At 42.0% G+C, this 68,705-nt stretch overlaps 5 protein-coding genes and 1 long non-coding RNA gene across 8 annotated transcripts; 4 read left to right on the top strand and 2 right to left on the bottom strand.

Moving 5' to 3' along the window:
* The first annotated feature begins 7,280 nt into the window (after positions 1-7,280).
* LOC117267598 (Krueppel-like factor 11) lies at positions 7,281-11,057 on the top strand. The gene is made up of 4 exons (XM_033643598.2): positions 7,281-7,512; positions 8,357-8,611; positions 9,070-10,048; positions 10,279-11,057. The coding sequence occupies exons 1-4, from the start codon at positions 7,474-7,476 to the stop codon at positions 10,578-10,580; spliced, it is 1,575 nt and encodes a 524-aa protein (XP_033499489.2). The 5' UTR covers positions 7,281-7,473; the 3' UTR covers positions 10,581-11,057.
* Positions 11,058-19,304: 8,247 nt separating this feature from the next.
* Positions 19,305-24,524, top strand: dnaaf2 (dynein axonemal assembly factor 2). Its single transcript, XM_033643373.2, has 2 exons — positions 19,305-21,286; positions 23,449-24,524. Exons 1-2 carry the CDS (start codon positions 19,493-19,495, stop codon positions 23,827-23,829), a joined length of 2,175 nt encoding a protein of 724 aa, XP_033499264.2. The 5' UTR covers positions 19,305-19,492; the 3' UTR covers positions 23,830-24,524.
* An 813-nt stretch (positions 24,525-25,337) lies between these two features.
* lrr1 (leucine rich repeat protein 1) lies at positions 25,338-32,596 on the bottom strand. Its single transcript, XM_033642141.2, has 5 exons — positions 32,031-32,596; positions 29,087-29,185; positions 28,062-28,314; positions 26,304-26,778; positions 25,338-26,210 (listed from the first exon to the last, which is right to left on the bottom strand). The coding sequence occupies exons 1-5, from the start codon at positions 32,211-32,213 to the stop codon at positions 25,955-25,957; spliced, it is 1,266 nt and encodes a 421-aa protein (XP_033498032.1). The 5' UTR covers positions 32,214-32,596; the 3' UTR covers positions 25,338-25,954.
* Positions 32,348-37,464, top strand: LOC117266793 (uncharacterized). The gene is made up of 2 exons (XR_004502520.2): positions 32,348-32,486; positions 36,147-37,464. It is a non-coding gene; the product is annotated as an uncharacterized LOC117266793 (long non-coding RNA).
* Positions 37,465-37,898: 434 nt separating this feature from the next.
* Positions 37,899-44,906, bottom strand: LOC117266791 (transmembrane protein 151B). Its single transcript, XM_033642139.2, has 2 exons — positions 44,691-44,906; positions 37,899-41,304 (listed from the first exon to the last, which is right to left on the bottom strand). The coding sequence occupies exons 1-2, from the start codon at positions 44,826-44,828 to the stop codon at positions 39,673-39,675; spliced, it is 1,770 nt and encodes a 589-aa protein (XP_033498030.1). The 5' UTR covers positions 44,829-44,906; the 3' UTR covers positions 37,899-39,672.
* An 82-nt stretch (positions 44,907-44,988) lies between these two features.
* Positions 44,989-67,913, top strand: rpap1 (RNA polymerase II associated protein 1). 3 transcript variants are annotated; one of them, XM_033642138.2, is made up of 27 exons: positions 44,989-45,114; positions 47,058-47,257; positions 47,406-47,554; positions 47,728-47,820; positions 49,511-49,679; positions 49,814-49,978; positions 50,143-50,388; positions 54,525-54,640; positions 54,783-54,881; positions 55,460-55,561; positions 55,702-55,869; positions 56,074-56,253; positions 56,364-56,498; positions 56,616-56,786; positions 57,106-57,263; positions 57,455-57,625; positions 57,721-57,916; positions 59,103-59,212; positions 59,420-59,615; positions 60,617-60,763; positions 60,948-61,090; positions 62,000-62,432; positions 62,523-62,641; positions 62,732-62,963; positions 63,427-63,603; positions 64,251-64,307; positions 67,226-67,913. In XM_033642138.2, exons 2-27 carry the CDS (start codon positions 47,062-47,064, stop codon positions 67,373-67,375), a joined length of 4,278 nt encoding a protein of 1,425 aa, XP_033498029.2. In that variant the 5' UTR covers positions 44,989-45,114; positions 47,058-47,061; the 3' UTR covers positions 67,376-67,913. The 3 variants fall into 3 exon arrangements, with proteins under 3 accessions (XP_033498029.2, XP_033498027.2, XP_033498028.2); XM_033642136.2 differs by lacking the exon at positions 44,989-45,114 and adding an exon at positions 45,422-45,506; XM_033642137.2 differs by lacking the exon at positions 44,989-45,114 and adding an exon at positions 45,694-45,872.
* The last annotated feature ends 792 nt before the right edge of the window (positions 67,914-68,705 follow it).

Raw genomic sequence — 68,705 nt, 5'->3', positions numbered from 1 at the left:
GTTTTGTTTTGTTTTTCTTGTGTGTCGCATTCAATGTCTCAGTCAGGCCGGAAAACAGGTTAGTAAACAGTTAGTCTAAGTGGGCGGAAGTTCTCCTGCATAGATCAGCCTCTCATTGGGCGGAACGAGTCACCCGCTGAAGTCCCGCCCTACCACCTCCGGTTGTGTAGCAGTTTTCAATACGTCCTTTACTAACTTTTGCAGTGTTTGATCTTGCGGGGATGTAGCCATTTTTCTGCCATAGTTTGCATCCTGTAGGCGATATTTTTGTGGGCGTGTTACACCAAAACCTGTTTCCCCCCGGCAATATTTTTGCAAGTGCACCGTTGCTGTGGCACCGTCCAGAACGATTGTGATTGGTTGAAAGGAATAAAAGCAGCCGCAGCGTTTTTTTCTCAAATCTTAAAGTGAGGGTCGGCCTAGCCAGACCTTTCTTTTCTTGAGAAAGGTCTGGTGAGCGAGACTAGTAAACAGTAAAAAGCAGCATGGAGGCCAGTGACACTGTTATGGTGGTGACCTCTTTTTTTATATCCCTTACTCATTCAATTTCCAACTCATGCTTGGACGGAGATGGATTGTGTTGCATCTTGCCAGCAAAGAAGCTAAAATTGGCATCTCCATGTGGGTGTCATATTTCCATCACTGCCATTCGGAGCAGCCGATAAATACCTGTGACTATACTACAGTCATTTGTCCTGGGAGTGAATGTTGATTGTGACCTTTCCCATTAAATACAAACGCGAGATGTTAGTGAGTGGGGGTTTTTCTCCAGTGAGAAAAGGTATTAAAGGTCAAAGTACACATCAAATACATTTTTAATATAATATAATACATTTTTAAAGATGTAATTTGTCATTTTAGGTAGATCTTATCACAGTGATGCGTTCAAGTGTTTGTTTTTCTGATAATTTTGGTTTTAATTAGTTATTTGATGCTATAAAAAAGAAAGTTTTAAATCATGATTGATGGCTATGTGTGCCAATTGGTGTGCTTGTGATCTATAGCGCCGCTCACAATTGGTGGGACGGCTGTATGTGCTAATATTGTTACTGTGTAGACTTTGGCTCCACGTAATGTCACCAGCGAAAGATGGTAGCACCCGTATCTGGGTTATTTTGGCTTGGGGATGTGTCATTCATCTTTGTGTTTGGTTGCTATGTCATTGAATTGGGGGTTGTTGTGGGTCTAAAAGTCCAATATTTACCTTTTTATCTCTAATATTTTTATATTAGTGCTAGTTTTTCATGCACACATGGAGACGAATGCAGTAAATATGGATTTCTGATTCATTTGGTGGCCATTTTGCATCCTTTTAGGCCATCTTAAAATTAATACACTGACATTTATGAGCTGAAGTAAAGGCTGAAATGGGTTTAAACCATCGAAGGGAGTCATTAAAGATGGAATTTCCATGCCGCAGTTTTCCTTTAAAACCCTCTACCATCATACACTGTGTCCATCACAAACAGAATACACACAGCTGTGACTCTTTGATTCCATTTTCGCCCATGTGTAAATAATACATTGAATGCCAAAATAACTTTGTGACGTAAAGAAATCTGGAAAGAACACGCCATTTCATCTTTTCAGGAAGAGCTCTACATATTTATTGTGTATTGTGGTCTGCCTGACCATCAGATGTCTGCAATAGAAAGGCAGTGTCTTTTTTGATGTATGCACAGAGAGAGAGAGAGAGAGAGTTTTTCTCTTCTTTTTTCATCTGTGTCCAGTATTTGCATTGATCTGAGATTAAAAAGCGATCAGAGCAGGCGACAAAAAGGGGCATAAGAAGTCTATGTCAGGGGTCGGCAACCTTTACTATTAAAAGAGGCATCATTGGCCCAAAAACAGAGAAAAAAATCTGACTGCAGCCACAAAACATATTTGAATAAGGGTAACAGCATATTAAGTCTAAATTAGTCCATCAACATTACAAATAGGTCTAAATGAGCATTCATAAATGTGATCTTCTACAAGGTGGCTACTCTGCAGTGGGCTATTTATAATTATTCAGTACTTTAACTTTGCAGTGTTGGTGGTGAAAGCAAATGAATCTGTCCACACACTATTAAATCCTCTGTTTTCCTCCAAGACTTTTCCTTTTTTGGATTTGGAAGCCATAGATATCCATACTAGAGAGACTTCAGGCCTCCACTACTGAAGTTCAGCAAAATCTAAGTTGTAGATGTATGATGCATGTTTTAGTTGATGAAACACTGAAACATGTTTTAATTCGATGTATAGGCTGCACATTTTTACAGTTGGAGAATGCAAAAATCACTTTAGGCCTACAACAATGACAAATGAAAATCTGATTATTCATTTCCATATTTTATCTCAATGCCACAGAGAGCCACTGGAGAGGGTCTAAGGAGCCACAGGTTGCCCACCCCTGCTCTATGGGTCTTCCAAATTCTCTTTGCTTGCTGTGTCCTTTCACCCAGATGCCAGTTTGTAGTGATGATGTGGAGGAGCATTTAACTGACAAGTGTTTTCCATGAGTTCAACTGAGCTCACAGAGCATTCTGGACACATGTATAACACTGGCATCAGTGTCTGTAATTAAACATTATCACCAAAGCTTGTAAAGTTAAAATAAAAAACGTAAGTCAGAGGCATAAGAGTCAAGTGCAACAGCATCTTCAACAGTAATCTGCACAATCCATTTTGGCTTTGCATAAAATGAAATGAAATGAAATGAAATGAAATGAAATGAAATGAAATTTAATTTAATTAAAATAAATAAATAAAATAAAATAAGATAAAATAAAAATTAAGTTAAATTAAATTTAATTAAATTAAATCAAAAATGAAAAATGTAAGCCTTTTGAAGCTCTCAGTGAAATTATGTATTTTAGTGAGGATATGTTTTTCCAGCTTTACACTTTAAATGTTAGTAATATCCAATCTTTATTCCACCCCATCAGCTCTCTTAAAACATTTATTTAAAACCTTTCCAAGCATGCATTTGCTTCCTCAGTGGGAGCTTAGATTGTGAATAATAAACTGTGTACTGTGACATGAAACCATTTAAAACAATGTAAATTCATGAACTCAAGACCTCATGTTACCCCTCTCAGCAATCTGCTATTTTCAAATTATATCAATGCATAACAACATTATAATAAATTGTGTTGATAATGGTGGCAGTCTCCCTAATATGGCAGCATTTTACATTTAGAGTAGAAATACTTCACATGGAAATAACCCTCTTTTCTAGATGACACAGCCCATGGGTGCCTGTCAGAGCTCAGGGCCTGTTAGTGAAATATAGCCTTGGGGTGATATATTTAACCCTGCTGGGGCAACTCCCCCCTTTCTGAGTCCGCTCTTAGATTCCTGAATTGGGGGAGTTGGCCGAACAGGGGAGGTGTGCATGCAGAGGCCCAGATAGGGCCAGCATAACCTTTCCTCCAGATTCCCTCACTAAGTTGAAACGGCCTGCCCCACTTATATCACAAACTGGCTGCTGTGCTAAAGCCCGGGCTGCCAGTCATGCCGGCGTGCTAACTGGTTTTCCTCGTAACTCCTCCCTCTTCCTCTCACTTCTCACTAACTGCTGGCACTGCACTGCTCCAGCTCCAAGCCCTCATTGCTCCCTGAGGTCATGCTTATGTGAGTCATACCAAGGCATGGCCTTCCTTAGCAGCTAGGTGCTGCCAGGGTCCGCGCCAACACACCTGCTCCACTCCCATCTGCTGCAGGCAAGCCACCAAACAAACAGCGGTTGACTGATCTCATGCAAGGTGTGAAGGTGTCATCATAAAAGTTTTGTTTTTATGTAAACAGGAAGGAGCAGGGACAGAATATGAAATGCAAGATGCTCATGAAAATGCCACTGGGCCTGCTATTGTTTGCACTAAACACATCTTGGTTATATTGGATTGTCAGTATCTCCGAAATTCAATTGGACCCTTTGTCATATCGTGCTTCCAGAAGTTTACCGGGACTTATCTTTTCTTTCCTTCTTTGTCCAAGTGCAGTTGGTGATATAACAGCATATGTGGGTCAAGATCGATTTGAGTTCCCTGACATGCACAGCACTTGTGGGAATGATCTCATAGCAATGGTCACACAATAGGCCACAGGAAGAAACAGCCCAACATAGGTTCAGGTTTATATAAAGTTTAAGCAATATATTTAGTATCAGGAGAACAAAGCACAATGTCCTTTTCTCTGCACCCAGGACAAAAGATTACCAGTGCATGCAACTGCAGACTTAAATGCTTATGTAAAATCATTTGTCTGCAAATGTAATACAGAATAATACACAAATCAAAAACCGTATATAGTCCATGTGTATATAAATGGGGAAGTACGGGTGGCTCCACCCCAGACAAAACAAGTGAGATGACCAAAAGTGGGGTGCATTAGTCAGGCTGCATGTTGCCCAATGTGTTGTCATTTATAGAGTTTAATTTGCAGCCCTCTCATGGGTGAGCAAACAATTTGAAGGGATTATAATAAATTGTTGCACTCTTAAGGGCTGAAACAAAGCATTTTACTCACCTTGTAACTGAGTGACAATGTGTTTGTGCTATGGAATATTAAAGTAATGGCAGTAAATCATTTGCTTATCAGCTTTTTCTGTGAGAAAACTGCACAAATATTTACAAAAAAACAAGCCAGAAACCCGCGCTTCATCTGGTGGTAGTGTTGCATTTAAGTGTTATGGGAAAGGTGGTACAAAATAGTTTTGTCCAGACCCCCTTGCCTTGTAGTTGACACTAGAGCTTGCAAAACCAAGGTTACTCTGGATGGACTTTTTACATTAGCTAGTTAAATGCAATCAAATACAGGTGAATATGACAGATTCTAATAGCCTAAAACATGATCAAGTGTTTATAACCTTTATTAATAGCCTACTTAATCCTTCCTCCTGACATGTTTTTCAAAGTGTAAACTACAAACTCAACTCACTTCTGCAAAAGCTGGTTAAAATTATCTAAAGTACTCAAAGTCAAACCCTAAAATGTTGACTTTAGCTAGATATGTACCTTTGGCCATAAATATTATTCATTTTATTAAAAAATATAATAAAAGAATGCAGTGCAACATCAGTGATTGACAAATGGACCACGTAAAATTAAACTATTTTTAATGCAATCCTTGTTTGTTTGTTTTTTAAACATTCTTTCCAACAATAAAGAAAATAAATAAATGAATAAGTAAATATTTTTCTCAATAAGAGAGGCAACACAATATTCTGTAATCCACACTTAAGACGCCACACAGTAACAATGAAACAAACAGACATACTCTTGGTTCAATATATTATACTGTCTCAATTTTCCACTGGGAAGCAGTCAGAGATGTCTTTATGCCATGCTCCCAAGCCAGCTGGACAGAAAAATATGCATTAGGGGCAGCTATAGACATTAGGTTACAGAAAGAAAGAGCAATCAAATTCTGCAAACACAGAAAAACAAGTGACCCCAACTCCTACTATTACAACTCCTACTATTACTACTCTCATTGCCAAGAGGAGAACACAGGGAGGCCTCTCAGCCAGCTGGTCCTGAGGCTCACCTCCTCTAACAGCACAAGGCCTCAGGACAACCCTCACACAATCCAGCCCAACCAAAGTATCGCCAACGAAAAAGAAAACTACATCAGCTATTGGATATCTACCACAAAAACCCAAAACAGACTTCAATGGTATCTGGCTCTAAACAGGAAGTAGACAATGTCACATTTTCTGAGCACTGTGACAGATCAAAAAACTGAGAAAGATACAAACTATGCACAGACTCAGTGATCACAGCCTGGACATAGAGACAGACAGACACCTGCACACCTGGCTGTGTCAGCTCTGTCCTCAGAGACACGTGGAGACAGAGCAACATGTCCTGCTATAATGTAGCACATATGAAGGCATCGGAACAAAATTTCTTATAAAAATTAGATGTAAACTCCAAGATTTTGATCCACTCTCTGACCAGACTAACATGCAACATATGCTTGGAGAAAATACTTTCAGAGCCATAGGTGCAGCAAGATATGCCAGTGAATGTCACAGCCAACAACATAGAGTTCATCACCTCACAGCTCACACCCTGCCTTTTTATTCATTTATTCAGTGAATGGGTTTTTTGTCTTTAAAGTTTATGTCTATAATTTTAATTAATGCATAATGCATTGTTGTTAATTGTTTCTAAATTTGGCAATCAAAAAGTGAAATTTAGATATTTATTTCATGTAATTGTGGTTTTTAAAAATCTTAAAGTGTCTTTTAGCAGAGAAATGATTCTCTGTGTCCTGCCCAGGGACTACAGATGGAAATTAGCTGTGCACTGTCCCTCTTAAATAATAACAATGATAAGTTTGTACTTCCTCCCACTCATTTTAGGACATGTAGTAACTTGTTTTTTTTTTTGTTTTGTTTTTTTAAAAAGTTGTCTGTCTACTACTCTGCACACCTCACTTTTCACTGTGTTGTGTATATAATTTATCTCTTTTTTTTTTACTCCTGCAATTTTATACATTTTTTGTTTTATACCTGTTTATATTTTTCTTGTATATTTCAAATTTTACTACTACTTATTTTTGATATAAATTTTACTTTTCCATATTCTCATTTATTTTTATTTTGATCTGTTTTTGTCTTCTCGCATTTACATACTGACACATACTGTTTGATTACTTGCTGCTGTAACACAAGAATCTCCTAGTTTGGGATCAATAAAGTACTATCTATCTATCTATTAACTAACTAAATAATTGTGTTTTGGCAACACAAAATGAAATGAAATGTCATGCCAGTAAAGCTTATTAAATTGAATTGATATTTGAGACCTTTAACAACACAACTGAATACTCCACCAGTTGAATTCTCTTAACAGTGTGTTGGTTTATGCATACATGTCAAAACATATGTAAATGTCTTTTTAATTTTACAGTTTATCGACTTTGTTCTTACGGGAACCATCTTCCCCCATCTTACCCTTTGTTAGTATAATAATTTCCTTTTTTGGATGACTTACAAGCTAGCTGCTGCCTGGAGCCGTTACCTCGTTTTCTCCAGGTCTCTCCCACATTCCGTGAACGCCTCATAGACTGGATCGACCTTTCGCCTAGTTTAGCGGCTGGCAGTTCATCGGGTTTACCCTGACACTGCTGACTCTCACGGCCACGCCCACCAACGGCCACGCACCCTATTTCCTCCAACCGTCCGGCGAGCACGCACTGTTCACGCGCTCTCTGCTCTCCGATTGGCCGGCGCTCCGCACACACTCAATTGTGATTGGCCGAGTGTTGCCACCCGCCAGTGCGTGTTGTGAGTTTTGTTTTTCTTTTTTTTTTCTCCTCCGCCCCATGTTTTACACACACAGCTGAGAGAAGAGGCAGCCAGTCAGAGGAAAAAAACGACCTCAACCCTACCCCAGCTCGGGCAGCAGCACTGGCAGCCGCCGTCTCTTTGTTCTGCTCTGCCTTTGACAACACTAAAGTGAAATTTAGACATTTATTTCACCAATGCCATCGCGAAAATTCACAGAAATGGACTCAAACGGGGTAAGACATTTTTTAACAAACTGTAAACGTCACTTCATCTGTGGCGACGGTTATTTATCTGTCCTGTAACGTTCACTTGTTTACTGAGGGATTTGATATTTCAGTTAAGATAAATCATTACCTAAATCATCTAAACAAATTTATTAATATTATTTTATGTCACTTTAACGTCCCGGTGTTGCCAAATTTAAAATTTAAATGTTTAAACTTGATTTCATGTGACACTTTTATTCAGAAATTTTGTTTGTTAATCCGTTTTTAAAAATTAATAACCTTCATATTAATGATAATGTAAAATTTAATGTGAATAAATGCTGTCAGTGTTGACAAAATGTTAAGTGCAGGTGAGTTTTCGTGGAGGATTAATGATATGCTTTGTTACAGTAAAAAGGTATTATAAAGTTATAACGTAATAAATGCACTTCCTGATCCAAACCCACAAATGGGGATTTCACATGGCTCATCTCGGCAGCACGTCACTGTTTGGTCTATATTTGGCAATGGGAGGTGTTCTGGCTCGGAGCCAAAGGCAGTGCATGCTGGGCTGGGGTGTAGTCACCAACACCCCCTCTCCCTTATTGGCAGCACCGGTGCAGTTTGTCTGGGAACTTTGAGGGAACTGTAACAGAGCAGATGAAAACTGGAAATAGATTGTTTTTTAAAAATCCAAAATAGATTAGAAAGCTTCCCTTGTTTGCATTTATGCCCTGATCAGATGTGAGTCAAAAGTTGAATCAACACCGAGTCACGCAGTTGAGAATAACCGTGATGTCCCAGTGATGTGGCAGCACTGACTGATGTACAACATTTTCTTTGTCTAACATTTATTTATTGTTCCTTTCAGACTGAATGTGTGGATCGTTATGTAAAGAGGAGGAGGCATGACAGCGAGCAGTCCTGTGCCCTGGAGTACACGGACCTGGAGGCAGCTGAAGCGCTGGTGTGCATGAGCTCCTGGGGCCAGGGTCACTTCCTTGGTAGCAGCAAGCCAAACTCCTGCAAGCCCAGACCTCTCACCCCGGCTTCAGACTCCTGTGACTCCCTCATGCCGCCAGAGCTTCCAGAGCCGCCAAAAGACTTTGTGTCCCTCTCCTCTCTGGTAAGGATCACATCACGTTCTGCCCCCTCTTAATAAAATCAGGCTTTAAAATCACACAGAGCTGTTAAACCATTTAGATTACAGATGTTTGATAGGTAAACATTCCTGAGAATCCAGGTTTGCATCAAACCCTATGCCCTTTCGATGTGCATGTGTAAAGATAATGGGAGGACAATGGTCAATGACATCACACTGGGACAGGTGGAAGGTGCTGCGAGTAAAGCTTTGATACTGTAGGTTGTTTGACCTTCAGATAGAGTTCCTCCTCTCAGAGGCAGGGTCATAAAAATCACAGTTTATAGCTTTTTATAGCTCAAGAGTGATAATTATTGTTACATGTAGCTGCTTGCCACCTGTGATACTCATCCCCGCACACACACTCCCCCTGTACAACGCCATATGACAATGGTGTTGGAGTTCACTGGTTAATTCTTCTGATGTTCTCCCCTTCTTTCCAGTGTATGACTCCCCCTCACAGCCCCAGCTTTGTGGAGACATCCACTACTGCGCTCCAGTCCAGCTCTGGCATGGCTGTGTCCTCACAACACTGTGCATCTGGGCTCCATCAACCTGCCCTGGCACCCATTGCCGAGAAGCCCCCCTCCCTCCTACCTCTCCCACAGCCCTGCAGAGCCATGGCGACCAGCGTCATCCGCCACACTGCAGACAGCACCCTCTGCCAACACCGCATTCCAGTGGCCCCCAATCCAAAGAAAATTAGAGATGCAGTAACGTCTGTGACAACCTGCCAGCAGCAGCGGCAGCAGCAGCAGCAATGCATTACAAAGACTGAGCAGATAACGACACCTCCATCTCCTCCTGCTCCTCTCACACCCACATCATCCGCCTCAAGAACACAGCAGCACGCCAGTCCTTCAAAACCCTGTTTGAACAGTGTCTCCACCCCCACTCCTGTCAATATGCAACTGCATAACAGCCCAGTCACTCCCTCTGCTCCCGCAACCCTGTCCCCGCCCTCAGTCCCCAGCCCTCAAATCATCTGCCAGATGTTCCCCGTCAGCAGCCAATCGGGCATAATCTCAGCCTTCATCCCTGGTGCGGTTCAGACAGCCAATACTGGGATTCGGACCACCACCACACCCATCCTCCCCCAGCCTGTCCCAGCTAACGCTGCCCCCGTCCAGCAGTCCCTCATCATGGGCTCAGCGGTGCCGCAGGGCACGGTCATGCTGGTTCTCCCTCAGTCCTCAGTCTCCCAGGCCCCTCACTGCCCTCAGACTGTCATGACCCTGGGCAACACCAAGCTGCTACCTCTGGCCCCGGCCCCTGTGTACGTGCCGGCAGGGCCCAGCAGCGGCACGACAGCCACAAAGATGGACTTTTCCCGCAGGAGAAACTACGTCTGCAACTTCCCGGGCTGCAGGAAGACATATTTTAAGAGCTCACACCTCAAGGCTCACCTCAGAACACACACAGGTGAGGGATCACTACACACACAAGTGTTTGCTTGATACTGGTGTGGATGTGGAATAAATTGGGATCACACATGAGTGCTGCATCCTGTTTGTAAAACATTCCAGTCTTGTAATCCTTGATGGGAAGAGAGTGAGCTCATTGTTAAATCTCAGACACGACAGGGTGATGTGTGAAGTTTTCATGACTGCAATGTGACTCACTTGCTGACTCCTTACTCTCCCTCTTCTTAGGTGAGAAGCCTTTCAGCTGCAGCTGGGACGGCTGCGACAAGAGGTTCGCCCGCTCCGATGAGCTCTCCCGCCACCGGCGAACACACACCGGCGAGAAAAAGTTTGTGTGCCCCGTGTGCGACCGGCGGTTCATGCGCAGCGATCACCTCACCAAACACGCCCGCCGCCACATGACCACAAAGAAAATTCCCTCCTGGCAGGCTGATGTTCGGAGCCTGAACAAAATGGCCGCTAGCAAAACACCTCCCTCAAAACCCGGCCTTGCCACGCTGAGCATGCTGGTACCTGCTGGCTCCAAGTAGACAATGAACACTGCCATCCTACCCACTCCCAAGATACCACAGGGACGCAGAGAGCAGCCGCGCACACGAGGCTGCTGCTATTTTACTAACGGGAATGATGACAACACATGCACTGGACTCTTTGTTTCCTCTCTACTGCTCATTTGTACATTTTCTTTAAAGGATTCTTTTGTTTACTTTGATATAACTGATAATATTAATGCACTCTTGCCAAAGCCTTTTTATGAAGTTTGTACATTTTACCTTCTCTGCCCCTCCTGCAACACTTCCTCATTGTGTTGATACTGATATATATATGTGAATGTATTGTTTGTCATATTATGAAAAGCATTTATTTGTCACATTTGGGGAAGCACGAGAAATGATGTAAATATGAATATTAATCATCAGTACTATGATTATACCTTGATTATATCTCCCTGTCTAACTTTTCATATTATTTAATACATATTTGTAATAAAAGAAAAGATCAAATGAGTCATTCTTCGTGAGTGTTCTGATGTCTAATCTGGGAAAAACACAAGTGTGGGATCGCGGGATAGTCAGCAATCTTTCCCGGTTGTCTCATGCAGAAATGCAGTGAGTGGTGCCTGCCCACATCCTGCGTGCGTCACACTGTGACTCCCCCCCTCCACCACCCTTCACCACCACCCTCTTTTAGTCTACGAGCTGAATGAATTTTTGGTGTTATAAAAGCTCTTCTGGTGATACCATCTGGGGACATTGTGTGCTGTTCATTAGCTCAGCTGGAGTGCTGATGAGTCAGCAGACAAGACAGACGGAGAGTTGTTTGCCCTGTTTTGGAGTTTATTAACTGATCATTTGAGTCCATTCAGCGCTGTCATGTGGGGAGAAGGAGGCGGTGGGGCTGTGGGACTCTTTCATAATACATCGGTCTTATTCATTCAAAAATATGCTGTCATTTAAGGAACACCTCCTGCTCTTATAGGCTCTTAGTGTGGTCATATGCACAACAATCACAGTGAAGCAGACATTTCAATCAATCCTCCTACATATATGTATAAAAATGAAAATCCTGTAACTGTAATCTAACAGAAAGACACAAAATGGTGCAACAGTTGGAATATAAGCATATAATATAGGATAAAATACAGTACTGTTATTTAAGGTAAGGTAAGGTTATGCAGTGTAAGTAAGGGACAAATGAAAGGAGACATAGCTATGTAAATTAACAAAGTGTTTGAATAAAAGACATTCAGATTAGGAGGATGCAAGTGGACATTTTATAAAGTATTGTTAAGATGCTGCTGCCTCCATCCTCCATCCTCCTCTGCCTCTCCCTCTCCTACACAATTCATAAGCAGTGGTCCCATACCCAGTAACAGCACACCTCTTCCAATCAGACAGGCAGAAATATGAACTGTTGGGGGGTGCGACCAATCACTCGTCTACCCTGCACACCCGCCCCTTTGCCTTACTGACCGACATACTCACTGGCTGTGCGCCACCCGAGCGCTGATCTACAGCGACACCCAGTGGCGGATTCATGTCACTACACCGTTGACACTACAGCTGAGGAACATCCTAGTTTGTCATTTTTAGACAGGTATAACTGTATAATGAATGAATGAATGACTATATTTCGAACTAGAATATAAAAAACATACAGAAATAAAAAACAAACAAGAAAAAGATGGAAGTAAAACGTATATGTCTCTACCCCTTTCTTAACATTTCTACCTTTACCTCTCAAGGCAATTGAATCGAACGCAACTGGACTTAGTTTTGCCTTAGAAGACGTTTCACCTCTTATCCAAGAGGCTTCATCACTTCATGCTTGTCTGACTATGTTTTTTCCCAAACCATCTCTCAACAGAGGAGGATCTTTCCCACGCCTATAATGCTGTCCTTTCATCCTTGCCCAGGAGATTTAACAGCTTAACCTCTAAAAAACAATGGTCGTTCACAAATGGCCTCCTGTGACTCCATCGACCACCGCTGACACACCTTGGAGCACTAACGAACCAATGACATCATTGGCCTTGTGATGACCTCCTCAGAGGTGAAATACCTGGGTTTCCACACAGACTAGTTCCAGCCTAGTCAGACAAGCATGAACTGATGAAGCCTCTTGGATAAGAGGTGAAACATCTTCTAAGACAAAACTAAGTCCAGTTGTGTTAGATTCAATTGCCTTGAGATAACTATGACCTGGATGAATGAGAATATCCACAGGCATGTTCCTTTAACTCATATATTATTCCAACAAATGTATTTACAACTAATATACAACCGCCGCCAGTCTATTTACCACCCAGTTGAATAAATAAGTAATAAACCCAGTTTATTTACAGTCCAAATACCACCAAGTGTTCCATCCATTTTCATCCGCTTATCCGGGGCCATGTTGCGGGGGCAGTAGGCCAAGCAAAGCACCCCAGACGTCCCTCTCCCCAGCAACATTTTCCAGCTCCTCCTGCTGGACCCCAAGGTGTTCCCAGGCCAGATGAGATATGTCATCTCTGCAGTGTGCTCTGGGTCTACCAGTGGGACGTACCTGAAACACCTCCAGCACCAGGTGCCCAGGAGGCATCCAGATCAGATGCGCGAACCACCTCAACTGACCCCTCTCAAGCAGCGGCTCTACTCCGAGCTCCCTCCAGATGTCCGAGCTCCTCACCCTATCTCTAAGGCTGAGCCCAGCTCTCTTGTTGAAGGATGTATAATGGTTGTAAGTTGCGTCTCTGAGTGTTGCCCCACACAGTAATTCAAATATGGTCGTTTAAGTGATGAATGCAGAACGTGCTGTGATTTATGGTCCAGCATGTGTTTTGTTTTCCCCAGAAGTGCAATGCTTGGCCAGCTTTGTTCTTACATAGTTGATCTGAGCTTTCCAGTAGATTGAGTCATCTAAAATCACACCCAGAGATGTAGTTTTGTAGACTCTTTCCACATTAATTGTCAGGCCCTCTACCTCTGCCAAGCTGGCAGCCTCTCTCCCCCTCCCTTTCCCCCTCTCTCCCTCTCTCTCTCTCTCTCTCTCTCTCTCTCTCTCTGTTTGATTGCAGGAGTGGAGTCAGGTGTGTCGAGTCAGGTCACCAGCTGCCAGTCATCATCATCATCATCCTGCTCAGCTTCAAATACCCGGTCCCAATTCACTCCACATTCTGCCAGATCGTAGACAAAGTTACTTTGTCAGTCAGGGTCCAGCTCCTTGAAAATCTTTACCTGTCGAAGCCTTTAGTTAACCCTTGTTTCTGTTTGCCTGCAGCAATTCCTGGCCTGACTCCTGCCTCTGACTCCCTCCTGATTTACCCAGAACCTGCTCTGGATCTCCTCCATTCCCTCCAGCCCTGTGGACTCTCCTGCCCTGCTTCATCCTGCCCATTCCCCTGCTCTGCATGTTTTTTTTGTTGTTGTACATATTTATAATGTCTGTGGTGTAACCACTGTACTGTCATGTGTGACAGTGTATTGCTTCAAGATGTTTACAGCTGGATGAAGCAACATTGCCCAAGCAAACTCTTCTCTTCTCTTCTCATTACATGTTATTATGGAGCTCAAAGTAGAAGAAAATTCAAGGGGAAAAAGTTTGCTGTACTAAATATACTTTTAACAGAAGACGAGGGGAAAAAATAGGGAGTGCTGTGCTGGGTTAAGGCACTATGAAGTTAGTTATACAAAGTCAGGTGCTGTTTGAGGATGGGGCAGATAGTCACAAAGATAAAACAACGACTGGCCAGCTCATCTCGTGTTTTTCATCTTTATGTATCATTAAACAGAATTTAGGATTCCTTTTGTAATAATAGCAAGTAAATTTAAAGTAAATTTTCTGATGAGTTACTGATGTCAAAAGGCCACTATTTCATCCATGACCTCAGACAGTTTATCTTAAATTGATGTCAAGCTGACAATCTGGGTTAATGGTTTTCACATGCAGATAGATTTAAAGGCCGCTCCTCTGTTCCTGTAATAATACAATAGGCAGGTTGTGAGTCAGTGTGCCCTGGGGCATAGACATGCAAAGGCTCCAACACCTCTCCTACACAGAAGCAAGACACACAGACATTGTGGTGGTTTTATCTTTTGGCTTCTTTTTGTACTCATAATGTGTCTCCTTATGTATGTGATGGTTGTTTTGTGTCTCTTTATGGCCACTTAGTCTCTTTGTAGTTATGTTGTAGGTCTTCATGAATGTTTTGCCCCCTTTTGTAGTTGGTTTATGTCTCCTTATAGTCTCTTTGCAATTCATTGTGCTCTTGTGGTCATTTTAATTTGTCTAACATTTTGCATGTGAGGGCCTGGGGGCAACACAGATTTATTAGGGACTGATTGATAGATTAGGGACTATTGGGGACTGTCTTTTGGTCTCAAAAAATAGTGTGCAATTTTGTATTATTCTTCATTACAGTTTTTCTCAATTGCTAAAACACTAAACCCTATTGTCTGAACCAAATGTTCAGTTGCCTGAACCCACTGATTGAATCAGTCACTCTTTTGGCAAAACCATAAGCACTTTTCACCTGTTTAGACACAACTTGCCAACACATTTTCATTGTGATGCACCTGTGTTGCATAATGGTGGGCACAGGTGGCAAAAGTCAAACACAATTAAAGCACAGGTGTCACCGGTTGAACACAACAACTCAAAATTGATCACACTTGTGGCTAATGATGCGAGGGAACATATATAAGCCAGTTCAGAGAGCACTGGTTAGGAGCATCCCATCTATGTTGTTGTTTGGGATAATGTGAGTTTTCACAGAGCCCTCCAGGTTAGAGAGTGGTTCAGTATGAACCAAGATTTTATCAATCTTTGCCTTCCACCGTACTCCCCTTTCCTGAACCCCATTGAAGAATTCTTCTCCTCATGGCGGTGGAAGGTATATGAACGCCAACCTTACACCAGGGTAAATCTCCTGCAAGCCATGAAACTAGCCTGTGGCGACATAGGTGTGGAGGCTTGCCAAGCCTGGATACTGCATGCCAGGGGTTTTTTCCCCCGTTGCCTGGCCAGACAAAATGTGGCCTGTGATGTGGATGAAGTCCTGTGGCCTGAACCAGTACGGAGAAATGATGCTGTGGCTGAGTAATGCACTTCTCATTTGTATATTTTTGTACTTTATTTTTACGTAGGCTTACTGTATACAAGTGCTAAATGCACAAGATTTCTGTTTGTTTTTGTACTGTACAAGTGCTACGTGTAAATGCACAGGATTTCTGTTTTTTGTACTTTTTTTTTTTTTTTACTATGTACAAGTGCTAAATGCACAGGTTTTTTGTTTTGCAACATGCATTTAGCCTACAGTCAACAATAAACATTTATTTCTACAGCTTCATGTCCTGAGCATTGTGTTTTCTATTTTTCTATGTAGTGTTTAGTGACTGCTCAGTAGTGTTTTTAATTTTGATTGACTCGGGGCACGATTTGACAACATAGTTCAGTTGTGAGCACAGATTGAACTGTTTTGAGGTGAAAGTTTGGTTTTGCAAGAAGAGTCTGAGGTTTTGTGAATGTAGCTTGAAAATTGGGTTTTGTGTTCACAGTTTAGGGAAAAGGAGAGCAGCTTTCCAGAAATGTGTCTTAGCAATTGAGAAAAACTGTAATAACTCATTACACTAATGTCAGCAGGGGTTGCCATTTATCATGGAGATAATCACATAAATTTAAGGATATTTAAAGCAATATGTGTTGACAAATCAACACATATTTAAAGCAATATGTGTTGATTTGTCACAAAGTCAGATGTGAAATTTATCTTTTTAGAAACACACAAACCAGTCTATATATAAGTCTATATAATCTACACTAATAAACAAGCAACTAAAAATGAGATTAGGAGCTATAAAGGGCAGTCTCCAATAAAAACAAAAAAAGGGGTGGTGCAAAAAAGGGGAGGGACTTCAAATCATTTCTAAGCACTGGGGAGGGAGTTATGTATTTTAATCTGGCCTAGGGGAGGGACATTTAACTTTAAATGGTCCTATTTTGTATTTAATTTAATCACTTTCAGAAGGCATGTTTCTCATGTTTCTCAACCATCAGAGGCTAAGTTTTTAAAATCTAATAACAGCCACGGTGCCATGTTACTGCTATTTTTGACACTGCTTCCACTGTTGTGTATGCTACGGTTTTATTTGGGGAAACGATCATTATATGCACATGTTGCTGTCAGCAACATAATCGTTTCCAAATAAAGTAGCTGTTTGTTTTGGTGACAGCTCCCTCCATGCTACGTGCTTGCTGCATTTGCCCCAGACCTACATTTAGCGTCTATATATGGTTAAGTCACTCTTAAAATTTGTGAGGCCTATGTGGGTAGTACATGGGCTGAAAAAATGGGACCTATATGGGATTGTCCATGGGTTCCATGATGGCTACATGCCCACATGGGTCGGTTTACCTGTGGGCCCAATATACAACCCCTGGCAAAAAATATGGAATCACCAGTCTTGGAGGATGTTCATTCAGTTGTTTAATTTTTTAGAAAAAAAGCAGATCACAGACATGACACAAAACTAAAGTCATTTCAAATGGCAACTTTCTGGCTTTAAGAAACACTAAAAGAAATCAAGAAAAAAAAATTGTGGTAGTCAGTAACAGTTACTTTTTTAGACCAAGCAGAGGGAAAAAATTCACTCACTCAATTCCGAGGAAAAAATGATGGAATCATGAAAAACAAACAAACAAACAAAAGAACACTTCAACACACCACTAGTACTTTGTTGCACCACCTCTGGCTTTTATAACAGCTTGCAGTCTCTGAGGCATGGACTTAATGAGTGACAAACAGTACTCTTCATCAATCTGGCTCCAACTTTCTCTGATTGCTGTTGCCAGATCAGCTTTGCAGGTTGGAGCCTTGTCATGGACCATTTTCTTCAACTTCCACCACAGATTTTCAATTGGATTGACTATTTGCAGGCCATGACATTGACCTTATGTGTCTTTCTTCAAGGAATGTTTTCACAGTTTTTGCTCTATGGCAAGATGCATTATCATCTTGAAAAATGATTTCATCATCCCCAAACATCCTTTCAATTGATGGGATAAGAAAAGTGTCCAAAATGTCAATGTAAACTTGTGCATTTATTGAAGATGTAATGACAGCCATCTCCCCAGTGCCTTTACCTGACATGCAGCCCCATATCATCAATGACTGTGGAAATTTGCATGTTTTCTTCAGGCAGTCATCTTCATAAATCTCATTGGAACGGCACCAAACAAAAGTTCCAGCATCATCACCTTGCCCAATGCAGATTCGCGATTCATCACTGAATATGACTTTCATCCATTCATCCGCAGTCCACGATTGCTTTTCCTCAGCCCATTGTAACCTTGTTTTTTTCTGTTTAGGTGTTAATGATGGCTTTTGTTTAGCTTTTCTGTATGTAAATCCCATTTCCTTTAGGCGATTTCTTACAGTTCGGTCACAGACGTTGACTCCAGTTTCCTCCTATTTGTTCCTCATTTGTTTTGCTGTGCATTTTCTGTTTTCAAGACATATTGCTTTAAGTTTTCTGTCTTGACGCTTTGATGTCTTCCTTGGTCTACCAGTATGCTTGCCTTTAACAACCTTCCCGTGTTGTTTGTACTTGGTCCAGATTTTAGACACAGCTGACTGTGAACAACCAACATCTTTTGCAACATTGCGTGATGATTTACACTCTTTAAGGAGTTTGATAATCCTCTCCTTTGTTTCAATTGACATCTCTCGTGTTGGAGCCATGATTCATGTCAATCCACTTGGTGCAACAGCTCTCCAAGGTGTGATCACTCCTTTTTAACTGCAGACTAACGAGCAGATCTAATCTGATGCAGGTGTTAGTTTTGGGAAAGAAAATTTACAGGGTGATTCCATAATTTTTTCCTCAGAATTGAGTGATTCCATAATTTTTTCCCTCTGCTTGGTCTAAGAAAGTAACTGTTACTGACTACCACAATTTTTTTTCTTGATTTCTTTTAGTGTTTCTTAAAGCCAGAAAGTTGCCATTTGAAATGACTTTAGTTTTGTGTCATGTCTGTGATCTGCTTTTTTTCTACAAAATTAAACAACTGAATGAACATCCTCCAAGACTGGTGATTCCATATTTTTTGCCAGGGGTCGTAGGTTATGCTACAGCTACCTGGGTACCAAGTAGGTATGAGCCCAAAATGTGCATCTAATCTGGGGCCTCCGGGTAAACCCACCCATGCGAGGCATTATGGTATGCGGCCCCATACCAGGGCCCAATTTTCAGTCCATTTACTACCCACATGGGCCCCACATACAAACAGTGGCTGGGTTGGTGGGTAGAGGGTCATGCATTTTCTCCCAGTCACTCAGGGAGGCTCAAAGGAAAAAAATATAGCTCCGGGGAATGGTTAAGGAAAAAGTCAAAAGTCAAGTACAGTCCCTAATCTCGGGGGATATCAATTTAAATTTAAGGATATTTAAAGCAATATGTTTTGACATGTCAAAATGTCTCTTGTCTGTGAAAATAATTCACAGTGCCAAAAAGTAAGCTAATCAATCAAAACACAATTAAACCATGGCAGGTGTTTTCTTTTTTACCCTCAACGATATAACTGTAGCTATGTTTGTTTAACCAATCTCAATTATATTAATTTATTCTTACTGTTATATAGGCTATTAAAGTAGTTTCATAAATGAATTAACATCTGACGGACGAAGGGCGAGAAGATTGTTTCCCGGGGGAAGCGTTTCCTTGTTGCACCCTGGTGTTGCTATGGTTACATCAACACAACTAACGGTAGGACGAGCTGTAACACATGGAAATGGACATTAAACGACACCAAATTCTGTTTTTTTTCAGACGAGGACAGCCTGTAACACTTTTTATAATTAAGATAACTTCGCTTCTGTCATATTTTTTTGTTTTTGTTTAGCTTATAAAAGTTGTGTTAAGTTCATTAAGATAAGTTATTATTTCTGTTGGTCATCAGAACAATGGCGGCTGGAGATAAGATGAAAGAACTAAACATGTCAGCGGATGAAATGGACAGACTGAAAAAAGCTTTCAAAGACGAGAAATTCAGGGACATGCTGCAGGATTACGCACAAGAGCTGTCAGACCCTGAGAATAAGAGAAGATATGAAGAGGAGATCAAACTTTTGGAGCAGGAGAGAGGAAACACTATTGAATTCATCCACCCGGAACCATTCAAGGCTCTCAGGACGAGTGTTAACGGCAAGCAGAAGTGTTTCATCAATATCTGCTCCAGTGAAAAGGTTGGGAAGCCTGAGTGTAAATGGGGGGAGTCTGAGGAAGGCCGCAGGGGACAGTGCTGGTCCCTGCCTCACAGTCTGCACCCAGGGAGACAGGACACAGATCCAAAGGGGAACAAGATCACCATCTATGACGTCATTTTCCACCCTGACACTCTCCACATTGCAGGCAAAAACAAGAGATTCATGGACATGGTGGACAGCACTGCCACTCAGGGAATCCAGGATGCTTTTAAAGTGACTCTGGATAAAAACAACATGAGGCAGATGCGTACAAAATACAAAGGCAACCCACAGCCTTGTGTCATCCGAAAACCAATACCTGGATATAAAGCCAGGGAGCCCTCAGAGGAGTTGGACCCTCTTGCATTCCCATACCCAGATGAAAAAAGACCTCCCATGTCCCTGCAAACCAAGCCCACAGAGTCACCTGCAACTAAAAACAGCAGTGATACACCTACACCTAAAAGCTCCAGCATCCAGCCCCACACAGCCAAAGAACCTACCAAGCCAAACTACACGGTGAAGTATCGATCATTTGTGGATCTACAAGACTTCAGGTGTTCTAGAGACTCTGCCCAAAGCCCCAGGCCCAAGGAGATAGTGGTTACCATCGACCTGCCACTTCTGAAGGCGGCCACAGACGCCAGCCTGGAGGTGAAAGAGAAATGGCTGCTGCTGGAGTCCAAGAAACCGGCCTACAGACTGGAGCTGCCCTTAGCCTACCCTGTGGATGAAGATAAAGGAGAGGCTAAGTTCAACAAGCAGAGAGGACAGCTCACAGTCACGCTGCCTGTTCTTCCTTCTAATGACGCTTTTGATTTTGCTGTAGGGCCTGCTCGGGCTGGTGTTAGGGATGATGGGATACAGGAGGAGAAGAGTGAGGAGGAGGAGGAGGAGCAAAGAGACGTTGAGGTGGATTTGAGGCAGCAGACAGAGGTAGAGGAAAGTGAAGAAGAGGGCGCAAGTGGTCAGGAGAAAGGAGAGGAGAAGATGGGGGAAGGCGTAGCAGAGGAAGAGCGAGTCGGTGAGAATGAAACATGGATTAAGCAGAAGAGGGAAGGAGAAAACAATGAAGACGATAAAAGCGGTGTGGAGGAGGAGGAGGAGGAGGAGGAGGAGGAGGAAACGTGGAAGAAGCAGAAAACAAAAGGCCAGGAGGGTGTGGAGGAGGACAGTGAAGTGGAGGTGGAGAAACTGAAAGAACAGGAGCAGGACAATGAAAAAGAAGATGGAAATTGTAACCTGCAGAAAAGGCAGCAACATTCAACATTCAAGGATTCTGGCGTAAAAAGTTTAAACTGTGATACTAATGATATTCCTGCTGAAGAAGATGATGATAGCAGGCTTGTGTCTTCACCTGAAACAGAGAGACAGCCTGTTGTAATCACAGCTGAACATTCAAGCTTAGGAATTGAGGGAGACTCTTGGTTGGAGTCAGCACCCAAAATGAAGAGTGCAGACGTCAAAAAGGAGCATGAGAAGACAAGAGAGAGTGCACATGGAAAGGAGAAGGTGAGATAGATCCACAAATCCTAACAATCATGTTGAGGAGAAGGTAAAAGTGTGTGGCTGCAAATTACTTTTCCATTTATCTGAGTTTGCCTAAGCACAGATCTGTAGAAGATCCTTAAAATACTGGTCAAACACTTGGGTGTAAAAGTGAGTTTTTCTGGTCATGCTATATCTAGCCCTCAGTCACATGGACTTATGTTTTTTTCCTATATATTCCATGACATCTTAGGAAAAAACAGCAATCCAGTGTTCCCAAAGACTAAATATGGTAAGATAAGACTAGAATTACTGCCTTGCGGTTGTATGCCTCTGCAAACCAGTCAAGTTGCAGTCTGTCCAGACCTACAGTCTATGGTCCAGACTCATTTGTAGCCATGAGAGTAGGCTGTGCTTCAAATATGGATGCTGCTGCAAAGGAGCTATATATTCTAAAACAGCGGTTCCCAACTGGGTCCACATTTCTCTTTAGTCATCAGTTCAAGGTCTACACAGTTCAGTATATTCAGTGTCATAGTTGTGTTCAGCCATGTATTAAAGCTAGTTTGCTGTCTCTGTTAAGTAGCTGTCCATTAGTCACTCACTCTACAGCAGGAAACAGCACTTCAAAGTAAAAGCCCTGTGCTGGAAATTCACTGTACTTCAAAATAAAGTGTGTTTTTTACAAACTTGACACGTTCGTGAGTCACTTGCGGTCCATTCAGAGTGGATTTGTAACCCACTGGAATGGATGCTTCACACACATCTACCCCCGATCTATACCAGGGGTGTCAAACATACAACCAGGGGGCCAGAGCCAGCCCACCAAAGGGTCCAATCCGGCCCACTTGATGACTTAGCACACCTAATATTGATGCTCATGTGATGGCTAAAAGGTTTCAGGAGCAGTTTAAACAGTGAGCAGATACTTCATGTAAAATGCTGCCTCAGAGGCTTTTCCTCCCTGACCACAATACAGCTGTCTGAAATAGCAATGACTACTTACTGTGGTCATATTTAAAGACACTAAAAATTGTGCAACATATTGTCAATCAGCAGCTTCAGCACAAAAGAATCTATAGAACCCTGCTGCTGAGGCACTGACAGGGGATGACTTCAAATGCTTCCTCAACGGCTTCACTTCAGTGGAAAATTATAAACAAAATGCAGATGTAATGACAATGCGTAGTCGACTGACTGAATGTGGAAAAACTGAGACATACAGTTTGCATGTCATTTTTCTGAGAATATCGCAGGCTGTTCATCATTTGTTTTGTAAGTGGATGACCGTTTTCGGAATGTACGTCTTTACACTACAAAAAAGAAAAAAATATGAAGGGGTTGGTATTCATAGGTTATTATGCAGTGGTTTTACTGGTCCGGCCAACATGTGGCCCCCGAACTAAAATGAGTTTGACACCCCTGATCTATACAATCAACACAGTTTCAAGGTGGACACCCAAGATTAGTGTCACCAACTCAGTGTCCGACCAATTGTCTCCACTTCTGTTCCTGAGTTATGATGTTCAGTAACGGCTAGCAAACATAATGTCAAAGTGAAGTTGACCTTTGACCTTTTGGATATAAAATGTCATCACTTCATTATTTTATCCTATTAGACAGTTGTGTGAAATTTTGTCTTGAGCATCATCATTTCTTGAGTTATGCCAACATGTTTTGTGAGGCCACAGTGACCTTTGACCACTAAAATCTATTCAGTTCATCGTTGAGTCCATGTGGATGTTTGCACCAAAGTTGAAGAAATTCCCTCCACGCATTCTTGAGATATCGTGTTCAGAATCTGATGGACAACCCAAAAATGTAGTACTGGCCATCTCTGTTTCCAGCATGGAGCCATAAAAATGGCCTCAAACCAGAAACTACTGGGAAGTATTTGGTATCCATGAACTCATAACAAGTTGAATATCAAAGATATGCACACGTACGCTGTGTAAAAGAATATTTTGCATGGAAAACGTTTATTGAACAAAGTAGTAGCATTTTTCCTAATTTTTGAGTATTGATAAAAGTGTAATTATTCATGTGATCTAAAGATTAGTTGCCCCAAGTTTGCCTGTATCAGATTTTTAAGACTCTGGACTAATCAGAACAAATTTGGTATTTTTCCTTATCATACTAAATAAAGCCTTTGGACTCAAATGGCTGCTTATATTTTTGTGTTCTAGGTAGAAACAGGTGCTGCATTTCTACAACACATATCCAGTGAGGAATCCCAAACTTCCGTAGCAGCCGACACTCACAGCCAGCACATTAAGGACTGCTGCGTTCCCCAGGAGTCCAGCAAGATGCCTGCACCAGTTGTAGATAACAAGTCAAGCAGCTCTGAGGAGCTCGCCATGGTCTCAGTGAAGCCGGAGGAGAGGGAGGACGTCGATGAAGACGACCTGCCGATGGAGCAAATCTTCCACACTACAGAGCACGACAACAAGCCGCCTCTTGTGCTGTTGAGGGAAGTAGATAAAGATGGAAACGTACAGATCATCAGTGATCACTCCACCTCAGCTGGGTTCACCTTCCAAAACTGCCTGATGTATGAGCTGGACTGAGGATGGTGTGCTAGGAGTCAGATGAGGCTGTGAAGAGGTTTTTATGTCTTAGAGCAGATTTGAATGCAGCTTATATCAGTACGTGTAGTTAATCTGCAGTGTGTCCAGCAATATTAAACCTGACCTTTCTCTTCAGTCACTCAAGTGCTGTACTTCAGTACAATGACATACGTGTACTTCACTAGACTATTTCCATTTTATGATACTTTATACTCCACTGCATTTCAGAGGGAAATGTCGTACTCTTTACACTACTACATTTGACACTTGTGGTTATGTTTTACATAAAAACATGATATGGTTATATGATGTAATGCGGTACTATTCTACCCTGTGGTACAATCCATCTAAAAATGGCTCCACATTGATGAGCTAACAACAATGTTGCAATGTTCTTACATGAATTTGTTCATGATGAAAGCAGCATAATGTAATATTCTGTGACATAACACTTTAAAAGGAGCCGTTCTTCATAATGAATACTTTTACTTTTGATAATTTAAGTACACATTGCTGATTATACTTGTGTACTTTGACTTAACCTTTTGAAACCTGGACCCTATTTTCCAATGTTTTTATGTTGAAGTGACTAATGGAGAAATACGTTCTTGAAATTGGTCCAGTTTTGAGAGAGAGCGCTGCAGCTGCAGGTCATTGTACAGTCAATTTATGTCCATTAAAGTGCTTGTTTGTCGCCACTGACAGGCTCAGATTAATATTATAAGTTACTGACAGTGTTAAAGAAAGGAATCTACAGAGTAATCAAAGGTTTGTCTTAACCTTTAACTTGATCAGGTCTGTTTTTGTCTCACTCTGAGAGGTCTAGCTTTGAAATTTCAGACTTTTCCACTTTGTAGAAATCGGCTAAATATTCAGCCATGACACTGCAAAGTTTTTGTAGTTCATTTTTTGTAGTCCTACAACACAAACTCTTGGCACTCCTCTCTCCAGCTCTATCGTTTCCACTGTTGTTATTCCTACAAGTCTCGCGAGACTTCAGAATGAGACTTCTCCTTGAGTGAGTCACACTCAGCACATACTTAAAATAGTATACAGAAGCCAGGTTGAAATCATTTAACATTAAAGCATGGCGCGGCAACCTGTGTGCAAAGTGCAAAAACAAGCTCTCCAAGACTGTCAGCATTGCAGGGAAGGTGAGAAACAGCTCAGCAATGTATCCGACAGTGCTGTACGCAGGAAGGCTAAACACATAATTGCCAATGCCTCACATCCATTACACTCACAGTTTGAGCTGCTCCCGTCTGGGCGTCGATTCAGGGTCTCTAGAGCCAGTCGAACATATATAAGAGGTCCTGTATTTCCTATACGGTACAAGCAATGAACACAGACTACTATTATTTTTTAAAGATATTTTTACAAGATATATAAGCACAACTGCCCGTAGAGCCTCTTTTGACACTGAGTGCTTCTTCCACCACAGTTTAATTCAAATACATGACACATGAATCATTTCAGTGCTCCAGAATGAACCGCTCAGGGCAACATGATGAATACATTCATTTTATTGAATTTTTTACACGTATATATAAAAAATGTGGGTCATTAGCACAGTAAAAACCAACTCCCTTCAGCTGACGCTCATGGACCCTGAGGCACTGTGTTCAGGAAAAAACTCTAATTCATCTAATTTCATTATTCCCCTGCCTAGTCGAAGTGGCTCAGTAGGAGAGACTGTGCTTCGCTCCGTGGGTCTTTTCACACCTGAGAGTCGGAAAGGAGGTTTGCATTTTTGTTACATTGCAGACATTTGATTTGGTAGGTGTGAAAGGGCCCTAAGAGGCAGGAAGAACATGATGTATGGCACCAGCAGCGATGTCAGACTTTCACTTTGTCAGTGTTGCTGCCCGCTATCGTTACATAACGTCAGTGCCACTCAGTTACAGATGGAGCAGGTCAGTGTGAAGTGCATTGTAAGTTGAATGGAAGTTTCAAACAGGCAGCTTGAAGCACTTTTAAAAAGCTTAATCGGTCAGTCAAGATTCTCCGTTACCAGAAAACTGTACTATCCAGCACTATGTCATAACTTGTGACCCATTGCAAAACCCACAGCGGTTTCCAGCTGTTAGTGTGTTTCCCGTGAAACAAAAACAAAGTTTGTTCTTCCTCATCTGATCCCTCTCTGGAGGGAGTTGTCTAAAAATTCAGAGTAGCAGGAGAGGGAGCAGAAGTGCCGCTGCACCGGAGCATCCGTGCCCCCCATGTCGTCCACCAGGACTACTGTGTGAGAGACTTGGTGCAGGTTCATGCTGACCGCTGTCTTGATGTAGAAATTGATGCAGACATGCCCGCAGTCGCAGGTCTTGGCTACTTCGAGGTCGCGACACAAGTGGGCAGGGAGGAGGTGAGGTCCGTATGGTAACCTGCAAGGTGAATCAGAAAGGATAACTTTAAAGGTTGCTGTAAGAACCACAGTAAAGATACAGTATGATACACCGAGCATGTTTTATTCTAACCTGAGGTTGGCCACAGCTCTGGAAGCTATCTCTTGAAGCGGAAGGGGGAATGTAAGTTTCATTGTGTGGTCAAAAGGGTTAGGTTGGATAAACGGATTCCCAAACAGGTCCAGGTTCTCCAGACTCAGCTTACGGAAGTCACTGGGCAACACCGCTAGCTGGTTATGCGCCGCTGACAGGAACCTCAACTTTGAGAGCCGGCCAATGTGGAAGGGCAAACAGACGAGCTCATTGTCATCCAGTTTGAGGTTCACTAGTTCTCTGAGCTGGCAAAACTGAGCGGGGAGGGACTGCAGTCGGTTCTGGCTGAGGTCCAGCAGCTGGAGCGTGCGCTGCAGGGTGGACAGGCACAGGGCCTGGCTGAAGGCTTCTAGGTGGTTATTGTGGAGGATGAGCTCAGAGAGGCAGCTGAGGTCACCAATGGTGGCAGGGAGTTTCTTGATGTGATTGTTACTGAGGTCTAGCTTGCGGAGAGCTGCGAAAACAAAGAACAATACCCGTCCTTAAAAGGGGCAATCCAGCTATTTAAGTATGGTACATCAAAAAAGTTAGGGCTTTTGTAAGAAACAAATTTAAAACACAATGATCAAAATCAAAGCAACATAAGTAGAAATATCTTGCCTTTTCATCCCAAGTTCCTAAAACACTGGATCCTACAGCTTCCATGATACAACTCATCAAGTTTATCATAAATTTTAAACACAGCTGATCCCTGACTGTACAGACATTTCATACTGCTGACATACTTAAAACAGCCTCACTGATGCACATCCAACCCACGATGAGTCAGTGTCTCGTTTGTCACTGTTAGGAAATTTCCACCAGCCGCTAGGCTAATTTATACAATGTAAAATGTCATAGGCTTATGCTAATAGCATTAGCATGTTGTGTTTAAGGGGTAAAGGTGTCTAGCAAAAGAGGGGGGTTGTGTTACAAGCGGACCAGATCAAATGCCTTGTGTGAGAAAGCTGCTCTCGATTGGTCAGAATTTCCATGTGGGAAAAATCCAGAAAGTAAACAAAACCTTGAAGAAGAGTACACTTGCAAGATAAATGTGACACTTTCTAATGTCACAATGGAGGGACAACTATGCAGGTTGATTTTAGCGCTGCTCATCGTGGACTATATTGCTGTCATTGTTCATTTTAATCAAACCATACAGTTTGAAAACGAGGTGCGGCTCCAACTAGAAAACAATGTTTTGATGCATTGGATGTGCTGAATGTGCATATTAAGGCAGTACAGGAGGAGGTGCACATTAATAATCCTCCAGGACTGTAACATGCTGATGTTTAATACAAACAATGTGTAATGCGACTGCAGTTGGTTCGGATCAAAGTCAGAACATGTTCTCACCACGAACGAACCGCACCAGAGTTCGTTTGTAACCGGACTGAGACCACCTCTTCAAGAAGGTCTCGGTCCAGTTGTTTTGGTGCACACCCGAGTGTGATTGCTGTGTTCACACGTGCCCAGACGAACAGCACTTAGGGGGCAAACCAACCTCAGTTTTGACTGAACCGAACCAAATGGCAGGTGTGAAAGCACCCTAAGACATACCAGCTTCTGGGAAGGCAGGCTGCTATACTTGCCCAGAAGGTGGAAGAGCAATGGTTCATTGTTACTGCAAATGTATATCGGTCCCAAATATCGGTTATCGGTCTCCTAGATTAGTGATGATCAGTATTGGAATCACACCGAATGTAAATCAAGCACTAACAAACTCTATCGACCAAAATATAAATCGGCTCGCTCTACCTTTAAGGGACAGCATCCGCATGTCCACCCGTGACAGTTTGCAGTAGGAGACCTGCAGCTGCTCCAGAGAGTAAGGGAAGTTGGAGGTGAGGGGGTAGTCCTTCTTGGAGACGATGGTGAGCTTCTTCTTGGGTTGCTCTACGTCTTTGGCGCGAACAGGAGTCAGCGTGGAGAGAGGAAGGCTGCTCGCGTCACTTCCTCTGTCTGCCAAACGAGCGGCTGAGAGGAAGTTCTTCAAGCTGTTTGCATCAGCCTATGAATAAAAACATGAAGAAATAAATGAAGTTACATGTAAATTAATAGGTTAACAGGTAACAGAAACAGCAGGCACACAGTGACATTCAGGTGGTCGAGTTTGACCGGATTCCTTGAAATATCTAACCTAAATTCACAGGCCTGTAATAACTTGACACAGTTCCTTTGGATGAACATGATATGCTTTTTGCTGCTGGGAATAAATGTGTGAGTGACTCAGCATGTAAAGTACAGGGATTAGACTAAATTTTTTGAATACCTGTACAATCCAGCACAGTCCAATATAATAGACTGTCAACCAGTAAACACCCAAAGACATATTGGGGTGTGAACTTAAATTCATAGTCAAATATTGTGGCTCTGTAGGTCAATTGAAGGTTGGTTTACACATTTCCCACAATTTGTTTCCCCTGTTTGCCTGCCTACTGTGGCGTCAGACTGTTTGTGGGTGTGTGAGCACATGTCTTTCAACAGGACAAGTAGAATCTAGGTGGAAGGCCACCCCTGAAATCAAAACAGCCAGGACGGCTTTACAGCAACTGGAAACAATGAGGCTGCTATGGTGACTGTCCAGGAATCAGTTGCAGTCAAAACAAGTGACTGGGTCTGTCTGGCTGATAAACAAGTGGGTGGACAACTTGACTCTTGTGGCAGAGTTTTCAGGGAAATAAAAATGAAGTTGCTTCATCATAAACCTGAAAATCTTGTCATGCCCTTTCTTATAAACGTCTTCATACTCAGATGGTATTACACCATGCTGGATGTCATACCTTGCTCAAGCAAATGTCAACAGCGGGTTCCTTTAATCTCACAGTGGCCTTGCCCTCCTCCACAAACCAAGTGAAGAACTTCTCTATGTTGTCTTTCAGCTGCGAGAGAAAGTTGGCAAATGTCAGTGATGGAAAAATACATGACACAACAACAGGGCGGGTGTACATTTCCACTCGACCAAGTGTAATTTTGCTGTCTCAACAAGTGCAGACAGGACTGCTGCAAGCATTTTTTAACATTTCTTTAACCTTTTCGTCAACATGCAGGTTTATATCTTTATACAGCTATGGCCTTTTAAATCAGAAGTGTCTGAGGAGCACCTGAAGGCAGAATTTGAGACCATGAAAACAATACTTCTAAGGTTTCCAATCTAGGTTTTCCTGGGAAAGATAATGATGAATTATTAAATAAGCAGATTTATTGAGTGACACAAGGGGATGAGCTACTTGAGAAGCAAAAATATAGTCTAAGTTGCTGGAATGTGTTGCTAATGCAACGTTTGAAACTGTCGATTTAAAAACGAAACTGTAGCATAAGATCTGATGAGTAATATAACACAACCAACTAATTTTCTGTCTGACTAAACTATACTTATACAGTATGTGTGGGTTAAGAGGAATGAAGCATGTAAATTGGATGCCCTTGTAGAAATGAAAATGCTTTATTATAATGTGACCTATACACTGGGTGAACCAGATTGGGTATCAAACTGTTACATTACAGTGAACAACAGTTTATTTTGCTCTTCTCTTCATCCAAATATTATTTTACTTTTTTAAATTATAGTTTAACCCTTTGAAACCTCGAGTGACCTCACTTTTCTTGTGCTGCCTTCAGATACCTTTTGCAAGTATTTAAGGCTTTGAACCTTCAACAAATTGGTGTGATTTCTTTCAAAAACATGGGAAAAAGGCAATAAGCAATTTGGTAAGAAATGTCCCACAAATTGCAAAAAAAAAAAATATATATATATATATATATTTTCAAAAAACTACAGAAAAATAGAGAAAGCTTAGAAAAACTACAGTATATTTAAAAATTATTATTATTATTGTTCTACTTTAATATAACGTCACAGAATTACTATAATTTTTAAGCACTATTTTCAGGTCATTTCCTTGTCATGTTCTGTGTTATTTCTTCTATTTCTTTCTTCTTCTTCTGTGTAGTTTTTAATCTATTTTACCAATTTCCTGCTCATTTTTTGGGTCATTTCTTTTTTTCGTTGCTCATGTTTTTAAAAGAAATCATGCCAATTTGCTCCAGTTTCAAGGGGTTAAGGAGCCAAGCAACAGCAACAACAAAAGCGACAACACCAGTGAATCCAATCCAGCAAATTATAATTATTTATAATTTTAATACACACTGTAAATATGTAAATATTTTTGTACATAGTAGTCAAGTGTTTCTGTTTAAGCACTCTTGTCAGTCTTAGATTATGGTGATATTTTTGTATATGCATGCAGCTCAATCCACACTAAAATCACAGTCTACCACAGGTCTCTTCGTTTTATTACAGGTGATGGTTTTAGCACTCACCATCGTGAGCTATATCAGAATGTGGGATGGTTGTCTCTCACTAATAGAAGGGAAAACATTGTCTCCTTTTTCTTTATAAGGCACTGCTTGGAAAGCTGCCCTTCTACCTCACTTCGCTTTTAAAAACCCAACCCATCTCTTATTACAAACGTTGACAAGTTTTATTTCTTGAAACTCCTCAGATCAGATCAGAGCTCGGTAAACTAGCTTTCAGTTTTTTTGTACCAAATAAGTGGAACAAGTTACAAGAGGTATTTAAATTACGTTACATCATTTCAAATGTATGCTAGATGATATGGTTGTTTTACAGTGTTGCTGTTTGATTTTCTACATTTTACTGTTTTTATTGTTGTTGTTGTTGTTGTTGTTATGTCTCTGTCCTTTACGGCAGACTCTATTCTTAGTATCTGTCTTTTTCATCTTTATACTACTTTTTATTGCTGTTTATAACTCTTGATAGATATTGCTGCTACTTGTTTGTTTTTATGGACTTTTTTCATCACTTTATTGTGATTACTGTTACATACTTGTATCCTAGCCCACTGAATGTGAAGTCAGGGCATTGCTGTAAAAGAGCTTAATGCTTGATTAAATTTCTTCAGCTTTCTTGTCATTGTTTTTAGCTGTATGTCTATTTTGTGTATGTACATTGAAAGAAACCAAAGACTGAGGTGAAATTCCTTGTATGTGCACCACAAACATACCACCCCAATGCAAGAGAATGAAACAGAGGAGGGTGATTTACTAATTCTCCTGAGTTGATATTAATGTGTAAATGTCTGTCCCACCAGATCAGTCACAGGATTCATGACTTAATGGAGCTTTGCTTTCTTATCCATCTTTGTAAATACAAACTTTGCTCTTTACGTCAACCACAGAGCTGATTCAGGTGAATTTAATCTTTCTGTTTACTACCAATCAGGACTCACTGGTGTTTTTAGCACCTTGTCAAGACTGAGCTGCACATAGCTGTAGCTATTCTGCAACTATCTTTATGTTTAAAAAAGAAAACTGGAGAGGATCCAGTTCAATGCCTGGCTGGAGGGACTGAAATATGAGCAGCTCTTACATACACTGAATAAGAAATGTAAAAGAAACTGTCATTTAATACAGTATATAGACTGTTAAATGTAATCCATGTTTCAGGAACTTCATTTTGTATTATATTGAACATGTAGGCATTGGTTAGAAGTATGATTGATGTTGTTTGATGAAGTTACTTAGTATTTTAAAACTTTAACTGGCCATTAAATGCTATGTGAGGGATGAATAAAGTACTCTCAACTAAACCTGAATGTAATTTGGAGATAAACAACAGAGGCCACACACCCAGGGATACATTATATGAATGTAACTATAGCTTTAACAGCCTCTACAGTCCAGACAATAACAACAGTCACTGACCTTGTACTTTGAGCCTGCTCTGTCTTTAGCTGTGCAGATCATCATGTAGATGTTACACCGTTGACTCGTCTTGTCCAAATGCTTCCCGATGGACAGCACAGCTCTCGTCCCTTTGCCTCGACTTTTCATCCCAAACGTGGGCAGCAACCGATTCACCACCTCGACATCACACTGCAGCTTCATTGTAACTGAATATTATAAAAATAAACCCCACCTAAAGTCCGGCTTAACGCCGCGTCAGAGCGAACTAAGGGTTAAAATGCATACCAATGGAAAAAAACTTCCGCTAAGAAGTAGCTAGTGCTGTAACGTTAGTGGAGCTACTGACACAACACGTCCGTCCTCATGGATGTCAACAACCGGACCAGCCCTCCGTACCGAGCCGCAGCTGCGTCCTAACGGCCGGGGGAGACACTTCAGACGGCGGGGGTGCTCTGTCTTTACTGGGCTACTGCGGTAAGTCTGACAGTATGGAGACAAAGTGTAAAAATGTCCTGGATAGTTGTCGGATGTCAGTTGGTTGGTTAGCAGCCGTTAGCAGGATCGAGCGCGCGTGGGAAGTGACGTCATGGAAGGGCTCGTTCGTCTTGGCTCGGGGCAACAGAGCAACAGAGCCTTCTCTGTTTACTTTAACCATGTTTTTAACCTTTATAAGCTTTTTAAAAGTGGTTGTACATAAGTAGAAGTAAAACTACCTCGACCAAAATTGATTTATATGTTTTTTTCCTCAAGTTTCTTTGGGTATTTTTTGTCTTTTTATTACCCTTTTTCTCTTTAGCAGAGGATATTGCAGTGTTTGTTTACCCTCTCATCCAGGTCATCCTCGCTGTCATAAAACTCAGACAGTGTGAGACTGTGCGTCCCACATGATCTCCATGTACAGTAGATCTGAGAGTTAAACTTAACACACTGGGCCAGCTCCAACTACAGCACACACACACACACACACACACACACACACACACACACACACACACACACACTACCACATATCCAGTAACACTCAACTCAACTCAAATTTATTTACACCGATCAGCCAAAACATTAAAACCACTGACAGGTGAGGTAACTTGGGTCCTAGCATTCATGTGGGTGCCACTTGACACGTAGCACCCACCCAAACACCACTGCAGACCAAGCAAACCCCCCCATGGCTATATATCTATATATATTATATGAAAATATAAATAAATAAATGAAAATATTAGCCTATATGAAAATGAATTGATAAGTGTAGCCCTTTGCAATTGAGACATCTAGTAGTTACAAAAAGAAAGAGCTCCTCATGCTTCTTACCTCACTGCATGTATTTGCTGGCTGTAGTCACTTTGCTGCTTCAGATTTTCCACACAAATCACACAGCCATCTTAAAAACATGACACATTGTTTTTCTACTCAGTAGTTTATAAAGTAGTTAAAACTGCAAACAACATTAATGCTGTTTACTTATTTATGCATCTGTAATAATAATTGAGAAAAGTAATATACTGTATAATGTGGATATTTTTCCTTTGCCTGGGGGCCATGTTTGCCAAATGACAGGAGTCCAAAGGCTCACTAGCACTAGCCCCGCACAGGTCAGGTGAACACAGGGTGGTTGCTAAGAGTTGAAGACATTCAGGACTTAGCCCAGAAAGGTTCTGGAGGGTCGGAGGAACCTCCACTTTGTGAATCAGTTTATCAATCAATCAACTTTTATTTCATAGACTCAAGGTCCATTTAAAAGACATACACACAGATAGATTTAAAAAAGGCACTCATACCAATTTTTCCACATAGGTGACTGGTACCGCAAAGAACTTAGACGGGGATTTGACAGCAGCATAATAATGGAGTTGTGGGACCCATTCAGTCGACAGATAAATCTGTACATTAGATTTCTCAACAAAGCATGAAACGTATTGACTCTTGTGTTACAAAACAAATCACTTGCAATGCACCACCTGGGCTTTCTAAGCAATATGCGCATACCATCATTATAAGCAACCTGGAGCTTCTGGATGTTTGCTTTTTTAAATTTAATCCATAGGGGGGCAGTATAAAGAGGAGTACAATAAGCTCTAAAAGATTAATCTTAACATAATCTGAACACCAAGAAAATTTCCTAACCAGCATGTTAGCTTGTGCATATAACATACGGCGTTGCCTATATAGGTCATCATCATCTGACATTTCATCATAAATAATGTGTCCAAGGTACTTAGTTTTACTGCAGACAGACAAAAGCTGCCCTGCCAACCAAAAAGAGGGAAAAACAAGGTCCTTATGCCCTTTTACCCTGCAGATCATAACAGCACTCTTACCATCATTGTACTTGACATCAAAATTAACACCATAATTTGTACATATATTCAACAGTTGTTGAAATCCAGCACTGCTGGGAGATAGCCAGGTCATCGGCATACATGAGATGGTTAATTAATGTATCACCAATCATACAACCTGATAGATCATCCATATACATGTTAAAATGGGCTGGTGAGAGAAGTCCTCCCTGGCGAACTCCATTATCCACACCAAACGCAGCAGAGATTACATTCCCCCATTTTATCTGCATGCTCTGGTTAGCATACCAATAAGCCAGAATCCTAGTTACACTGTCAGGCACACCCCTTTGACTCAACTTTAAAAAGAGCTTATGATGGTTGACTCGGTCAAAAGCCTTAGAGGCATCAATAAAACCAAACTGATTGTCTGAGGTACCTAGAAATGCACATCATTTATCTAATAATATTATTTCCAGGACTTTGGATACCACACTGGCTAGCGCAATAGGTCTGTAATTATCCACGCTCCCCACTTTGCCCGCTTTGTCCTTAATAACAGGCACCAGAGTTACAGACAACATGGAGTCTGGCAAGAGACCATGAGTCATAAAGCCAGTAAAACAGATAGCAAGAAGAGCTGCAACCTTCGGGCTTGCCAATTTAAGGTGCTCTGCAGTGATTTGGTCTGAGCCGCTTGCTTTGTTGTCAGCTAGCTGTGTAGCTGCGTGATAAACCTCATTGGCTGTGATTTGCACTATGTCACTTTGAACAATATTGCCCACTTTATATGGGTCACTTTTAACACAATTGAATAGAGCAGAGTAATGTTGCCTCCACAGCTCAGCTATGTTGTGAGTAAGAAAATGGTTGGGGGGCCACCAAGCACCCTATCGTGGGCCAGATTTGGCCCACAGGCCACAAGTTGAGTATCACTATATATTGTAATATTTTTGGTCTGATAATACTTTCATACTATTGCTTAAATTTTGGGGGCAAGACCTTCACCTGTAATGGAGTATTTTTGAAGTATTGCTTTTACCTAAATACATCTTCCACCACTGATATAGTTCTCCTCATCACAGTCTTAACAAAAATCTTCGCAACCGTGTTCAAATTAGCCAGAAAGTTTAAAAATACAGTTCTTGGCCTGATATGTAAAACAACTGTGTCTAATTTCATAACCACTTTTTGTATTCCTTTACAATTTTAAGATAATTCGGGGTTCGTCTGGACAGGGTCAAGTACTTTTTCAAGCACTCATTTTTATTTTCAAGGATTAAGTCGTTTTCTCCACAACCTTCTGTTGCAAGAGAAATGTGCAAATTCATATATGGTGCAAACACATGCTACCAGGGCCTAAAATTAACTTATTATTAATTAACTGGCTATTACTATTCATTAAAGGCATGCAATTGATTGGGGACAACAATAGCAGGAACACTTATAGAGCGCAGAGCAGGATGCAGCTCATACGGTATTAGAAAATGATTGCAAACATGGCTATTTTTGGCTTCCTACATTTTTCTAATGTTTTTTTTTTTTAAATAATTATCATCCTATTATCCTGTCAATGTTATTCAAGTACTTTTTTTGAAGGAAAAATGTCTGATTTTTAAGGTATTCCAGTGCCAAATTCAAGTTATATCAGCACCTAAACCCCCTTGTGCCAGCCCTGATATGTATTTTAATATTGTAAACAAGAAAATCTATCAGGTCCCACAATGTCATGAGACACTGCTTTACCTTTAATAATAATAATAATCATAATAATAATAAACAGGTTATACTTCCTCTATCTCCTCTCTTCTTCTGCTGTATTTCTTTATTTATCTGCTGTGTATTTCCCCAGATTACACTCCAGGTCAAACAACACACTGGACTGAAACTTTTGTTTGCCTCAGTGGTTTATTTGGACCGACCAGCCTCCGTCTAGCAGCCACAATGGGAAGTTGTCGTCTGAAATCAGTGACTGTCAGTGTGGTCCTTCCAGTGTTTTCTTCCCTTGTAGTTGTACTCGAGGACAGCAGAGGAACCAGTGAGCTGTGAGCCTGAGAGTGTCTGACATCGTCGCCTCAGATCAACGTGATCACAGCAGAAACTTAACTCCTAACTTCTTCCATATCAACACACATACACAAGGGACTGTTTGTGACCTTAAATAAAACAATATAAATCTACCACAGTGATATAATTTACTGTAAGATTTAATCAGCCAGTTTGAGAGAGTAAAACCTCACAACCCAGATGACTCGTCATACCATTTATAGGTATGTTCCACTTTGAAAGTATTCCCTTCACTATGTCGGGGTACAAGTGACTCATATACTGTTGTGCAATAATAATCCTTCAGGACCACTTTTATTGCTCACATTTTGACATTCAATTCACGTTCCCACTCACACACCTTCATCAATAAAAGCTTTGTGGTGTTTAATAAAATTATTCGTACAAAGCGAAACAAAGAAAACAAAACACTCATGTCTTTGATTTCACTATGAATCACCTAAAAGACGACACTTCTTGGTAGAAACATGCAACTTGTCTTTTTTCTTTGTATTATTCTTACACACACCTCTAAGGGGCACAGTTCTCACACACATAGTAACACATACAGGTCAATGTGAGAGCGGGGGACGTTTTCCATCCTGTGACTATTTCAAACATATGAAAACAGAAGGATGCTGCGGTCGTGCAGTTATCAGTGGCGTGTGTGCACTGTTAAATCAGATTTGATAGTTACTAATGTCATTACACACTCTGTGTATGACATACTGTTGCTGCCATGAGGATGGTTTGACAGTACAGTGATGCATTCAAATACACACTGTTTGTCCCACACCTGCAGCTGTTTCCATGATAACTTTAATAATATGGACATGTGCAATTCAATACAAGAACTCTTTGATCTTTTGGTGACTCTGTTAAAAAATAGAAGTCTGTATTTAAGTTTCTTTTATTTCATATTTACAGTGGAGCTCCATAAAACTTAATTAAAGGGACAGTTTGGATTTTTTGAAGTGGTGTTGTATGAGTTATTCATCCACAGTAGGGGTGTTGCGATATACTGGTATTGACAACCGTTAAATTTAAAAAATTAAATGTAGATATCATGTTAATCATACACATATGATAATATCATGTAAATAAATCAGCACCTCTTAAATCATCTCCATTTTATTTCTGTTCTTGCTTTATCTCCTTCCTCCTGCCAGACAGTACCCGCCTCCATCATCCTGCACATTCCACCACTGTATGTAGAGTAAGTTGCTCAGCCTGCTAGCCCTTAAATCTGAAATGTTACATGTGTTTTTAAAAGTCAGTTATCATGGCATCAGACCCGACAGTTTTTTCTCTCTCCTTGTTATTTGTTAGGCAGCGTCAAAGAAGCGTAAGGGATTATACTGATGGCAGATGTTCAGCCTTTTGGAACATTTGTTTATCAGTTCATCTTGTTGCTTTTTCATTATCCAATAAGTGTAACTGCTCTTTTTGTAAGCTTTTATACATTTATGGTTACAGACTCTCTCTCCACCTCCCTAGACTCATATTTCAGTTATAATTCATTTGGCAAAAAAAGAGACATATTGCACAATAAACAAAATTAAATATAAATCTGACTGATAGCATCTTTTTAATAAAAATTTTTATGGATATTGCGACACTGTCATTATCATGAATTCTCTTGACAACATAACTAGGTTGTGAAAATCTGGTATCATGCCAGCTCTAATCCACAGTCAGTGTATTACCTGCAGTAGATCGTGGTCAGCACACCCCCAAATTGGAGAAGCAGACTAACTGACACAGAAGCTAAGCGATGTACTGCTGTGGATAGGGGCAACAGCAAAATGTATTTTAGCCACACACACACACACACACAAAAAAATCAGTCTCAGTTTAACTGTTCATTATATTAAAAATGTAGTTTCTTTTTTTACCTTACCGTCAGACAGCCCTTTCCAATGGGGAACTAAAGTGGTTGTCTATGCTCTCTTCATAGCCACCAGACTCCTTTGAGAAAAACAGTAATTTTACCTCACATAACACAGGCATTGCTAGTCTACCATTGCCTCAATCAGTTAGATTGTTTGTGTTATGGTGTGGCAAACTAACCCTTTAAAACAGTGATTCCCAACTGATGGGTCGCGGTCCAAAAGTGGGTCACGGGTCCATTCTGAATGGACTGCAAGTGACTGGCAAATTTGTAAAGTTTGTAACACACTTTATTTTGAAGAACAATGAATTTCGGGCACAGAGCTTTTATTTTGAAGTGCTATTTTCTGCTGAAGAGTGAGTTAATAAGGGACAGCTACTTAGCAGACAGCAAACTAGCTCAACTACATGGCTAAGTATGACGCTGAATATGTTAAACTGTGTGGACCTTGAACTAATGACTAAGGAGAAATCTGGACCCTGTGACTGGACCAGTTGGGAGCCACTGCTTTGAAACACCAAAGTCAAGTTGGTGTTTAGTTTTTAGCTGAACCTTTATTTTTTATTTCATTCTGTAGCTTTGCAGTAGCGTTCTTGATGTATCCAAATCTGAAAAAGTGGAATGTTGGGCAAAGTTTGTATGTTTTAGCCTCAAAATGCTATTTTCCTAAGCCCTTCTAAAAACATTTTCCCATGTGACCTGATGTAGATTTCTATATGATGTCATTACTATATATAAAACCATGGAGTGCTGTGGACTCAACATTAGTTTGGTTAGGAATGTCACACAAAACAAACCAACTAGGCAGCGGGTAGACTAGCAACCTCCATGTGCTGTGAGGTAAAATTACTGTTTTTGTCAAAGGCCTCTGATGTCTTTGAAGAGAGCGTAGATAACGGCTTCAGTTCCCTGTTGGAAAGGGTTGTCTGACAGCAAGGTAAAGCGATGAAAATATTCAAAATATAGTGTACACTTTAACTGATGTTGATTTTTTTAGGTGGTCCTTTTTTTAGGAGGCTAAAATACTTTGTTGCTGCTGCTCCCATCCACAGTCACCAGACTCCTTTGACAGAAACAGTAATTTTACTTTACAGGAGCTCAGCAATGTAACCTTTGTCACCGCTTTTTTGATAACAGCTGAGTAAGAGTTTCAATTTGAAAAAGACAGAAAAGAACGCAGATGGACCTGCCCTTTAAAACACGATTTGCTGCTGCCCCCCTCCACAGCAGTACACTGCTCAGCTTTCATGGCAGTACTCCTGTCTGCTTCTCCAAACTAGGAGCATGCCGACAGACATCTACTGTAGGTAATACACTGACCCCAAGTCAAAAAACCCAAACTATCCCTTTAATGTTGTTCTGTCTTTAGAGCAAACAGGGACCAACACCACTCGTCATGACTGATTTGAATCCCCCTCACTAACAAGTGTCTTTATGTCCTTCACAGAGCCGTCTCCACACAGGACGACCCTCTCCGTATGTAATACCGTCTCACTTCTCTCCCGTCTTCACCCCCACACCCCTCAGCCCGATGCACAATCAGCACAGGAAAGAACCGAGCATCCCTATAAGTCGGTGGACTGTCGCTGAGTGCCAGCTGGCTGGAGTCCGACCGGCAGCACTGCTCGTCCACGCAGCAGGGGTCAGTCAGGTTGCTGCTGCGGCTCCTCCACAGGGCCACGGTGCGATGGGAGCCGTACATGCGGCAGAGGGAGAAGCGGGATGTGTCCGAGGAGAGGTGCGAGTGGAGCAGCGCTCCCTGGTAGGAGAAGATGGAGGAGCAGCTGGAGCTGGTGATGGTCCTCCTCCTGCCTCCTGCATCGCCTCGTCCGTTTGGCTCCCCGCATTGCTCGCAGTCCTCCTGGCTTTGCAGGGCGCCGTAACTCTGAGCAGTCTGGCTGCTGTCCAGGAGGAAGCAGTTTGAGGACGAGGTGCAGTCAGTGTCTCGTAATGAGTTTGAGTCTGCTGTGCTCATGTTTATCAGCATGGCCTCTGAGTAGCTGGGGATCAGCTGACGGTTACAGCGTATGTGCCACTCCATCTCGGTGCTGTCCAGTGTGTCTACTCTTGGGATAACGCAGCCAGTGTTGTTACCCAAAGGCCTGTCTTCATTAAGAGGAGAGGGGCTGCTGTGGCTGTACTCTAACCCAAATAGTTTCTCTATGCGGTAGTGCACATAAGCAGTGCGGTACTCTATCAGCACTCTCAGAGGCCAGGACAACATCAGCAGAGCTGCCAGCCAGAAGGCCACCTGGGAACTGTACCAAGGCATCCTATCTGGGTCCACGTAGGCTATCAGGTTTTCTCTGAAGTCCACATTCTTCAGCTGCATCCCCTCCCTGGCCTCCATGTAGTCGTCCAAACCCTCAATTTCAGAGAAGAACCTGGCTCTCTGGTTGAGGTAGTCGTTTTCTGGTCCGGCCTCTGTGAAGCTGAAGCATTTGGTGAAGCGCAGCCGAGTCGCCGGATGTCCCTCTAAGCCCCTGAGGTCACGTGACACATCTTTCATCCCACAGTGGCTGTAGTCGAACTCGCCCTCAGCCACATGGGTGTTCACTCTCTCATGGTACACCTGCGTGGTGGTGTAGGCGTCCCCGTTGCGGTATCGAGTGACCTGCCGGGTCCGTCTTACAAAGTGGTAGCTGATAGCCTTCCACCATATGCAAGGTTGGGCCTGTTTCATCCGCAGCACGCGCTCATACACGCTGTCCACGTCTGCTTTACTCTGCAGCTCGCTCCTGGCTCTGCAGTGCCAGCACTCCACCATGTATAGGACGTAGAGCATGAGCAGGAAGGCCAGAGGGATGTAGATGTAGCCATCAGAGCAGGGGCTGTCGTGGTAGATCATTGAGTGTCCCCCAACGCCCATCCCGGAGGCCCCCCGCAGGGAGGAAGTGAAGGAGGCGGTGAAGGATGAGGTGAGGGCGGTGTTGAAGCTGATTTTGGTGACCTGGGTCAGCTGACACCAGGCCACCACGCCCAGGCAGCTGTACATGAGCAGAGAGAGCAGCAGGCAGCGCCAATGGGACTCCCGGCAGACACAAGCACCCAGAGACTGGTTCACCGGACGCTGCTGCAGAGAGAGACAGAGAGTAATGAGGAAAAGGCACTTAGAGCGATGAGGCCCTGAAACCTGGCGGTGACATGCTGTGGAAATGCAAATGAATGTGGCTGCACTATAGATCGCCGAGCTTTTCCATAGCTAAGCACAAAGTAAATCAAACCAAAGAAAGCTCAGTGGAATTAAATTAAAACACGCAGTGTCCCTGGGAGGCTGTGAGTCAGAGCGGCTGACATAAATAAATATTAACTGAGGTGTTTTCACACATCTGTCTCTTAAATTAATTGAATTTATATTGCATGAGGGCAAATGTACTGGCTGGTAAAGTTGTCACATTAATATCACAAGGTAGGACTTGTGTATATGTAGACAACATCCTAAAAACCTTGGAGATTAAAGGATACTGTCTGAGTCTTCGCACATTCTCCACACTGAGTACAAGGTTTAACCCTCAGGCAGACAATACAGGATGCCCAAATATAAACTCAACTGTTTTAAAAATTAATTTGTGCCAGCCTCAATTAAGATTTTAAATAATGTTGCTTGATGCTTTAGGGGTTGTGTTGTGCTTTGCTTATTTTGCTCTGTTGTGTGCTGGTGTCTTTAAGGTGTAGGCTACATTTCTCCTGGACTATTATTTGTAAGGCAGCAATACTTGTGCAGCTCCTGAGTCCAAGACGAATTTAGCATTGGCCCTGCAGCAGGACAATGCACCATGCCAGCAACACCACAAAACCTGCTCAGGAGTGGCCTGAGGAACATGACAGAGACCTCAAGGCATTGACCTGGGCTCCAAATTCCCCAAACCCCAGTCTGATCAAACATGTGTGGGACGTGCTGTTACCCCACCTCACAACCCACAGGACCCAAAAGATCTGAAGCTGTGTTTATGCCTTGACAGGTCAGGTCCAAGGCCCGTAGATCGGGGGTTACTTCTGGGGTACCAGCACGTCCCTCAAATATTCGATCAGATTGGGATCTGGGGTATTTGGAAGCCACGTCAACACCTTGAGCTCTTTGTCCCATTCCTTGGGCCATCTCTGAGGAGTTTTTGTGCTGTGTCACGGTGCATTGTCCTGTTGAGGGGGGCCCTGCCTTCAACAAGTGCCGTTGCCATGAGGGTGTGTACTTGGTCTGCAACGATGTTCAGGTGGGTGGAGCATGTCGAGTAGCATCTACATGAATGCTAGCATCCAAGGTTTCCCAACAGAACACTGCATTGTAACAAGACGATCGATGTTATTCATGCTGATCGGTGTATAACAATATACGATAAAATAATATCATACAAACAAGGGCAATTCTGATGCACAGGTGGTACATTTTTACTTAAAAATGATACTTTAACATTGTGTCAATTTTTTTATTTATTACTTTTATTAAAGGTCCAGTGTGTAGGATTCAGGGGGATATACTGGTAGAAATGGAATATAATATAATAAGTATGTTTTCTTTAGTGTGTAATTGTCATGTTTTTGTTGCCTTAGATTGAGCCGTTTATATCTATATAGGGAGCGGGTCCTCCTTCATGGAGTCAGCCATGTTTCTACAGTAGCCCAGGATGGACAAACCAAACATTGGCTCTAGTTAGGGACATTCACGTTTTTGCGTTAGCCACCTTAGTTAACAACCCCACTGCAACAAGAGCTTTGCAAAAACATGGATTTTGTAATGTTAAACTGCTTTATTAAGTGTTAATACTGGTTTTAATCATCTTGTCACTTTGTTTTAGAGAGGAAGAGACCTCTGTGGATAATTCAGCTCCTGGTAAAAACCTCCTGAACAATAAACACCGAAGGAAATTTAACTGGGAGAAATTTCAGCTGGTTGCAATCTGCAGTCCTCACCACTAGATGCCACTAAATCCCCTGAAATTGTACACACTGAATGTTAAAGTAACATTTTAGGACTTTTACTTGAAATGCAGTATTTTTTAAAGTGTGACTTTGCAACTTTTAGCTAATAAAAAATCTGAATACTTCTCCCAGCACTGCTTGAACACACACACACACACACACACACACACACACGTCTCTACTCTATATCTGCTGAGTATTGGGTGGTTAGCTCAGGGCAGACAAACAGAAACAGAAAGTGCTCACATTTGCAATACTGACCAGAAGTCAGATTGTCCCATTCAGCAAAGACACACCGGCCTAAAGCCATTTCATCAGTAACACTAACAGTAAAAGAAGCTGGAGCGTAACCCGTTACGCACAAAGACTTCAGACCAGGACTGCAACATTTACTGTGCTGCAAAGGAGGGTACAGCATTCAAAATTAATCTCATCCCATATTTGTCAGTCACATTTATCAGGAGCCCAAAATGACTTCATGGTCCTGTCTAATATTTCTGTCTGGTTGTGGTGGTGACAATCGTCCCCCATGAGATGCTGCGTTCTCGTGGTCTACCTCTGGTGTTTTATGGAGTGAAACGATTTATGCTGACAACCAGCCCATCCATTACTGCGCTGACACAGGGGTGAGGACGTCACTTTGCTGGTTCCACCTCAGTTATTTATGGAGCAAACAGGGATTCAGTTCTTGTGTGCCACAGGAGACGGACTTTCCAGTTGAGCAGGCCTCCTGACTGCAGACATTACAGACTAAATACAGATTTTATTTATTTGAAAAACACTGTGGGATGATTTCTGTATATTTTTTGTATGTTTTTATACATAAAACAAGTCATTTAAAAGAATATAAAAGCCCTAACTAACTGGATCTTATGTCTGCGAAAAAGACACAAGCAATTGTACTTTAATTTACCCTGCAGTATAAAACATGACTTAGCAGTTACATGGACAATGACTCTGAGGTAAGACAACTCCCGTTCTCTTACTATCCATGCATGGCTGGCTGCACACAACCAATCCCTGCAGATGGGATCACAGTAATTACTCCATGACAGTAAAGACAGGGGTTATGGTAAAGCAAACACACACACATGCATGATCAACACATGAAAACCAGGGTCTGACTTAGCAAAAATAATTGCTTGCTAACTTAACAACTGTCTTTGTGAATACAGTGCATGCTTTTGTGATGTTTCCACATCAGTGAATTGTAGTGGCACTGTATGAAATGGACTATTCTGTCAGTTGAGCAAGCAGAGAGGCTGTTTGGCTGCAGGTGGAAGCGGCTGCACTGAGAGGATGTCAATATAGGATTTATGGTCCCAGAGAGCACAGAAATCAAAATGTGTGTGCTTTAAATCTGAGTTAGCTGCATAATTTTAAAGGTATTTGATAAAATAAGCTTAAGAAACTTGCACCAGAGAGTGGGCTCAGAATTGCTGTTACACTTTTCTAAAACTAATCAATTGATCAGACTGTTTCCAGCTGATGTTTCTTCATGTTTCTGCTTCAGAATTAGATAATGCATGGCTCTACACCTACCTCCTCCAGGACATCACTCTCAGCCGGTGAGTCCTCCTCCTCCTCCTCCTCCTCCTCCTCCTCCTGCTCCTCTCCCTCAGCATCATTGGGAGCACTGGCCGCCGTGTCCTCCGCAGAGTCCAGATCGGAGGAGAGCATGCTGCACTTTTCGCATGTCAGAGCCAGATTATAAAGTCACTCCTTTTTATTCACTTGCTCTGTTCACTCCGGTCTGCTCCCCCTCTCTGTGGCCCCCTCAGCCCCACACGGTCTGGGCCGGAGCCAGCAGGCTGCTGCTGCTGCTGCTGCTGCTGCTGCACGGAGCGGGGATCCCGCGGTGGTCCCGCCTGGCCGGACGGAGGGGGGCGGGGTTGAGGGATTTCACCGCAGCAGAGGCAGCAGAGGTTGACCATGATGCAGTCAGAGAGGAGGCCTGCTCCCAGTGGTCAGTTTAACTAATAAAAATATGCATAATAATACATCATCACTGCACTGTGTTCATCCAGATGCGGGTGCGCTGCACAATGTCCTGGAGGATGGATAACGCCCCATGTAGCTGATGTGATAAACCCTGCGCGTTACACGACATAAACCAACCAGGATGCATCAAAATATTCACTAACAACTACTCAGATAAACAGTGCATACCTTCTCAGCCTCTATTACCTAATGACATTTAAAAGAAAGAGGGATATGTGGGTAAAAATAGCCGCCGCGCGCTCCCCTCAGGTTATTCAGGGACAGCTTTTATTTTGAAGGTGGAGTTTGGTGTCACATTAAAATCCTTCCGTGTGGTGCACTGAGAGTTGTGTATCACGGACCCAGCACTAACTGAAGGTAGCTAACACTAATATTAATCATTTTAAAACAGCAACGTTAGTCTCGTTGTAGTGATACTATTTGGTGTTGTGTTGAATTATTTTAAGCCTCAGCTGAGTGAGGTTTGACATTTTAAAAATAATGCTTGGTTAAAGGTAACGCTACGTTACGTTCATGCCCGGTGCGTGTCGGATGTAAACTGAACTGCACGTGAAAACGAAGAAGGAATATGTAGCTAGTTAGCTAACGTTTAGAAATATATAGTTAATGTGACTAATTAGTTAAAGCTGGTCGCTTTCTGTGCTTATTTTACACTCTTTGACAACGTTAGTTTGCCGTTTTATCAGCCAAGCTAACCAAAGTTCAGACTGTACTCGAAAGCAGGTGAGATAATGTTCAGTTCATGGTGTTTTAATTTACGATGCTCTCCAATCTGACGGATCCAACTATCAGTTTAAACACGGTGTAATGAACCAGATGACAGCTTGAATGAGTTTCAAATCAGTTAAAATGCCATCCTTTCTGTCAACAGGGGCGTAACAGTTATATTTGTGGGCACCCAGCAACCTTGGGCCCCTTGAATCATTGGCTGCACCATTTAATTCGTGTTTGTGTTCTATGTTGTCTTTCTGTAACCTATGTTGCTGCCTGTCTTGGAATCGAAAGGTTTTTCAGGTTCAATATAGGTTAAATAAATAAATTGGCTGCATCCAAATGTCCACCCTTTGGACTTGCGGACTCAGCCCTGGCCGACTTCAGTCATATGTATGCCTATATATTTGGCACTACAGTGCGCAACATATAGGGTAGGCTGCGATAATACAGTGCATTTTGATTAGCCTCTAAAGCCTATATTTCTACATATTTCTGTGCCATGATGTTGTTGAATATCATTTCTGGCCTATACAATTCAAGTATTGTTGTAATAGGCTACAGAAATTCTTTTATCATCACGCCCAACATGGCTTTACAATCTTGTTGTGGTAGGAATATTAAGTCATGCGACCGTGGTGTAGTTTATTTATAGCCAAATGTTGGCTTTTTACTTCCGGCGATTGCATTTAGGTTTTAAAAATCATAAAAGTGGTGTTCGTTTGTGAACTCGATGTCTCTAGGTATTGTACGTAAACTTTTGTTTGCCACAGGGCTTAATTTCTGCAGTAATCCAACAGAAGAATTCTGTAGGCTTTTTGACGGGAGAACCAGAGCAATGCTAAATTGCTAAATGTTGGCCTACAGAAAAATATCATCCTTCCAGCACTCTGTAGTCCTGTGCAGGGTTCCTGCAGATCCTTAAAAAGTCTTAAATGGTAGTGAAAATAAGACCATAAGTGATATTGAAATGTTCTATTTTGGTTATTGTTAAATTGGTCTTTCATTCTGATTGGCATCAAAGAAAGTCTTAATCTAACTTGCCTTCAGCTGTAGGGACCCTGCTGTGTCAAAGTAATTTTCTCCATGGAGTTGCTGGGTTCAGGTGGAAGTATGGAGGGATACAAATGTATAGGGAAATTAGAATTAGACACAACAGTGGGAATATATTTAACATCCTCTTTTGTGTCCCCTCAGAGGGATGTTGCGGCGTCCCAAGCCAACTGACTCTGAGGCAGACCTCCTGAGAGAGCAGGAGAGGTTTCTGACCTCCGGTGCCCAGTCTGCTGCCAATGTGGTCCGCCGACCTGACAAGAGGAGAGGCGAGGCTGGAGGAGAAGGAGGGGAACATAACGGGGAGGATGAAGAAAGACAGAGAGATGTTGTCACCATAGAAGGTAAGGGATATGTTTTTGTTTCTTATTGAAAAAGGCTCGACTCAAGGCTAAGATGATACTTAAAATGCATGGGTTACACACTTAAAGATGTCTAACAATGGACTGTATATCAGATTATTTAACACCTAATGTTTTATGTTTCCTCTAGATCTTCCAGACCAACTCCCGTCTCTTACGCCAGCCCCTCCCAAGAAGTCTCGCTTTAAAGCCAGTCGTGTCACTTTCGAGGATGAGGATGCTGGGGAGACGCTGGACAGACACGACACTCACATCAGTGCTGTCCTCTCCAGGATTGTTGTAAGTACCTGCTGCAAAAGAATGGAAATGTAAAGTGTGAATCAGTGACTGTGTGCTAATTAAAGTATACATGCACCTAGTGTCAATGTCATATCATTTTGAGCTTGACCCAATACACAGTTGTTGTTTTTTTATTTCATCAATGCATCTGTAACATTATTCTTTGTTTTAAGGAGAGAGACACCAGCTCCACCCCAGTATCTCTACCAGCATTTACAGGAATGGCTTTCCCCAAAGTATTGCACCGATCAGAGACCAGCAATCAGGTAAAAAGACTTTAATGCCCGTTTTCATTAAAAGTATACTATTTTGGAATTATTATTACTGTTTATGAACAGCATTACCAGCGAAAGTGAAAGTGAAACTAACCCCAAATTCAGTCTTGTTAATTTTATTTGCTTTTTCCATGCTGTGTTCACAATTTTGAAGCTTCCTTTTGGATGTGTGCTACTTATGGTCTGGCAACTGGTCGCTACCTTTATTTAAAGTTACAACCTCACCTGCCTGCTGTGTCCAGGAACATCCTGAACACAACAAACTAAGAAGAGGATAAAAAAATACAGGCAGAGGGCAGAGTCTCTATAGATAAATACACCCCCACAAAATTCCAGTGGGTTATAAGTGTATGAGTCTGTACTGGGGTTGGGCCAGTGTGAAAGTTCAAACCGGTTTGATAATAAGCCAAACACCGGGCCTGACTGGTACACTAAATTTTACCAGGTGTCCTACTTTACTCAGCAGCCGCTCCCAAGTGGAACACAATGACGCTGTGTCCCAACAGAAAACTAACATCTGACTATCGCGTAGCATCGAATACAATTGGAGCTCTTTGTCCACACTGAGTACATTAAATATGCACTCCTGTTACGTCTTGTACTCAGATCACGTAAGTGTTAGCAGTGTGCTTGAAACCATTTAAAAAAAGGCTGAGTAGCCTACTTACTATCTTCCTCAATTTGTAACAATGCTTTTTAAAAGAGAAAACCCATGTTTTATATTGTGATATTTACTGGAAATAACACACAATATAGCCCTGCAGCAAGTAGCCTAGCTTCCTGTCAGTGATGGTCATTTAGCAGAAACGTTCCGCTCCCTGGCCATCCCTCCAACCATCTGCCAAATTATTTAGGTTTTAGTGGTGTCATTAGAAGGAGTCGTGTAGATAATTCCTCATTTCAACTTCATGAATCAGCCGTTCTTCGTCCATTGTGGTGCTTTCAAATCAAGCGACAGGAATTAATGGAAACACGGTGTTTGAAGAAAGTTAAGCTCTAAACTGCGCTTAGTTTGGACACCTCTTTTGTTGGCTTCAAATCCAAAATGTTGTCATGTATGTGCAGTTTTAGTTTTCAAGAGAGACTAACTCTGCAGTTTTTCCTCTCGTCACCCCAAAAAACACATGAACATTCATGTAAACAAACACAACGTAGCCGTTCTGCCCTTTCAACACTACTGAGATTTGATCGCCTAAATGTTGCCGACACCAGCCTGGGCTCGGCAGTAGCCTGTTAGACACTAGTGGCTTAGTCCATTTATAAACTTCATATTATATTAACCACATTGTCATATTGCTTTTTACTAATGCAGTAAGAGTTGTATATAACAGTGTGATGCCATCACCACAAGTTGCTGATGCAGATTACTTTATCATTTGCCAGAACATGTCATTATCACAAATGCCAGTTCAGCCAGTTGGCATAAAATTAAATTGTTTTAAGCTCCAACACCGCACGGGACCAACAAAACTGGAAACTGACCCAACTCTAGTCTATGCAGTTTTTTAGGAAAATCATGCATAGTAAACCTTTAATTGTGGCTTAAAGTGTATAAACCCTTTAATTATAAAAGTGGCAACAACTCTGGCCATCAGCAATGAAGAAAAATTGCTTCTCTGTATATACAGAATTATGTATTACTTAAATTGGATTTTTTAAATGTATTCATGCTCACAACCAGGTGCCGCTGTCTTCAGCTGGGGGAAAGAAGAGTATCTTTGCACGTCAGATCGCAGCTCAGAGACTGAAGGAGGGAAAGACACCTTTATATTGTGCGCCTGAACACAGGGAGCAGAACCTGCCTCCTGAGACCAGCATGGATACAGATCAGCGCAGTGCCGCACATGATGGTGAGTAAATGTAATTCATATGTCAGCAGATATGTTGAAAGTCTTAAAGAATATGCTGATTGGTTTAAACCTCCTCTTTACATTATTTTTGTCTCCACTTTCTCCTTGTCTCCTTGCTCCTCTCCACTCACCAGAGCGGACTGCAGTCTCAGGTCCCTGCCTGCTGTCTGGTGAGGGACTTGAGTGTCCAGATAGCTCAGGAGAGACCATGAGGATCCACAGAGAGAACCAAGCAAAGCTCCAGGCCATGTCTCTGTCTGAGATACTCGAGGAGCAGAAAAAACTCTTATTACAGCTCGGTAAGCAGTGTTGTTGTCCACATAATAGCTAATTAAGATAAATGTTGAGGTGAAGACATGATATGTGTTGAGTTTGTATCCTAGCTAGTTTAGTACATCTAAACTTTTTTATTTTTCATTTTGTCGCTACCACTGCAGATAACACGATTATTTCTGCCTCCCAGATCCTAGACTGGTGGAGTTTGTTAGGTCTCGGAAAGCCCAGAGCGTCCCATCCTCCGCCTCCCCATGCAAACAACCCCAGGGCAAAAGCAGCAAGGACAATTTTCCTCTTGAAACTGTGAGCAGAGTGTCAGACTCCTCCGGTGCTGCTGTGCTGTCTCAGAAACCCCAAGAAGTGGAGATGGAAGGAGAGGAGGAGGAGAAAGAGGAGGAACTGCCACCACCGCCACCACCACCTGCTGTGACGGGTATGATGCATTCAGAGGACCCTTTTTATCATGTCTAACTTGTCAGTTGTGTGGTCTGTGCTGCTGCTGGTGATATAAATAAATAGCTATAAAGTTATGTGGATGACTATGCTATAGAATATTTTTCAAATTACTTTGTGATGAAGTGGCTTGTAGTATAGCCATATTTTTAATTGTTTTGATGGCATCTCGGCACACTGAACTGCCAGCTCTGTCAAATATGTTGTGCTCGACTTCACCACACTGCAGACTGTATGGGTTGTAGCTATATCCGCAGCAGTGTGAGCTCAGCGCAGGGGGCAGTTAAGGGAGTCAACTCGCGCACACAGTGACAGGGCTAACTGTTAGCATCATTCGGCTAACGTTACATTAGGATTATTAACAGGTTTAAGAACAGAGATTAGTCATTTTGGTGTCGGTGTGAGTTTGTTGGGACTGTTGAACAGCTGCTGCTGTGTAAGCTAATGCTAATTGTGCTGATGTTCGATTCCCTGGGAGGAGAGTGGCTCCAGAGGCAGCAGCAACAAAAAGTTTGCTGATATGGCAGGGAGTCAGGACAGTCCAGGATCAGGTTTAGATACTACTTGGTTTCTGGTAATACCTTAAAGCCTGGGTCCGCAACTGGGGGTCGTCAGAGTTATTGCGAGTGGGGGAACCAAATTTCTGTTACTTTTGTTTTTCTGTTGTTGTTTTTTTAAATTAAAATATGTCTGAAATACACATTAACATGAATCTAACATATTATCAGCAAAGATAAATTGGCCTGTTAAAAAAGAACAATTAACAGTATACAGCGTCAATGATAGGCTAACTGTTACCCATGAATCCTTGTGCACTCATGTTAACTAGCTAACGCTTAATTCCTGTGTGGCATCTAACCATAACAGCAAAGTGAACTAGTTTGCTAACAGCTGTGTACTATTGAAACATAATTGGCCAGTTAGCTGTATTATTATTTCAAGTGTACGTTTCGTCTTGTGAGCCAGAATGAATAGTTTTGTAATTTTTCGAGCAAGGGACTCTGACATAGCGACCACCTCAGAAACAATGATGTATAGATAAATTAATCTGCCGATAATTATTATTGTAAAAGCTTAGTGTACGATGCACCACAAAAGAGCATCTTAATATATGGCATTTGAGCCGCTCTGCATGTTATTGTAGGCCTAGTTTAAACTTAAAGACCCCTGCCTTAAGGCCTTAAAGGTATCAAGTACTGATACCCATCCCTTTTTAGTACAGAGTTTAGGTTTACTTGTACTTTACTTAAGTATTCCCATTTTTTTGCAACATTATACTTCTACTCCACGACATCTCAGAGGTAAATATTGTACTTTTGCTCCACTACATTTGTCTGACAGCTTTATTTACTGTTCAGGTTATAATTTTAGATTACCTTCCTGTTCAGTAAATCAACGGATTTCCAAATTTGGTAATGTTTAATTTGAAGGTTTCTGATCAACTGAGGGATAAAGTGTTTCTTCATGTTTAGAGGAGATTCTCCAACTTATTTAGCTTAACAAACTCTTTAAAAACCCTCTTGGATCAGCAGGAAAATGCATCAACACAGATCTGTTTTTCTGACACCATGAAAAGTTGACTTTTAAGAAATAAGTGGTTCTCACACAGAAGTGATTCTGCAAACTTATGATGATCTTATAGAATATGATGCATTGCTGTAGATTAAACTACCCAACAGTATATAAAGGAGTAAAATTTAGCACACCTTAAACATCTACAGCAGTAAATTGCAACATACACATTAGTGCAGCAGTGATATTAATCTAAGTACTAAAAATATAAAAGTAAAGCACTGACAGGGAACATTTTACTGCACACTTTATACTTTAAGTAAATTGTGGTATTCGTACTTTTACCTCAGTAAAGGATCTGAATACTTCTTCCGTCGTCGTAAATCGTACCCTTGTTGCTGAGACTGTCAAATTTTTCGTTTAGTGGTATATTTTGAGGGAGAAGCCTTAAATGCACCACCTCAAGGAGACGTCACATCTGACTTTGTGCCAGCTGTCTCTGCCCTCATCTCCCTCCTGATTTATGTCACCCACCTGGTTCTCTCCCCTTCACTCTCTCTGCTCTGCCCTTTCTCTGAAGAATCCATTCTCTAATTGTGTAACTAATGTGTGATGCTTCTGCTGCATGGCTGAAATCCTGACATAAAGCTGATCATTGATTTCACTTTGTGTGATTAGCAGAAAAGCCAGGCTGAGCCAGAAGTAGCCACTCTCTGCAATTAAGTTACTGCAGATCATTCAAAGAATACTCCCAGTCATGATGAAAGAGTTGCTAATGGATCCTATGGAAAAAGATCCTGAGCATCATTTATACCATTGTCTATTTTGCACAAAAAAAAGTGTTGGTAGAGCTGTTTTTGCCCTCCTGTTTTCCTGGCCAAAGATTATGTATTGCCTCCTCTACCTTTCTTTTTAGAAAAAACTATGTATCCTTGTTGTAGGTTGAAAATAAATAACCAGATGTTGCCTCAGGTCCTCGCAAAAAACTTAGATCATAGCCGTGGGCAGCAGGGCGACTGAGAATCGTTTATTATATTGTTGCAAGATATATATATTTGTCACATTACAGCCCACCTCTCCCAGTCACTGTTATACGTGTTTTATTCTTTCAATCATTGAGAGAAGCACAAGCTGTGCAGATGGTTATAGTATGATATGAAGTGTTCCCAAGGTCATGAAATTCCTGGAAAAGTTATGAAATTAGATAAAGTGTTTTCCAGGCCTGGAAATTGTTTGAAATTAACAATGTTTTGAAAAACTTTTGAACATATTTTTCTTTGGCTATTGTTTAAATTATATTTATAAAAATCCCAAAACATGTTGCGCAAAATACAATCCTCTAATTTAAAATCTAGTGCTCTGCCATGTTACCATTAAATGTTAAATGATGTTACTACCGTCACTAGTATCACGTGATACACACTGACCAGACTGGCATCGTGTCATCGCCAAAGCCGTGCCTCCTTAGGGGAATAAGTAACGTGCTGTCACATATGGAGAGAAATGCCGAAGCTGTTGTCTAGTATGTGAACCGGTATGTGAACCGAGACTTTCACACTGATTTTTTTTAAGGCACATAAGATACGAGAATATTCACTGTCAGTCAAAAAAAAGTATTCAGCCACTCTGTTGGGTCATTGGTCCACTTGGACGGGGGAGACTAAAGGACAGTGACAATGATCAACCTTGATTAATTAAGTAATCGCAAATGTTCACAGTCAGGCAAGGTCACAAAACAGTTATGACGTGTCGTTAAAACAAGAAATAAATGCATACAGATGTGTCAAAATTAAACACGTCAAATTGTATCTTAAGTTTTCTATCCCCCCAAAAGGGGCGTGGCCTTAATGTTTAGTGAAGGATCTGTATGTGCCTGTCTGTTGACATGTGCTGCAAGTCCCTGTCCTGGTGGGAATATCTAACAAGCAAGTAAAATTAGCTGGGAAGGCACTCACTGGTCCGTCCAGTACTCACTGTATGTCCTGGCATTTCACTGGTGACACAGAGGGAGGTCTGCAACAACAGAGGGGGGACCAAAAATGGGGACGGTACAGAACTGTTCCATTGGTACCATGAACAACTTTTCACAGTGGAAACAGACAAGAAGCGTACCGAACTGAACTGAACCATACTGTACTGCTCTGTGGAAGCAGGGCTTATTTTAAACATGCGTATTTATGTTTGAACGCAGTTTTCAACCAACAGCAGCACTTTAAAAAGTTTGGTATTTTCATGATGGTCGACTGCTGATATGTGTAAAAGTAAGTTTGTGTAATACTAAAAATATGACTCTGTTCATAAGACTTTCCTTTTTTACTGTAAAATAGAAACATCTGTAGCCCTACTGAAAGCGTGTCCATGTGGCTGCACTATGTCATCAAGACATCAAAGAGCTCGGGAGGAAGCACATTTGCTGTTTTTGTGGATTATTTTGTTAGTGCAGCGGTAGTTGGTGTTTACAGCGGTGGCACATGCTGCAGTTGTCACTTTATTTGTGGATAGTCAAAACAATAAATACCAGCAGTCACACATGGTTACTAGTCTTTTTTTGCCCGTGTGTGTGTGTGTGTGTGTGTGTGTGTGTGTGTGTATATGTGAATTCAGAGAAGGATCTCCCGCTGAAGCCTCAGAGGGAGTGGGTCCACATGGATAAGCTGGAGCCAGAGAAGCTGGAGTGGATGAGAGACTTGCCTCCATCCAGAAGGAAAGGAACGGAGAAGGTAAGGAGATGTTTCTGACAATAACAGTAGATACCAATTTCATTTATTTAAAATTCTGTAAGTTCTTAGTAACAGGTGAAAAGTGGTCTTGAGTTGAAAAGATGTGTGAGCCAACACTGTCTGTGGTTCTGTGTCCTGATAGGCTATGCAGGCTCGCTTTGACTTTGCAGGGACCTTGATTCCACCCACTGAGGATCTGCCCACACATTTAGGCCTGCACCATCACGGAGAGGAGCCCGAGGTCAGTGGGCAATGAGTTGAATGTTTTCCTTTTGTGTCTTTTAATGTTTAAAATCGATAAAATTAGCGAAATGTCAGTGATTTGGCAACTTCTGTCGCATCCATTCTCTGCATGTATTTGTTCATGTTTTACAAAGGCTGTCAGCTGATACACAACTTCAGGTCTCAGAGTTGCCAAAGAAAAAATGGTATCGGAACATCTCGAGTCATTATGGTGTCTCTTCACTCCAAGTTCAGTCTTTTAAATGTTCTGTCCTATTCATGTGAATGCAGTGTTTTGCTCATATCTGTTTTTGTTAATAAAACTGTGGAGTCACAAAGAAGCATTGATGACATTTCCTCCAGAGAGCATATTTGTAAAGAGCTTTTAGTGTGAAAGCTTTACACTTAACCTGCTCTTAAATTAAATTTTCCCTTCAGCTTTGACAGAACATTGTGCCGCTTTTAATGAAACCTGTTAACAGTGACGCATCATTGTGACTGTGACTGAAAACCAAATTTAATTTAGCTTTACAGACGAGGCTTCAGGTCTTTTTCCTTGTAATGATTTTGCTCTTAACACTGAGGCTTTCTCTCCAGCGGGCAGGTTACTCCCTGCAGGAGCTCTTCATGCTGTCTCGAAGTCAGATCATCCAACAGAGGAGTCTGGCGCTCAGCACTTTGGCCAACATCCTCTCAAAGGTTGGCAAACAAACGTCTACATGCACACTGATATTCAGAATAAACACCATATTCCATTTGAAAATCCAGAATATTTTGTGCATGTAAACATATTCAGTGTCACATGTCTGTAGTCATGTTGCTGCATTTCTTACCTGTAGGCATGTGCCGGGGAGTACCTGTCAGTTCTGCAAGGCAGCGTGGTGTCCACTCTACTCGACGCCGGCCTGCTCTTCCTGCTCCGCTTTGCGTTGGACGACAGTGTGGAGGGAGTGATGTCCACAGCTGTGCATGCACTTAAAGCCCTCCTTGTGTGTGCCGAGGATGAAGTAAGACAACTTGAAGTGTTACAGCGTGTTTTTCTTGTGATTGCATCATTTTATCTGCAAAGACTCATTGAAGTTTGGTTAGGAAGTGATTCTGCAGAGTGCAGAACAACATCACAGTAATGTTGACGTGTTTTCACAAAATATAGAAGAGGTAATCCATTATCTGGTCCCTCGTGTTCATATCTCATGTGTTTGCCCTCTCAGGAGTGTTTGGACTGCACCTTCTCCTGGTTTCGCGGCCTGGCCTCCTTCCCTCTGCTGCCGTCTGCTCAGGAGGAGGAAGAAGAGGAGGATGAAGGGCTGCCTGAAAATATGAAGTTGACAGCTAAGGAGAAAGAAGAGCGGAAGAGCGATCATGATGTGGCCAGGCACGATGTTGTCAAGGTGAACTTGTTTTCCTGTGCTTTTTTAGATTTCCTATGTGATGTAAATGTACAGTAATTAAGACGTTCTGTAGATGAGTGATTATCATTGGCTCTCTGTGTGTGTTTCAGGGTCTGCTGAAGATGAAACTGCTCCCCAGGCTACGTTACATCCTTGAGGTGGTCCGACCTTCTCCTCGAGTGGTCCAGGACGTCCTGGAGATCCTGACTCGTATCGCCAGGCACTCCTCCTCATCTGCCACCCAGGTAGCAACAATAACAGTCACGTAATCTCTCAACTATTCGTCCTCCATACCTGCTGTGAATGATTATCTTCTGTATTTTCTTCTGGCTAAATTCAGTAAAAATGTTTTTCCCTCTCAGGTGCTCGACTGTCCTCGCTTGATGGAGACAGTGTTGTCAGAGTTCCTCCCCACTTCCTGGACAGCGTCATCTTCGTCGCCTCCTCAGTCTGTTTATGGACTCCCACAGGCCAGCGCCATGAAGCTGTTGAGAGTGTTGGCTACCTCTGGCAGACACGCCTGTGCCAGACTGGTGAGTGCAGCTGTGGAATCTAACAACAGAGTTTAATTGGTTGATAATGTATTAGTAGCGTAACTGCGTGTTTTTAGAGAGGTCTTGGCTTACTGGATGAACTGTGTCTATTAAACAACATTTGATTCTTGTATTTATGTATTTGTCTGGAAAATACAAAAGTCAAGTGGAAAATAAAGTACTTTACTGTATCCGATTTATTTGCATGTTTGTAACCTCTGCCCACGATAAGTACCATATAAGCATTATCTAAATTTAAATCTAAATTACTCCACTTGTATAAGCATTACCATCTAACCTTCTTATCTGCTCTCCCCAGTTAAACTCTCATGGAGTGGCAGAGCGTCTGCCTTGTCTGCTGAGTGCTGAGCCCAGTGAGCTGCTGCTGGAGCAGACTGAGGCCCTCAGGATCACTACTGAGGCCTACAGGCTGTGGGCTGTAGCAGCCGGCTACGGACAGGCCTGCAAATTATACATGTAAGATAAAACAGCTGACCAACAGGGGCAGAAAGGAGTGGTAAAAAGCAGGTCTATCTGTGCTTCTTTCCAACTGAGCTGCGGGACAGTGAATCAGTGTAGAACAGTCTCGTACTTACAGTACCTACAGTAGCTTGACACAGTCTAATCCTCTCCTCTGCTCTTCTCTCACTGTCATTATGTCCCCACAGAGACCTGTATCCAGGCTTAGCGCAGGCGCTGCAGTCCGTTCACAGAGTCCTGGCTCCCTCAGATCCTCTGCTGCCTCTGCAGCTCCCACGGGTCCTGGCTCTGCTTTCTCTGCTCACACAGGTCACACACACTGCTGGCTGCCACCAGGAGCTGCAGGCTGGCATGGTCAGGTACAGATGAGGATCAGAGTGGTTTTATGAAATCATCACACAACACACCTGAATCCTTTTTTATCCACACATCACCCTCTCTGTTTTTACCACAGCTCTCAGGGAGAAGAGTGCCCTCCTCCTCCTCCTGTGTCTTGGGGTCACGTCTCAGGGCTGCAGACGTCCTTGTTGGGACATTTGAAGGGTTTCGTGAAGAACCTTGATAATCCAGTTCAGAAAGAGAGCAGCCTGGCTGTGATACCAGCTTACCTGCTCTACCTAGAAGCCTACTACCACCAGCTCTCCAGACAGGTACTGCTTCCTGCTGTGTTACCAACTTCTTATAACAAATGTTTTGCTACCTTTCAAGAAAATGTCTGAAAAACGACAGGACAGCGAAATCACAAGTATGAAATAACTGTGGGAATCGGTCTCTCTGTGCTTTACCGAGCTATGAATCCAGAAACTACATAATAAATTGATAACACAACTCATTCTACCAAGGCTGTTGCCAAATTAAATTCTGTTCTCAAATTAAACTCTTAAAAGTTTCTTTAAATATTTAACAGTTGGCATACTTTTCTGCTTTTCTAAGGTTTATCAGTAATTTTTTTTTAAATCCACATGAATGCGCTTCACATCAGCATAAATTAGATCCAGAGAGTTTTGTGCTTTTAATTAGTTATTATTTCATTTTTAATTTTTGTTTTCAGTTCATTTAGGGTCAGTTAGTTTTTATTGTTTAAACGTGGAGTTTCAGTATAGTTTAATTAATTTTAGTATTAGTGTTTTGTTATAATATGGGTGTATTTGTCAGGGGCAAAATAAAAGAAGTTCAGAATAGGTTTTACGATACAAACTTGTAAAGACATTTCCTGTATATATTTGTTTTATTTTAGTTTGTCCTGTCAGTACACAATAACATATGAGTCCGTTTTTGTTTTTTCTAAGTCTAGTTTTTATTTTAAAACCAGAAACTAAATTGTTTCTCACATCAGGTTTTAGTTTTTAGTTTAGTTTTAGTTCACTATAGTAATGTTACACCGCACAGCACTTATTCAGTAAGAAAATACATCACTTTTAAAGCTGGTTTGCCTGTTTCAGTTCTTCCAAAACAGTTGTGAAGGACATCTGGAGCAAATCCTGAAGTTGGCTTTTCTTTAACATGAGAACAATGACAGGAAAAAAGCATCGCTAGTCAGTTTTAACTGAATATTCTCTGATCAAGCTCAGATAAAAACACAGAATGCATCAACACGATACTGTGTCGTTCACTGCCAAACCAGTCTATAACCAGGAGTTTAGTTCAGTTTAATTTTAGAGACGCTCGACTACCCTGCTGTTATTGCTTACACGTGAACTAACCACAGACACTTGCCTCATTGAAGGACTCTCAGCTGTATGCAGCTGCAGAATGAATACAGAGGAAACACTGGGATAGATATTTGGTGTTAAAAAATGTATTTGTCCTGGTGACAGTTAACACTCTCTTCCTTAGAACTGTTTCAAGCCTGTAGAGACCCTTCAAGAACTGGAGCTGCTGACGTCTGAGGTCCTCCTCCCTCTGCTGTCCCACCATGTTGTTCAAGGCCTGATAAAGAACCTGAAGTATGTCTGAGTTACTGTGAGAACAATCTTTGTAGTTCATGTTGTTATTCCTTGTTATATTTTCAACTGCAGTTAATTTCTAAATACTGAAAAGAGATGATAGTAGCTTTTTGTTCTAGAAAAAACTATCAATTGCACATCTGATAGTACGTTCTGTGAGCCTGTTGACATTATTTTTTTCACTATTATTATATGTTTTCTCCCCAGGTCTTCCTCAGTAGTGTGCAATGTTCAGTCTGGTCATCAGGGCCCAGAGATGACTCCCAGCCTGCCTGGCTTGGCCTGCCCAGGATGGAGGGACCGCCCGGGGCTGGTTGTTCCCAGCTCTCCCTTCCCTCTTCTCACAGGCCTGGGGCTCCTCCTGGAAACAATCACAGGCATCCACAAAGGCCTCAGCTGCAAGGTAAAGTTTACATACTTTCTCTATAAAACTAAACACACTTTCAGCCAAAGATGAGAAACTAATTAGTAAGGTAATTTCGTTAAGTCTTTAATGGCAGCCTTTTGGCAGTCTGGTGGCCTGTCACTGAGGCAGTAAGGTATGTTTTGCTGCCATCTTGTGGTGACATACACAAAATCCCATGCATTTTTTACCTCAAAATTTCCATTAAATGCCCGTCATGTACTAGAAGACTTTGAAAATATTTTTGAAAGACTGGAGCCTGACACCTTCTCACATCTAGAGACAGCATGAATTTTAGTCTCACACTATAAAACTTTACAAAGACTTGGGATCATGCAAGGTCACTATTTGCAAGACTACAACTAGATTCTTTTTAAGGTTATTTCCCATCCTACTCCTGGTAGAAAATATAACACCAAACGACATTTTAACAATTCATACTTGTTAGCAAGAGCATATAACTCTGGGCACACAAGATAAAAGGCGTTATATGTTGACAGTATTCTTTTCAATTCGGCATCAGTATAATCTATAAAAATAAACTGTATTTGCATACAGACTTTACCTTTTGGGATTTTGTGGCTTCAACTCGCCACCAGCCTCCATTGGTCAGCTGCACTATTTTTTAGTGGGAGGGGAGTGTGAGAATGAGAGGTGAAATGCTTCAGGAATGATTTGTCACTAAAATAATTTTTGGTTGGTGGATCAGATACACGCTAAATACAACACCAGTTTATCCTTTTCCACAGTCTAATAGAATGAGACTTGCTCATGTTCTTATGCCTCCTCTGCATCCCGTCCATGTTTACTGTCTACTTGTTACTGCTTTTTGTTCGGCGCAGGAGAGAGCACACCTACTGGTTGTTGACAGTGCTTTACAACCGCCTTACACCAAAAGATTGAGATCACGGAAGCTCACACCTGCTCGGGAAATGTGTTCTGCAACTGTGAAATCGCGTCAGGCCAGCATCATGTGTCTGACTTTCTTTCCCACTCTGCAGTTCGCTGGTCTCCTCCTGTCAGAACCTGTGATTGGTTACCTGAGAAGTTGCAGTCAGGCTACGCCCAAGTTGTCCCACACCAGAGCCTGGCTTGTCCGTCACGAACACCACCTACTCTACCTGCTGCTTCGGCTGGCACACAGACTGGTAGGCTCCAACTTAAATCACTTGCACTTTAGGCTTAGTTTCAGACAGCAACATTATCCTCTGTTCTCAACTGCTTTTCTCTCAGGTTGTGGTAGTTTCTGTTACAAACCAAATCTAACTCTCAAATTAAAGCTTAATATCACATCCTAATTTTTACCTAACCCAGCATTTGGTTTCTTCTCAGGTTCCTGTTGAGCCAGATGTAGCCAAGCATGCACCACTGTACCACCAGGTGGCGCTAGTTCTGCTGCCATGGTTGCTACCAAACAGTGAGTACCTGGCACATGAGCTGCTGTCCACCATCATCTTCAGCAAGGACTTTATATCGTGAGTAAACATGTAATTTACTAAGTTTAATGTGGGATTAATTACCAGTAAGTGCCAACACAACCAAGCTTAACGCTGCAGTTGGTAACTTTTGTGGAAATGACTTTGTGTCAGATTTGCTGCAACTTTCACTTTATTCTGAAAGAAGCACATCAGAGAGATGGTCTGTTAAAATGAATCATGTCCCTCCTCCTTCCTCCTCTAATGGCCTTTACTAGAATCTACTGTGGTGTACCAAAAACTACCAATCAGAGCAGAGGATTCTCTAATATAGTGTCAATCATGTCAGTCACAGCTTGTGAACTTTTCCGATCTTTTAGATGTCTTTCCTCAGGAGATGAGTTTCTTGTGTCATGACTACATCTGCCTTATTTCTGGCGAGGATATCAAAGCAACAGGCGTGCTTACTGGGGCTGTTAAGGCTTCTCAGGTTACAAGAGAAAATGCTAAGTCTCGTCAAACATCTGAGGTGAGAAATAGGCTATGAAGTAACAGAATCTGGATTCATATTTCATCAGTGCTGCCTAGCCTTGTCTGACTCGTCTGACTCGTCTGACAGCTGCGTTAGAGACTCTTCAGCTCTGGCTGGTTATTTTTGTTCACAGCAGTAAGGCCATTAGAGGCACTATAAGGCAGAGTAGGCAGAGGAGTATGATTTCTTTTATAGATTATTTTATCTGTCTTATTTTGTGCTGTGTGAATATAGTGACAGCTTCATCTGAAAAAAGTTTCTTGTTCATAAAAGTTACGATCTACAGCTTACAGAGCCTTTGTTTTGTTTACATGTAATACATTCCTTCAGATAACGATTTAGTGCTTGAAAAACTGGGTTGATGATTCCAATCTAATTTCGCAAATTATTGTATATTGTAATTATTGCATGTTTATATTTACTTGTTTGCTTCCCAGAGAGGGCCACAGCGGAGGACCTGAGGCTGTTGAACTGGGAGAACTGAAACTCCAAGAGGACACGCCACACCACACCGCTCCCTCGCTGCAGACTGTTGGCGCCCTCCTGAGGGAAGCCTGCGTCCAGCTGCCGTCCATACGAGGCTGCTTCCTCACTCACCTGGCCCATCTGGAGTCATCCGTGCTGACGTCCCGGGATGCTCTCCTCGGCCGCAACCCCTGGATCAGCTCCCATCTCCTCCCAGAGCTCACTGGTCCCACCTTGCCCTCCGATTGGCCTTACCTTCCGCTCGTCAGCCTGTACGAGCATGCAGGGGTGTCTGACGGTGGAGGGTCGGCAGTGGAGGAGCTCCCACAGGGGGCTCTGCAGGCGGTCACCCACTGTCTGCAGTGGCTGCTGCTGCTGGAGGTCTGGAGAGAGGAAGCACTAAAGGTACAGAAACAAGTCGAGGCTGGTTTCATTTGTTCAACAGTCATCACATTAGTTACTGTAACTAATCCATTTCATTTTGTCATGTCGCAGGTGATCCCTCCTGTCGCCAAGTTCGCCCGCCTGTCCTGTGTGTTCCTGTGTTCCAGTGACTTGTTCCTGGAGAGGCCTGTTCAGAAACTGATCTGGGGTCTGTTCAGACTGCTGACCAGGTCTGAAATGTTTGAAAACCTTGTTCTTTTGGTGCAAAATCTAGACTGAGCATAGAGAATGGAGTTAAACCCAAACTCTTCCATTTACAGGCAGTCCAGGCTGGACTCTTTGGACCTGGATGTCCCCCCTCCAGGCCTTGCCTCCTTCCAGGACTTGTACACCGCTCTTTTAACCCAGTATGAAGCTGTGTCCTTTGGAGACCGGCTCTTCGGCTGCTGGGTCCTCTTACCACTGCAGAGGAGGTACAGCGCCACCATGAGGCTGGCTGTGTTTGGAGAACACGTGGGAATACTGAGGTCACTGGGGGTCACTCAGGAACAGGTGAGGATGAGGATGTTACTCAGGGGTGTAACGGTGCTCAGAGGTCATGGTTGAGTGGTTTAGGAGTCATGGTTTATTGTGAGTTTGGTACAGCAGAAAAAAACCTAAGGGATAAGGGAAAATATAAGGGATAATTTTTTATTCAACTTTATTTATATAGCCCAATATCACACATCACAATTTGTCTCAATGGCTAAAAGTCTCCTGGCAGAACTCATGCTTGTGAGTTTGGTTCCACGTTACACCCATCAGTCTACATACTGTGTCTCCTGCGTGGAGCTGCGTGCACCGAAACATGACCCCCGTGTCGTGATGGTTTGGTATGAATACCTGAACCATTGGAGCCCAAATGTTGCTTTTTATTATCATTAGTTTATGAGTTAATGTGCCTTTTTCAAGTGACTTTTTTAGAACATAAATATTCTTTGATCACATAACACATGTTCTGTCTCTTCATTTGAAGCTCTCCATCCCTATCGAGCGGTTCACCTCCCCCCCAGAAGACTCCCTCCCTCTCCTCCGTCTCTACTTCCGCACTTTGGTCACAGGGACCCTGAAGCCCCGCTGGTGTCCTCTTTTATACGTGGTCGCCGTGTCTCACGTCAACTCCTTCATCTTCTCTCAGGACGCTGCGGCTCAGGTACAGCACTACGTGGCATCTTCTCTTAACGAAGTCTATCCCCACGCCCTGTTGGAATTTTCTGATTATGTATGCATGATAAGATCTTGTTTTGTGGCTTTTTTAAATCAGCCGCATTGAAATCTTAGACAAACTAACATACGTAGTGATTTAGCAAATCCAGAAGGTGCTGCAGCTGCACCGAATAGGACATTGGACTTGTGAGAAGTGCCCAGTGGTTTTATGGGGATTTATGCACATTTCAACGCCAAATATGAGCTCACTGGACGCAAAATCTTGATTTTATGCATCTTCAAAACTCATGTGTTGTTGATTAACTGTCAAAGGAGAAGCCTCTGAGTTGGTCTCACAAAGTCAACTGTGCTCTTTCATGTTTCTAAATACTGATTTTAAGTCATGGTATGTGACTTTTATTTAATTGTGAGGTCCGCAGGGTAAACACCCCACAATAAGAAACACATTCAGTGACACAAAGTGGAATAAAGAACGGAGTCAGTTCTATTTGCAGTTATATTATTTTAGAGCAATGCACCCAGAAATACTCATGCATGCTGGTGAGTTTATTAAGTAGACAAAGAGACATAAAGTGCGTCAGTGCCGTATATCAACGAGTCCTTTGATCTTTAATCCCCTCGTCCTCTTTATAGGAGGTTGAAGCAGCTCGACACAGTATGCTGAGGAAAATCTACTTCCTGACAGATGAGGTACACTTCTTTCTGTAAACCACTTCTTTTTCTCTCTCTCTGATCTTTATACACTGCAAGGTGTTTAGTGATTGTACCAACGCTTATTTTAGTTTCCTGTGGTTGTTGTCTCAGTTTCAGCTTTGCTGTAATTTCAGTATTACTGAACACATCTGCAACATACACTCGGACCAGTTAATATTCTGTACGCCATCTTCAAAGGGAAACTTTAGTATTTTTTGACAGGAAGGCAATCCAGGCAAAATCTAGGTTAAAAAAAAAAAAAGACTGAAAAGAAAGAGACGACTGGTTGCTCTGCTTATCGAAACGTAGATCAAAAGCTTGTGCCGGTGTTCGCGGAGAAGAGGAAACAACAGGATCCAGGCACTCCAAAAAAATATAGAAAAACGAGGAAAGAAATATTAAAAAGCCTTTATTGTAGTGGCTAAATCATTAAAAGAGCCGACATGTTTCAACCACTGCAGGTCTTCGTCAGGGCTTTCAAACCTCACAACACAAGTATAACCACACCTATATAGTGGCAGGAGCCAATCACACCTACACACCTATTCTCTTGACCTGTCTTGTACGTCTATAACAAGATCAGACCATATCTCACCCCCGCTGTTTCTGACACATACCTACATGCAATTAATATCTCTATCCTACTGTCTCCCCATATGGTCCCTCATCAGAGAGGAAACCATTGAACCTATAGCAAGATAACAGAGCTAACAATATCCATGGTAACCTCCCCCTTTAGATTCATCACTGCACCGCACTCTCACACTCTAACGCCTTCACTTAACAATAACAATCCTACACTTACTGCTCTACTTGCTCAACACGAGACAGCAGCACATCACTAGATCAGTTTCACATGCACTTATTCCTGTGCCACCTCACAAAATGAATTACAGTCAGAGATCATTTTGTCACACTAACATTAAGATCTGGAACAAAATCCCGCACTACATTAGAGCAATAACCTCTATTACACATTTCAAGCACTCATATAAACACTATCTGATGGAAGGACAGACCTGCAGCCACTGATTTAAACCTCATATCCCATGTTTCTCCCTCCACTTCAGTCCGCCACTCTGCATTGTCTATGTAGCTGCCTACGCAGCAGCAAAAAAAAGCTGTTTGGCATTGGCAGAGAAGATTTGGCAAATTTCTCATGGGCTCAACCCACATACACACATTTCATTCCATGAAAGAGAAATAAACAGGCTTTCCAACGGTATAAGATTTATTGCCAAGAATCGTTGTTACAACTACCAAACACAAATTTCCTTACTTTTTGTGCTTAGTTTAGATAGAGGGAATTGTATCTTTTAAGACTGATGGGTCCCCCAACAGAAAAAGACGGATACAAAAGGGGACTGCCTGACCAGTCATTCTCGGAAGGAATCATGAGCTGATGTCCAAAAGTCACGTACTTTAGGGCGATCCCATAGGACGTTGTTTAATGTACCTTCGTCAGGGCACTTCCAGCACCTTTAATCGTAGCCCTATGCAGTCTAGAGGGGGTCCAATACATTCTGCTGGTATCCTGAGTTGAATTAACCTAGTGTGAATATCACGGGACATGCCTTTTATACAGGATGTTAGTCAATTCATTTTCTGTGAATGTGGTTCCCACACGATTTTCAAGGAACTGGTAGTCTAGACCGGAAGTCTACATCCACATTGAGACCAGGATACTTTAAAGCATCCTGCTGATGGATCCAAAAAGCTTCCCTTTGATTAAGTTTCCATATTCTGTGTGTAAAGATAGGTGTATATATATTTATTTTTTCTGGGTATCTCACCTCATGTCACTTCATTAACTTGTTATTTTTTCATTATTGTCTATTTGTTTCACCTGTCATGCCATTATATGGGTCATGTGACGGCCTCCAATTGGCTTCTGCCAGCATATAGGTGTGGCCATACCTGTGTTGTATGTTCTGAAAGCCGTGATCAAGACCTGCAGTGGTCGAAACATGTTGGCTCTTATAATGATATGCCTGGATTGCCTTCCTGTCGATCCTGTTGTTTCCTGCTCTCCACAAGCACCCGGCACAAGGTTTCATTCTATGGTTGTATACACAGAGCAACCAGTTGTCTCTCTCTTTTCAGTAGTTTTTTTTACCTGGATTCTATTTTCACTTTTTTGTGTGTCAAAGTGACCAGTGGAGACAATAATTTTAGGTGTTGAGAGAGAGAGCGCTGCAGCCAACAGCAGTAAAAGCAGGCTGCAGTATAGTCTCCATGTGCTCTGTCGCTTTACATCAGTTCACTGGAAGTTTTGATTTTGCCACCGACAGGCTCCAATTGTTATTATAATTAGCTGACAACATTATGGGAAGCTACTGGTTGCTCTGTCCTCTTAGCTAAAGCTAGCAATTTTTGTGGGCAGATCTGCAGTTCAATGTGAAAGTGAGATCGAAAAGCCACCACGGAAACAAACGCTGTGTGATTGAGGAGAAAAGGAGGTTTCAGGACACACTGATGAACTCATCAGACCTCTGCGGATAGATGAAGTGATCGGCCTTCTCTGCAAAGAGGTGGATGCGGTGCTCTAACACCATTATGAGCTCAGTCATAAATACTCTGACTTCCACGTCCTAAATCATATGCTTGCTCTACATCAGCACTCAGTCATCAAAACTTTGAGAACCTCTGCTTTAAGCTTTGAATTTTAACCATTTATCCAATACTTAAGCTATTTATTGATTACTTATAGCTAGCTATAAGCTCACTGTTCACTGTTCACTGATCTCTCTAGTAGTAGTAGAGTAGTCTTCATGCACTCTCAATGCAGCACATGATGTTCTGGTGTTACAGCTGAATCCATGTGTCTGAGCTGCTCCACAGTCTTCCTACATACCTGGCAGCCACCACCTCTGCTTCTCCCCTCACCTCCTCCTCACTCTTTGTCTCATTTCCAGGTGTTGAAGAACCACTTGCTTCTCTTCCGTCTGCCACGAAAGCACTCAGAGTTTGGCTTCGACGTGTACGAGCAGTTGCCTCCCATTAGGGCCAAACGATTGGAGAGTGTCCTGAAACTGCAGGACAGCAGCAGTGACAAAGGAGACTGAAGGCAGCAGGGAGTGGAAAATAAAAAAGTAGTGAGCCAAGAGCAGAAGATCAGAGGAGAGACAGTGTGGGACGGAGAGGAAATCGAAGGAGAGATTAGAGCGCGAGTAGAAGACGCTGAGAAAGAAAGGAGATGTCAACTAATAAAGGTTTCCCATCAAGATCGGCTTCGGAATAAGAGCCATCATCGTCACAGGACAATTTTCTGTGGCTTCTTTTCTTGAAGGAAACCCAGCTGGAGGTAAATCTGGCCAGGCCGCAATTTCAAATAATCTTTAGCACCAATTCGAACCAGAGTCAGTGCGAATGATCCGAAATTAAGTGCAGATGCAGCGAAGTGCATGTCCCACAAACCTTTCCTCTGAGCTAATGGGAGGGATCAGATGTTTTCCCTCGCAGCACCAGAACTTCGCCAGAGTTACTGCGCGAAGAACAGACAATGATGATCCTTGGCGTCTCAGAGCAAAAACAAATCCCCTGCTACACAAGTGCCTGAAATTGTCTCTTTTTTTGTGAATAAATAATTTCAAGTTTGTGTAACCTTTAATGTCTTTACTCTTAAATCACAACCACTACAATTATAGCCCATAAAAATAGCACTCAACTAGCTGAGTGTTTTATTTGGGGAGCCACACCGCAGATGTAAACACAAACACTTTGATTAAAAGTTGGTGGGAGGAAATAAATTTAAATGAGGTTAAAGACCCACAAACATCCAGACTGGGTTTCTCGGGACAATGGAGATAAGCCTTCTCTGTGTCACTGATTAATAACACTCACTGAAGCACTTCACAGACAAAGACCCTGCTTGATTTCCACTGAAGCTGCTCTAACGGTTTCCGGTGTTAAATCAGATTTGGAAAATACCCGTGAGGGACCGATGTGTTTTTCTGTCCGTGTGCTTGTACTTCCACTGTTTGTGCTGCTCAGTGAGACGAATTCCACTGCATAACATTAACTCTGTCGTACATACTGATGAAGATAAATGTCCTACTTAACTGATATATTCCACTTGGATTTGCCTTCTTTTTTTTTTTTTTTTTAAGAAATAATTTAGTTTTGCATTAGTTTTATATCTTATAAAATTTCTGATTTGATAAAAACTATGTTTACCACAAAAAAACAAATTGTAAATCAGGTTTAGGTGATTTTATTAATCAAATTTATTCAAAGAAAATAAAGAATAAATCATTTATATACAGAGTAATCACTGCCCAGCCTCCCACATGTGAGCATGACTTATTTTTAGCACTTAAAATGGGTAAAATCACATTTAATTATAGGGCTGCGTGCAGGGTTTTGCTTCGCTCAGCACCTCCTTGCTCCGCTGTT

This window comes from Epinephelus lanceolatus, chromosome 15 (assembly GCF_041903045.1).
Source record: "Epinephelus lanceolatus isolate andai-2023 chromosome 15, ASM4190304v1, whole genome shotgun sequence".
Lineage (NCBI taxonomy): Eukaryota > Metazoa > Chordata > Actinopteri > Perciformes > Serranidae > Epinephelus > Epinephelus lanceolatus.
The sequence above is the reverse complement of the archived record's forward strand: the minus strand, read 5'-3'. Positions and strand labels throughout refer to the sequence as shown.

Coding starts and splice junctions, on each gene's coding strand:
- LOC117267598 (XM_033643598.2), top strand. CDS start 7,474: ATGCCATCGCGAAAATTCACAGAAATGGACTCAAACGGG. Junction 8,612..9,069: donor TTGTGTCCCTCTCCTCTCTG/GTAAGGATCACA, acceptor CCTTCTTTCCAG/TGTATGACTCCCCCTCACAG. Junction 10,049..10,278: donor TCACCTCAGAACACACACAG/GTGAGGGATCAC, acceptor CCCTCTTCTTAG/GTGAGAAGCCTTTCAGCTGC.
- dnaaf2 (XM_033643373.2), top strand. CDS start 19,493: ATGGCGGCTGGAGATAAGATGAAAGAACTAAACATGTCAGCGGATGAA. Junction 21,287..23,448: donor GTGCACATGGAAAGGAGAAG/GTGAGATAGATC, acceptor TTTGTGTTCTAG/GTAGAAACAGGTGCTGCATT.
- lrr1 (XM_033642141.2), bottom strand. CDS start 32,213: ATGAAGCTGCAGTGTGATGTCGAGGTGGTGAATCGGTTGCTGCCCACG. Junction 28,315..29,086: donor TTGACATTTGCTTGAGCAAG/GTATGACATCCA, acceptor TTTTATTCATAG/GCTGATGCAAACAGCTTGAA. Junction 26,211..26,303: donor AGAGCTGTGGCCAACCTCAG/GTTAGAATAAAA, acceptor TTCACCTTGCAG/GTTACCATACGGACCTCACC.
- LOC117266791 (XM_033642139.2), bottom strand. CDS start 44,828: ATGCTCTCCTCCGATCTGGACTCTGCGGAGGACACGGCGGCCAGTGCT. Junction 41,305..44,690: donor AGAGTGATGTCCTGGAGGAG/GTAGGTGTAGAG, acceptor CTCTCTCTGCAG/CAGCGTCCGGTGAACCAGTC.
- rpap1 (XM_033642138.2), top strand. CDS start 47,062: ATGTTGCGGCGTCCCAAGCCAACTGACTCTGAGGCAGACCTCCTGAGA. Junction 57,264..57,454: donor CAGGCCTGCAAATTATACAT/GTAAGATAAAAC, acceptor ATGTCCCCACAG/AGACCTGTATCCAGGCTTAG. Junction 59,616..60,616: donor ACAAAGGCCTCAGCTGCAAG/GTAAAGTTTACA, acceptor CCCACTCTGCAG/TTCGCTGGTCTCCTCCTGTC.